We start from the raw sequence: 72,089 nt of genomic DNA, 5'->3' as shown, positions 1-72,089 counted from the left end.
GTCAGAATTGCTGTCTTTTGCAAGATGTTAAACCAAGGCTCCATCTGTCCTCCCAGGAAGGTGTAAAAGATTCCTTGGCACTATTTGAAAAAAAGCAGAGGTTTTCTCCCAGTGGCCTGACCAAAGCTTTATCCCCAGTAAACATCACAAAAGCAGATTCGTTATTTACCGCTTGGCTGTCTGTGGGACTTTGGTGTGTGAAAATTAGCTGACGTGTGTTAAAATTAATAATTTTTTTTAAACTTTAAAAAAATAAATTTAGGGTACCCAATTAATTTTTTCCAATTAAGGGGTAACTTAGCGTGGCCAATCCACCTAGCCGTCACATCTTTTGGGTTGTGCCACGCAAACATGGGGAGAATGTGCAAACGGAGGAGTTTTGGGCCACCTTTCCGCTGCAGTCAATGTGCGGGAGGCGAAAGCTACCGGTCGCTCGGCTCCGTTCTCCGTCTTGTGGGACAGGACGGCCCCAATACCATACGGGGATGCATCACACGTGATGAGCAAAGGCTTTCCAGGATCATAGTGGGTTAGTAACCCAGACAACGATAATTGCTGTTTCACCCGCCAGAAAGCAGTTTCTTGCGGCTGACCCCAAACTCAGGTGTGATTCTTCTTTAGCAGAAGGTGCAAAGGGGCCAGCGTAGTTGCCAGATTGGGGAGGAACTTCCCATAATAGTTTATGGTTTAGCACACTGGGCTAAATCGCTGGCTTTTAAAGCAGACCAAGGCAGGCCAGCAGCACGGTTCAATTCCCGTACCAGCCTCCCTGAACAGGCGCCGGAATGTGTGGCAACTAGGGGCTTTTCACAGTAACTTCATTTAAAGCCTACTTGTGACAATAAGCGATTTTCATTTCATTTTTCATTTCATGAGGCCGAGGCCAAGGAAAGAAGATGTGAAGTGTCAATCGTGGTGGGGGCCTGTTGAATTGCGCGCACCTTCTCTGCGACGAGGTGCAAAGCTTCGCGGTCCACCCGATAACCCAGATAGACCACTTCTTTCGCCTGAAAGACGCACTTTGTACGACGTAAACGGACTCCAGCCTCTGAGAAGTGTCCAAGGACAGCCTCCAAATTTTCCAAATGTTCCTGCTCCGACACCCCGTAGTCAAAACGTCATCTAGGTAAACAGTGACACGTGGTAAATCTCTCAAGGTGCCCTCCATGACGCATTGAAAGATAGCGCAGGCAGAGGATATCCCAAGGGCAACCGTGTATATTCGTACAGACCCCTGTGTGTATTAATAGTGAAATATGGCCAGGAGGCAGGGTCCAGCTTCAACTGTAGGTAGGCGTGACTCATTTCTAATTTTGTGAACGAGAGTCCGCCTGCAAGCTTCGCGTAGAGATCTACGCGGAGCATTGGATATTGGTTGAGCCAGGAAGCCGTATTCACTGAAAGTTTATAGTTGCTGCACAAGTGAACTGTGGCATCTGGCTTCATTACAGGTACAATTGACGCTACCCAGTCAGTGAAACGGACGGGCCTGATAATACCCAAGGACTCCAAATGAGTGAGCTCCCCTTTTACCTTCTCGAGCAAGACATAAGGCACAGGGCGCACCAGGAAAGAGTGCGGCGTGGCTCCTGGGTCAACCTGGATACAGGCTACGGCCCCTTTTATCTTCCCCTAATCGGGCTGGAATACATCTGGGTACCGTCCTAGCACCTCGGGCAACCCTCCAGAACCTGTTTGTAGGATGTGCTGCCACTGTAGCCGCAACCAGTCCGTGGCCTCGCACCATGGTAAGCGAGAAATGCCCCTCCTGGCATCCATAAACAACAAGGGCCATCATAGTTCCAGCAATGTCCAATGCTTCTTCAGTATAGGTTGCCAACCTGGCCTGTGTATCGGTTAATGTAAGGGTCTGTATGCCCTGCTTGATGTGGTCGAATGTCCTCTGGGCAATCACGGAGATCGCTGCGCCAGTGTCCAACTCCATTTCAACTGGATGACCATTGACCCATGGGGGCCACACGGGGGGCTGCCACACAATGCAGCGGCAGGCAGTCGTCCTCCGTCTCCACATCCTCGGAAATAGTCCCCGCAGGTTCATCCCAATGGAAGGTACGGCCCCTGGACTGGCCCCAGTTTCTGTCGGAATGACAGCGCCTCTGGCACTCCCAGGACCGGTGTCCGCGTCGGGGTCGGCGCCCACAAGTCCGACACTGACATGGTTCCTCATCCATCGGTTCTGGAGAAGGCTCCCTTCGGGGAGGAACGTCCAGCGGCCACTGGCGTCGATCCGGACGCCACCCCACCCATGGTACAGCAGGGGTGCGGGGAGATGCTTTTGGATGGAAGGAGTTACACCCCAAGGCATGCACCTCCATTCCCAGTAGCTCCTGCACTCCCCATTCTGCGCTCTCTCAGGACATCGCTATCTGAATGGCCTGTTGAATAGTCAATGTCGGCTCGGCTAACAACTTTCTCTGGGTTGCCGCGTTGTTAATACCGCAAACCAAACGGTCACATAACATTTCTGACAAAGTCTCACCATAGTTACAGCACTCACAATCCTGCACAGCCTGGATAGAAACTCAGCAAGGGATTCTCCTGGGGTCCTCTCAGCGGTATTAAACCGGTAACGCTGGACTATCGTGGACGGTGTTGGGTTTAAATGTTGCCCCACCAAGGTCACAAGTTCATCAAATGTCTTGGGTGTCTGGCGCAGCTGGGTACATAAGGCTCCTAATCATCCCAAAAGTATGCGGGTCGCAGGCAGTGAGCAAAATGACCACCTGGCGCTCGTTTTCGGTGATGTTATTCACCCGGAAATAGTAACGCATCCATTGTGCGTACTGATTCCAGCTTTCCAGCGCAGCATCAAAGACATCCAAATGTCCATAAAGAGGCATGGTGTAACAGAAAAAAAACTTCCAACCTGTATCCAGCTTCAGCAGCGTAGACAGCAATCCACTTTAACCCTCATCGCCAGTTTTGTGAGGGCCACAAAGAATCACTCCTCTCTAGCTGGTTCCACACTGCCCAACTCTATTTATGCAGGTGACTCTGACTCTGCTAATGATTTCTCCCCCCCCCCCCCTCCTCATTGGGGAAGCTCATACTCACTAAGGATTGTGGGATTGCCATTAGTCCCCAGCCAGTAGTAAGCCAGCAGTAAGCAGGCAGGTTATATTCTGGGAACCATACCTTTTCCGTGTGGAGTTGATTAGTTTTGTCAGGACCCTGGTGGCCAACAATGCTAAAACCACAACACATTTTCTCAATGATTGGGAATGACAATCCAGTTCTTGCATCACACAAGATCAGATGTGGTTGTACTATGAACATTTCAAACACTGTGAAGATCTTGTGGTTTATGAGCGATTTCATTTGCATATGTTCTCTCAATCGCAGCTTTACAGTTTTGGGAATCCATAGCTGTCATCCATGGTTGCAATGCCTCATCTTGTTTTGTTGCCATTTTGATGTCAGAACATACATACGAACATAAGAACCAGGAGCAGGAGTTGGCCACTCGGCCCCTGACCCTGTTCCGCCATTCAATAAGATCTTGGCTGATCTGAATGTAACACCCTCCTACTCACAATAACTTTTCGCCCTGTATCTACGTCTGTCTTAACATCATTCGAAGACTCTGCTTCCACTGCCTTTTAAGGAACAGAGTTCCAGAGATTCACAGCCCTCTGAGAGAAAATAATTCTCATCTCTGCCTTAAAATGAGCAATCCTTATTTTTAAACAGTGATCCCTAGTTCCAGCTTCTCCCACAAGAGGTAACATCTTCTTCACATCCATCCTGTCAAGATCCCTCAGGATCTTAAGGGTTTTAATCAAGTCGCCTCTTACTCTTGAAAACTCCAGCAGGTACAAACCTAACCTGTCCAATCTCTCCTCATAATACACCCCGCTCAGTCCTGGTATTAGTCGAGTAAACCTTCTCTGACTGTTTCCAACACGTTTACATCCTTCCTTAAATAAGGAGAGCAATACGGTACACAGTGCTCAAGATCTTGCCTCACTTGTGTTCTTATTAACTGAAGCATAACCTCCCTACTTCTGTATTCATTTCCCTTTGCGATTCTCCGGCCTCGTTGCGCTCTCTCTCAAGCATAATGAGGCCGGTGAATAGACGGGAGAGGCCAAAAATGAGATCCGTGCCAGGCGGCAATCAGTTTGCGATGCAACCAGCCCGCTCCCGGAGGCGAAATCAGGATTTTGCCATAGAGTGGCTTGATGACAGAAGACAAAGGGTGGTTGTTTATCAAACTGGAGGCCTGTGACCAGCAGTGTGCCTCAGGGATCAGTGTTGGGTCCACTGTTATTTCTTATTTATATTAATGATTTGGATGAGAACTTAGAGGCATGGTTAGTACGTTTGCACATGACAGCAAGATTGGTGGCATAGTGCACAGTGAAGATTGCAACGGGATCTTGATCAATTGGGCCAGTGTGCCGATGAATGGCAGATGGAGTTTAATTTAGATAAATGTGAGGTGATGCATTTTGGTAGATTGAATCGGGGCAGGACCTACTCAATTAGTGGTAGGGAGTTGGGGAGAGTTACAGAACAAAGAGATCTAGGAGTACAGGTTCATAGCTCCTTGAATGTGGAGTCACAGGTGGACAGGGTGGTGAAGAAGCATGCTTGGTTTCATTGGTCAGAACATTGAATACAGGAGTTGGGACGTCTTGTTGAAGTTGTACAAGACATTAGTAAGGCCACACTTATACAGTTCTGGTCACCCTATTATAGAAAGGATATTATTAAACTAGAAAGAGTGCAGAAAAGATTTACTAAGATGCTACCGGGACTTGATGGTTTGAGCTATAAGGAAAGGCTGAATAGACTGGGACTTTTTTCCCTGGAGCGTAGGAAGCTTAGGGGTGAACTTATAGAGGTCTATAAAATAATGAGGAGTATCGATAAGCTAGACAGTCAACATCTTTTCCCAAAGGTAGGGGAGCCTAAAACTAGAGGGCATAGGTTTAAGGTGAGAGTGAAGAGTTACAAAAGGGTCCAGAGAAGCAACTTTTTCACACAAAGGGTGGTGAGTATCTGGACCGAGCTGCCAGAAGCAGTAGTAGAGACATTTAGACAATTAGATGGGAAAGATGCGGATAGAGGGTTATGGGCCAAATGTGGAAAATTGGGACCAGCTTAGTGGTACAAACTGAGTGACATGGACAAGTTGGGCCGAAGGGCCTGTTTTCATGCTGTAAACCTCGATGGCTCTAAACCAATTATCACCGCTTGAGCCCTATTTCCATACAATTAATGAGTGACCCCATATCCAACAGCCTCCCGTTATGCAGTGGCCTCCCCAGCAAGTGGTCACGCTGATGCCGAGAAGTACTCCTTTTGAAAAATGTGAACCTGGCGGAAGGGCCACCTTTGCTCACAGGCAAAGAACCCGGGGATGCTGGGCTTGCAACCCCAATGCTTGGTGGAGAGTGGGGGGACCCTTAGCTGCGGGTGGGGACCCTCCACAGGGGTGGGCCACCATGGGGGGGGTGCGGAGGGATACGCTGGGTGGGCAACCGCTCGCGGCACCACCATGCCAACCCCGTTCCAGGGGCATCCCCTGACCCTGCCCATCTGCCCCAACGACTACCCATAACCCCTATCGGCGGCTGAAGCTTCTGGCTGCGTGGCTGAAGGCTATTGCTAATAGGGAATTGGCAAGCATGGCTAAGTGAGCACTTCACACATGCCAAGTGAATTCCCGTGGTGGCGGGTGATATGGGAGTCATTGTCCAGCATCCCAATCACACACAGATGGATGGACACTGTGCTTGAAACTGCGGGAGGCAACACCACACACGCAACAGCCGGACACCCAGGGGATGGTACACAGGTCCAGGGACATGTCCACGGCCGAGGGTGGGTGAGCACCACGGGGAGGAGTGGGGGAGGCCTGGAGAGATGGGAAAAGGGTCTGGGGGTCAGCCCGCATTGTGGAAGGCAGTGACAGAGACATCATAATGGTTGTGCGAGAAGGTGATTAATGTGTTGTACAGACCCAACTCCCACCTCAGCCATGCCCACCTGCAACTGGGACAAGCTCCGCAGCGCCTCGGCTATTCCCATCTGAGAGCGGGACATGCTCCGCAGAACCTCGTCATGGTCCACCTAGTACTGGGTGACATCCCCCAGCGAGTCAGACATTCTGCCGAGACCCTCAGCCATGGACATCACCGACTGCGCGACGTCTTGGACACCTTCACTAATGGTGCCATCGTCATGCACCAGGCTTTCCACCACGGTCGCTACCATAGCAGTGTTGGCCTCGGTGCCACTCATTGCCGGCGTCATCTCCTGCACCCCTAGCCTCTGGGACTCCTCCGAGCGCCTATGGATCTGTAGGAGTGACGCTGACATCCCTCTCTGAACATTCAGGTTTGTCCCTGTCATCTCCAAAAGCTACGGGTAACCCTGTACCACAGGCTCAGCATCAAGCTGGACCCAGCTGGGTCCTGGGACCAGCAGCCCTCCGACTGCTGTGTCGCCTGGGGTTTCCTGTCTCCACCTGATGTGCATCAGCAACTGTGTAGTGCCACCATATTGTGCCCCAGAAGCCTGTCCACTAACATGTCACTCCGAGGTGTGTGTCTCTGCGCTGGTGGAAGGTGGGGATGACTTTTGTGCCGTGACTAGGGTTGCATCCTTGGAGCGCTGTTCCAAGGTGTCCTCCTCGGATTCAAGAGAGTTAAACACCCAGGATGGGCCAGCGCCATTGGATGGAGGACCTGCAGGAGAATGGACATGTGGTCAGTAGGAGGGATGGGTCATTCAGTAAGGCAATCAATACTCACGTTTGACAGGTCCCCCGGGTGAAGCCCGGTGGGTCCTGACCTCTCTGGCATCTGCCAGCCTCGGTATGACTGACCGATCCATCGGCAGCCACACCGGTCACCTCCAGGGCACACACCTCAAAGGAGGTGAGGATTATTATATCCGGCACCTCACCGCCAGTCTGGGCTCTCTCCCAGTTATGGGAGAGCTTTTCCTGAGGAGACATAGAGAGGGCATCGTCAGCCCCATGCGTGGTTCACAGTGGTGGGAGAGGGGATGTGAGCGCGGGTTGGGAGGTTTGAGGGGGGAGGGGGGTTGGAGGAAGGGCTGGGGTCGCATGGGGAGTTGGGGGGTGGATACTCCCTTGGGGAGGGGGGTGCGTTATATAGGTATAGGTAGTTGACGTTTCAGCTCTGAAAGGCAGTCCTCCTAGTCACACACCCCAAGCTGGCGCCACCCCATCCCAGGCAGCACTGGATATCTTGTGGCTGACTCTCCGGGATCCTCGGGGGAACAGGACATCCCTCCTGGTCTCCACGGCGTCTAGCAGCCTCACCAGGTCAGCGTCCCCGAATCATGGGGCTGATCTCCTGGGTGCCAATATTGCAAGCTGGCTGGGGTTGGCTGAGCAAGTGCTGCTTAAGTGCTGCTCGACCTTGTTAGTGGGCAGCTGGCAAGCGCAGTCCTGGCAAATCAGCTGGTGAGCCTTTATTTGCGATAGAAGGCCGTAAGGCCTTGTTAAGTGGACCAATTAATGTTGAATTGCTTTGCCCGCCTCGGTAGGCCGAGGAGCGACAGGAAGCTCGCGGCAATTTCTGCTCGCTACCACAGTTAGAAATTTTTCTGGAGAATTGCGCCCATTAGCTTTCCGAATTACTTGCTGTATCTGTATACTAGCCTTTGTGATTTATGCACTAGGACACCCAGCTCCCTCTGAATCTCAGAGCTCTGCAATCTCTCACCATTTAGGTAATTAGTTTCTTTTTTATGCTTCGTGTCCAAATGGACAATTTCACATTGCCCATATCATACTCCATTTGCCAGATCTTTGCCCACTCACTCAACCTATCTATGTCCGTTTGTATCCGCCTTATGTCCTCTTCACAACATACCTTCCTACCTATCTTAGTGTCATAGTTTTAATGACTTTGGCACCACATTTAGCCTTTCTTCACGACTAGGAAGACTGACTGTCGGCAGCAAAGGCTGTTAAAGATAGCCTGCTGAGCTGAGCTTGCCTGGCTGATAATCAACCAGGAACTCGCACTCTTGTCATTTGATTTGCCAATATTCTATTTGAGTGGAAGGTTTGCCATGTGGATTGTTGAACAAGTTTAATAATGGTCTATTATCAGTTATTACTTCAAACTCGCTTCCATACAAGTAGAGATGAAAGTGTAAAGTATCTCATGCGATTGAAAGTGTATCATCATTGATGCTCAGAGTACCTTTAAGTCCTTGAAGTACAGACCAAATCATTCACTGAAATACCTCAGCTGCTGAGTTGACTCTAAAATTTAGCCTGTCAGATCATAACAGTCCAATGTGAGTGGAGAATACTGTTAGAGACCTTGGCCGGGATTCTCCCACCACGCGCCGATTTTCGGGCGCCCACAGGATCGTCGCCACACTGACGGCCCCCCCAGCGATTCTCCGAGCCTCGACAGGCCGAGTGCCCACCAAGTTCGGCTGAGTCCCGCCGGCGTGGGTTACTCTGGTCCCACCCGGCGGGACCTGGAAGTTCTGTCTGCAGGGGCCATCCTGGAGGGGGGGGCGGGGGGATCCGATCCCCGGGGGTGGGGGGGGCCTCCACGGTGGCCTGGCCCGCGATCGGAGCCTCCTGATCGGCCGGCGGGCTGGTTCCGTGGAGGCCTGTGTTCCTCCGCGCCGGGCCCCTGTAGGGCTCCACCATATTGCCCGGGGGCGGCGCGGAGACGGGAACCACACGCATGCGCGGACTCACGCTGGCTGTGTCGCGCCGGCTGGAGCAGCGGAGACCACTCCGGGGCTGACCTAGCTCCCTAGGAAGGGGTGAATACCTGCCAATCGAGGACCGTTGACGCCGGAGTGGTTCGCACCGCTTTTCACGCCAGTGTCAGAACTTGGCCGCGGGATTGGAGAATCCCGGCACTTGATTCTTTTGCAGCCTCGATTTGATGGTAGCCTGCACTAAGGTCAGTTTTAGCAAAGTATTTAGCACCAGGCTCAACTGGGGTTCACTGTCCAAAAATAACCCATTTAAGATTGTGATGAGGAGCTGCGGGTCAGAGCGAATATTTAAAAAGATCGCGGCCTAGTTTCGGGATCCGTTCGGAGGAGCAGTCTTTGGCAGGGAGAGAACCTGAGAACATCTAAGACACTCAGAAGGTAAGAAGGTAAGTAAGTGATTTTTACTCATTTTTACCTTTATACCTTTTTCAAATTGTGTGTGTGGGGGGGGGGGGGGGTAAGCTGACATCACAGAAAAGCTGTGGCCTGAGTGGCTGGTTGGGAATCTACACTAAATTTAAAAAATTAAGCATTGGTAACTAATTAAACATAATTACTTAATTATAATTTAGAGGGGTATCTAAGCCAGAGATCGGAGAGTACTATATTTAGCTTTCACATTTATATTAGAAATATAGTGCTAGATAGTTAACAGTAACTTTAAAAAAAATAAAAAAATTTCAACTTTTAATTTTAATTAATTGACGCAATGTCAGTTAGAGGGGTGCAGTGCTCTGACTGTGAGATGTGGCAGGTCCGGGAGGCTTCCAGCGTCCCGGGTGGCTTCATCTGCAGAAAGTGCACCCAACTGGAGCTCCTCACAGACCGCATGGTTCGGTTGGAGCAGCAATTGGATGCACTTAGGTGCATGCAGGTGGCGGAAAGTGTCATAGATCGCAGTTATATAAATGTGGTCACACCCAAGGTGCAGGCAGAGAAATGGGTGACCACCAGAAAGGGCAGGCAGTCAGTGCAGGAATCCCCTGTGGTTGTCCCCCTCTCTTTGGATACTGTCGGGGGGGATAGCCTATCAGGGGAAAACAGCAGCAGCCAGAGCAGTGGCACCACGGCTGCCTCTGATGTTCAGAAGGGAGGCTCAAAGCGCAGAGGAGCAATAGTAATAGGGGACTCTATAGTCAGGGGCACAGATAGGCGCTTCTGTGGACGTGAAAGAGACTCCAGGATGGTATGTTGCCTCCCTGGTGCCAGGGTCCAGGATGTCTCCGAACGGGTAGAGGGCATCCTGAAGAGGGAGGGCAAACAGGCAGAGGTTGTTGTACATATTGGTACTAACGACATAGGCAGGAAGGGGCATGAGGTCCTGCAGCAGGAGTTCAGGGGGCTAGGCAGAAAGTTAAAAGACAGGGCCTCTAGGGTTGTAATCTCGGGATTATTCCCTGTGCCACGTGCCAGTGAGGCTAGAAATTGGATGATAGAGCAGCTAAACACGTGGCTAAACAGCTGGTGTAGGAGGGAGGGTTTCCGTTATCTGGACCACTGGGAGCTCTTCCGGGGCAGGTGTGACCTATATAAGGACGGGTTGCATCTAAACTGGAGAGGCATAAATATCCTGGCCGCGAGGTTTGCTCGTGTCACACGGGAGGGTTTAAACTAGTATGGCAGGGGGGTGGGCACGGGAGCGATAGGTCAGACGGTGAGAGCATTGAGGGAGAACTAGGGAAGAGGGACAGTGGGGCTCTGAGGCAGAGCAGACAGGGAGAAGTTGCTGAACACAGCGGGTCTGGTGGCCTGAAGTGCATATGTTTTAATGCAAGAAGTATTACGGGTAAGGCAGATGAACTTAGAGCTTGGATTAGTACTTGGAACTATGATGTTGTTGCCATTACAGAGACCTGGTTGAGGGAAGGGTAGGATTGGCAGCTAAACGTTCCAGGATTTAGATGTTTCAGGCGGGATAGAGGGGGATGTAAAAGGGGTGGCGGAGTTGCGCTATTGCTTAGGGAGAATATCACAGCTGTACTGCGGGAGGACACCTCAGAGGGCAGTGAGACTATATGGGTAGAGATCAGGAATAAGAAGCGTGCAGTCACAATGTTGGGGGTTTACTACAGGCCTCCCAACTACCAGCGGGAGATAGAGGAGCAGATAGGTAGACAGATTTTGGAAAAGAGTAAAAACAACAGGGTTGTGGTGATGGGAGACTTCAACTTCCCCAATATTGACTGGGACTCACTTAGTGCCAGGGGCTTAGATGGGACGGAGTTTGTAAGGAGCATCCAGGAGGGCTTCTTAAAACAATATGTAGACAGCCCAACTAGGGAAGGGGCGGTACTGGACCTGGTATTGGGGAATGAGCCCAGCCAGGTGGTAGAAGTTTCAGTAGGGGAGTATTTCGGGAACAGTGACCACAATTCAGTAAGTTTTAAAGTGCTGGTGGACAAGGATAAGAGTGGTCCTAGGATGAATGTGCTAAATTGGCGGAAGGCTAATTATAACAATATTAGGTGGGAACTAAAGAACATAGATTGGGGGCGGATGTTTGAGGGCAAATCAACATCTGACATGTGGGAGGCTTTCAAGTGTCAGTTGAAAGGAATTCAGGACCGGTATGTTCCTGTGAGGAAGAAGGATAAATATGGCAATTTTCGGGAACCTTGGATAACGAGAGATATTGTAGGCCTCGTCAAAAAGAGAAAAGAGGCATTTGTCAGGGCTAAAAGGCTGGGAACAGACGAAGCCTGTGTGGAATATAAGGAAAGAAATGAAAGGAACTTAAGCAAGGAGTCAGGAGGGCTAGAAGGGGTCACGAAAAGTCATTGGCAAATAGGGTTAAGGAAAATCCCAAGGCTTTTTACACATACATAAAACGCAAGAGGGTAGCCAGGGAAAGGGTTGGCCCACTGAAGGATAGGCAAGGGAATCTATGTGTGGAGCCAGAGGAAATGGGCGAGGTACTAAATGAATACTTTGCATCAGCATTCACCAAAGAGAAGAAATTGGTAGATGTTGAGTCTGGAGAAGGGTGTGTAGATAGCCTGGGTCACATTGAGATCCAAAAAGACGAGGTGTTGGGTGTCTGAAGAAATATTAAGGTAGATAAGTCCCCAGGGCCTGATGGGATCTACCCCAGAATACTGAAGGAGGCTGGAGAGGAAATTGCTGAGGCCTTGACAGAAATCTTTGGATCCTCACTGTCTTCAGGTGATGTCCCGGAGGACTGGAGAATAGCCAATGTTGTTCCTCTGTTTAAGAAGGGTAGCAAGGATAATCCAGGGAACTACAGGCCGGTGAGCCTTACTTCAGTGGTAGGGAAATTACTGGAGAGAATTCTTCGAGACAGGATCTACTCCCGTTTGGAAGCAAATGGACGTATTAGTGAGAGGCAGCATGGTTTTGTGAAGGGGAGGTCATGTCTCACTAACTTGATAGAGTTTTTCGAGGAGGTCACAAAGATGATTGATGCAGGTAGGGCAGTGGATGTTGTCTATGTGGACTTCAGTCAGGCCTTTGACAAGGTCCCTCATGGTAGACTAGTACAAAAGGTGAAGTCACACGGGATCAAGGGTGAGCTGGCAAGGTGGATACAGAACTGGCTAGGTCATAGAAGGCAGAGAGTAGCAATGGAAGGATGCTTTTCTAATTGGAGGGCTGTGACCAGTGGTGTTCCACAGGGATCAGTGCTGGGACCTTTGCTGTTTGTAGTATATATAAATGATTTGGAGGAAAATGTAACTGGTCTGATTAGTAAGTTTGCAGACGACACAAAGGTTGGTGGAATTGCGGATAGCGATGAGGACTGTCGGGAGGATACAGCAGGATTTAGATTGTTTGGAGACTTGGGCGGAGAGATGGCAGATGGAGTTTAATCCGGACAAATGTGAGGTAATGCATTTTGGAAGGTCTAATGCAGGTAGGGAATATACAGTGAATGGTAGAACCTTCAAGAGTATTGAAAGTCAAAGAGATCTAGTACAGATCCACAGGTCACTGAAAGGGGCAACACAGGTGGAGAAGGTAGTCAAGAAGGCATACGGCATGCTTGCCTTCAATGGCCGGGGCATTGAGTATAAGAATTGGCAAGTCATGTTGCAGCTGTATAGAACCTTAGTTAGGCTACACTTGGAGTATAGTGTTCAATTCTGGTCGCCACACTACCAGAAGGATGTGGAGGCTTTAGAGAGGGTGCAGAAGAGATTTACCAGAATGTTGCCTGGTATGGAGGGCATTAGCTATGAGGAGCGGTTGAATAAACTCGGTTTGTTCTCACTGGAACGAAGGAGGTTGAGGGGCGACCTGATAGAGGTCTACAAAATTATGAGGGGCATAGACAGAGTGGATAGTCAGAGGCTTTTCCCCGGGGTAGAGGGGTCAATTACTAGGGGGCATAGGTTTAAGGTGAGAGGGGCAAGATTTAGAGTAGATGTATGAGGCAAGTTATTTTACACAGAGGGTAGTGGGTGCCTGGAACTCGCTACCGGAGGAGGTGGTGGAAGCAGGGACGATAGTGACATTTAAGGGGCATCTTGACAAATACATGAATAGGATGGGAATAGAGGGATACGGACCCAGGAAGTGTAGAAGATTGTAGTTTAGTCGGGCAGCATGGTCGGCACGGGCTTGGAGGGCCGAAGGGCCTGTTCCTGTGCTGTACATTTCTTTGTTCTTTGAGGAGAAATGAGTGTTATGAGTCTTTGGAGCTCTCTTCCTCAAAAAGTGGTGGAAGGAGAGTCTTTGAATGTTTTTACGGCAGAGGTAAGTCGATACTTGATAAGCAAGGGGGTGAAAGGTTATGGTGAGTAGGCAGGAGGTTATAAATAGATCAGCCATGATCTTATTGAATGGCGGAGCAGGCTCGAGGGGCCGAGTGGTCTACTCCTGCTCCTAAGTCGGATGTTCGCATTCACTTCCTCGATGATATTATTGATTGTTGGTGTCAAGTGTTTTTCTTCTTGTTTATATGGCTTGGTTTGATGGCTGCATATCAATGAAGATTCTAAACTAGGTCTCACTTTTGAGTTTCTTGGCAACTTGTATGGGTCAGACCCAATGGGTAGGTTCATCTCCAATTGCTGAATAAGGTCAGGGTCAAGTAGGCGCTACTGTTCTCTCTATGTCTGCTTTCTGACATGAATTAGTATTCGTCTCCATTGACATGTGACTGGGAGCCCATTAGGGTCTACATGCAGCTTATCTGTAAAACCTTACAGTCTGCCCATCAGTGAAGTAGTTGGCATACAATTTGAGAAAGTTGTTGGCATGAGTAGGATTTGCGTATGTGACTCCAATCATGTGCAGATCTGTCGTGTGTGCCATGGTGACAAAGTAAGACCTTTTTCCTTTTGTCATCTATGATTGCCAAACCTGCCATTGCGCCTTCGAAACATGGCAGCCACTTTTTCCAACACAGGAATACGACAATAACTCTGAATGTATATCACGGCATGGTAGATTGGGCATCCACAACACTACCTTGATCAGCAAGGATCTGGGGTCATATTCCTTCCAAAGAAAAAGCTTCTGCGCTATGATCCGACATAAATGTTTATTTGTTTGGATGGTTATTTTTGTGAGATCAGTGTGTATACACTGTGCAGGATTTCCTGTTGTTAATCCCGAGCTGGAGGGCCTCTTGCAATAGGCTACAGCACAGTTGTTTAAGCCTTTTGAGTGAGGGGCCACATTTCAATTTTTTCCCCTCTCCTTGCAGATCTGTCACTTTCAGTTACCTGTATTTTGAGCAGTGAGTCTGTAGGTCAGATACAGAGGCATTGCAGGCCAGATTGTGGTGCACGGGACATACATCCCGGCTTGGGTCACTGTCTGTGTGGAGTCTGCACTTTTTCCCCGTATCTGCGTGGGTTTCCTCAGAGTTGTCCGATTTCCTCCCACAAACCCCGAAAGACGTGCTGTTAGGTGAATTGGACATTCTGAATTCTCCCTCAGGTGTACCCGAACAGGCGCCGGAATGTGGCGGCTAGGGGCTTTTCACAGTAGCTTCATTGCAGTGTTAATGTAAGCCTACTTGTGACAATGAAGATTATTATTATTATTATACATTGGGCTACAGTCTCAATGTGTTCCCTAACTCTCCAACTTAAAATACTGTTTCAGAAAGCAAACACTTTTCAAAAGTTACAAATTTGAACGTAACGTTTCCTATTTTTCACCCTCTCGTCATCATTGTGAAGTTCTTTGGAAGAAAGGGTAGAATTCAGTAAGAAACTGCATCTGCTCTTAAAACATGGATTTCTGTTTTATCCTTGTAGGCTGCCTCTGCTGGTACACCTGTATGGTAGCCATAAGAGGATAAAATGCACAATGCAATTTTCAATACACTACAGCTGACCTTTCTCAACTGCATTTTGCTGCCAGGTTTTCAAGGCCTGTCAAACCCTGCAAGCAACTGTTAAAGTTAAATCAAGCTCCCAATTGCACCATGGAAGCTTTACTTAAATACGATAATTAAGTGTTCCATCTCTCCCCGTGTCTGCGTGGGTTTCCTCCAGGTGCTCCAGTTTCCTCCCACAGTCCAAAGGTGTACAGGGTAGGTGGATTGGCCATGATAAATTGCCCTTAGTGTCCAAAAAGGTTAGGTGGGGTTACTGGTTTACAGGGACCGGGTGGAGGCATAGGCTTAAGTAGGGTGCTCTTTTCAAGAGTCGGTGCACACTCGATGGGCCGAATGGCCTCCTTCTGCACTGTATGTTCCATGTTCTATGTTCTAAATTCTATGATTCTATGAATCATACAATCCCTACAATGCAGAAGGAGGCCATTTGGCCCATTAAGTCTGCACTGACCCTTCAAGCACTCCACCAATGCCCACTTCCTCCTAACCCCATGAACCCATAATCTAATCTGCACCTCCCTGGACACTAAGGGGCAATTTAGCATGGCCAACCCACCTAACCTGCACATCTTTGGACTGTGGGAGGAAACTGGAGCATGCAGACATGGAGAGAACGTGCAAACTCCACACAGACAGTCACCCAGGTCCCTGGTGCTGTAAAGCAGCAGTGCTAACCACTGTGTCACCATGCCATCCAGAAATGGAGGCTAACACTCTTGTGTAATATTGAGGGAGTGCTGCACTGTACCGTTTTTGAGATGCAACATTGAACCAAGCTTGTGGTGGACATTGGCGTCTGCTTGTGGTGGACATAAAAAATCCCCATGTCGCTATTTCAAAGAAGAACCCCCCGGTGTCCTGACTAACAATTGTCCCTCAATCAATATCACATAGAAATCGATATCTGGTCATTTATCACATTGCTATTTGTGGGAGCTTGCTGTGCACAAATTGGCTGTCCTATATTTCAGAATGACAATACTTCAAAAGTACTTTTTTGGTTGTAAAGCACTTTGGAATGTCCTGAAGTCATGAAAGACACTGTACAAATGCAAGTCTTTCTTTATACTTTCAAATTGTCTGGGCCAAGCAGCTAACAACATGGTTAATGAGGGTTGAAGAGAATCATGTGGCAGGAATCAGGTAATGAAGGGCAGGGCTCAGTGTCTGAGAAACAAATTCTGTTGAAATTCATGACTCAGAACAGCAACAGGCACGGGCAAGTTCTGAAGTCTGACAGCAAGATAGTTTAGCCGTCAGTAAGCCATAGTCACGCAGGAGTTATTTTTATTGTGGTAGGGAGTGTCGATGTTTAAATATTTCCAAAGGTTTTGCTTTGCTCAGTGCTATATCATTCACATCGTAACTATTAACCTGCACAGGACAAAGAGATGGTGCCACATTTGTATCAGATTGTTGCTGCCATTGTTAGCATTGGCGGAATGCAGTCTCTGTGCAGGATTTTTTGTAATGGTTTTATTTTGTTATCCTGTGTGACTGCAAGCACAGCTCACTCTCCCTCCTCACCTTCCTCAATTTTTTCATTTCCTTCAATATCCCAGAATCACAGGATGGTTCCAGCACAGAAGGAGGCCATTCAGCCTGTTGTGTCTGTGTTGGTTTAGCCAAGGAACAATTCATCTAGTACCACTCCCATACATTTCAACATTGCTAATCATTCTGGAGTTCCTCAGTTCAACATACCACCTCAGTGGAGCTCCACTCTTATTCCTCACAACAAAGACATTGGTCGGAATTCTCTGGTTGTCGGGTTTCCTGGCGGTGTGGGGTGGTTACAATGGGAAATCCCATTGACAAGCAGCGGGAGGATAGAATCCCACCACCAGGGAACGCCGCGCAGCTTAGAAACACATGGCTGGGGGACCGGAAAATCCTGCCGATTATATTAGGGAAGGCGGGTATTGTCACTGGACTAGTAATCAAGAGACCCAGGGTAATGCTTATGGGGATCCAGGTGTGAATCTTACCACAACAGATTCAATGGAAATCTGGAATTAAAAATCTATGATCATGAAACCATTGTCTGAAAAACCTATATGGTTCACTCATGTCCTTTAAGGAAGGAAATCTGCCATCCTTACTCGGTCTAGCCTACCCGTAACTTCAGACCCTCAGCAATGTGGTTGTCTCTTCATGTCCTCTGAAATGGCCTGGCAGACCACTCAGTTGTATCAAACTGCTAAAGCGAAGCGACAGCACATGGACTGCAATGGTTCAAGAAAGCAGCTCACCCCCAGCTTCTCAAGGGTAATTAGAGATTGGCGGCATGGTGGCACAAGGGCAGCAAGGTGGCACGGTGGTTAGCACTGCTGCCTCACAGCACCAGGAACCAGGATTTAATTCAAGCCTTGAGTAACTGTCTGCACATTCTCCCTCTGTCTGCGTGGCTTTCCTCAGAGTACTAAGGTTTCCTCCCACAGTCCAAAGATGTGCCGGTTTGGTGATTTGCCATGATAAATTGCTACTTAGTGTCGAAAGGTGTGTAGGTTAGGTGTGGTTACGGGGATAGGGTGGGGAGTGGGCCTAGGTGGGGGTTCTCTTTCAGAGGGGTGGTGCAGACTTGATGGGCTGAATAGCCTCCTTCTGCACTGTATGGATTCGATGGATAAATGCTAGCCTAGCCAGTGATGCCCACATGCCAAGAATGAATAGTGAAAAATATATATATGGCGCAATTCAGCCACAGCAGGTGAATCCCGAGAGAGCCCAAAATCTGCCTCTGTGCCGGGTGCCGTGCCTGTTGTGCATCATCCGACTTGCTCCTGCCGGCACAATCTGGATCATGCCCAACTCATATTTAAATGAGCCATTAGGGGAGGGGCTTTGCATCTGCGAGGCCTTCAAACCATCTTTAAATATTGTGGAGACCCATAACAGGGACAACCACAGCTGCAGCCTGTCTGTCTTACCAAACTCCCCAGGACAGAGCCCTGCTACACCTTCTCTCCTGAAAGTCACTTCCACTCCCTTTGACTGAGAGCAGCCTCGAGCTTCACAGCTGAAGACTATTTCAAATGAGGAATTAGCCTTGTAGGTTGTGAGAGCACCTCACGCGTCTGAACTCTCAGGTGCCTCCTCGAAGGCACAGATGCCATGTCTCAGAGGCTGATCAATGTGCTGTATGTCCAGCAATATGGGATACCGGATCAGTGTGCATGAACTCCAGGAGCGACAGCACCGTAGAGGTAGCTGCCAACAATCAAACACCAAAGAGCAGAGTAAGAAGTCTTACAACACCAGGTTAAAGTCGAACAGGTTTTGAATCACTAGCTTTCGGAGCACAGCTCCTTCCTCAAGCTGTGCTCCGAAAGTTAGTAATTCGAAACAAACCTGTTGGACTTTAACCTGGTGTTGTAAGACTTCTTACTGTGCTCAGTCCAATGCCGACATCTACACATCATGACCAAAGAGCAGCGCTTCATCACTAAGGACCCTCTCGCGGCTAAAGAATAAGTTTGTGGATGAGCTGAGCAAAGCCTTCCTAACATTCCCGGCCGAGATCTGGGGTGTCGGGGCTCCAAATTTGGCCGGGGGTGAGTGTGCAGAGCAAAGTTTGCCAGCACAACTGGCTAATTGGATGGCACTTTGAAAGAAGGTGATACAATTGTGATAAGGGTGGGCGATTCGAGGGTCCCAGAATGGAGGAACTAACTGTCATTTCATTTCATTGTCGGTCTCTCTCCTTCTCCAATCCCTTCCAGTTAAGAAGTGTTTGCTGGTGTGGAACCCGCAGAGACTGCCCTCGCTGAGCTTGTGGTAGCCAAGGTGGGCCGATGCTCTAGAAGCCAGCAACGCCAACACAGGCTGGAGGGATGGAAGCGGCACCACATGTGCAGGGTGCTGCTACATAACCTGAAGACCAAGCCGCACATCACGCTGATGAGGGGACCAGAAGGGAAGGCCAACGATGGCCCACAGTGTGCAGGCATTGTTGGTCCTTCTTTTGTGAGGGCCACGAGGAATCCAGCACAAGTTTCAAGGATACAAAGAAATAACATTTATTTACAGTAACATATATATATTACACAACAGCAGCAGCAACTTCGCTTGCTGCTTAATCCTTCCTGCTGGTTCCAAACTGGCCAGCTTTATTTATACAGGGAGTCTGCTAATGATTTCTCCGCCCCCCTCATTGGGGAAGCTCATACTCCCACAGGATTATGGGATTGTCATTAGTCCCCAGCCAATGGTAAGCAGGAAGATTATAACATCCCTCCCTGGCCATTCCCAGCGGCCGGCGGAAGCTTCTGATGCTCCTGACAAATGGAGCAGTTTTGGGCCACCTTCTCAATGTCGGCGTCGAGGCCTGGCCACCAAATATAACTCCGGGCCAACATTTTCATTTTGGTCACACCTGGATGCCCATTGTGCAAGTCTCTTAGTATCAGCTCCTGTCTTTTTCTGGGACAATCACACGCATCCCCCACAAGAGGATGCCGTCTTCCACGCTGAATTCTGACAGCTTGGAGGAAAATGCCCGCAATTCGCCTGGGAGCTGTCTATGCTGCCCACCATACAGGACTATGTGTCGAACCTTTGACAGGACTGGCTCCGTCTGCGTCCACTCACGGATCTGTGATGCCGTGACAGGTAAGGTGTCCATAAAATTTAGGGTTATAACCAACTCACCGGTCGTGGGGGTCGACATGGGGCCGATCAATAAAGGCAATCGGCTCAGTGCGTCGGCACTCGCTATCTGCGTTCCTGGTTTGTGCTCCAGAGAATACTCGTATGCAGCGAGCAACAAAGCTCAGCGCTGGATCCGTGCGGAAGTGATGGGCGGTATTGGCTTATCCTCTCTGAAAAGTCCCAGGAGAGGCTTATGATCAGTCACAATAGTGAAGTGGCGGCCATACACGTACTGGTGGAAACGTTTCACCGCAAAGACCACTGCCAGGCCCTCCTTCTCGATCTGCGCGTAATTTTTTTCCGCTGCAGTCAATGTGCGGGAGGCGAAAGCTATCGGCTGCTCGGCCCCGTTCTCAATCTTGCGGGACAGGACGGCCCCAATACCATACGGGGATGCATCACATGTAACAAGCAAAGGCTTTCCAGGATCATAGTGGGTTAGTAACCCAGACGACAATTGTTTTTTTACCCACCGGAAAGTGGTTTCTTGCGGCTGACCCCAAACCCAGGTGTGATTTTTCTTTAGCAGAAGCGTAGTTGCCAGATTGGGGAAGAAATTCCCGTAATAGTTTACGAGGCCGAGAAAAGAACAAAGATGCGAAGTGTCAGTCGGGGCGGGGGACTGTTGAATCACGCGCACCTTCTCTGCGACGGGGTGCAAACCTTCGCGGCCCACCCGATAACCTAGGTAGGCTACTTCCTTCGCCTGAAAGACACACTTTGTGCGACGTAAATGGACTCCAGCCTCCCAAAAGCGTCTAAGGACAGCCTCCAGATTTTCCAAATGTTCCTGCTCCAACGTCCCTGTGATCAAAACGTCATCTAAGTAGACAGCGACACACGGTAAACCTCTCAAAATGCCCTCCATAACGCATTGAAAAATAGCGCAGGCAGAGGATACTCCAAAGGGCAAATGTGTATATTCATACAGGCCCTGGTGTGTATTAACCGTTTGATTTTTGGAGGGGGGGAGGGGGCGGGGGGGAGTATTACTTCGTGTTATTTAGTTAGCTTACCATGTTAGTTATGCAATGTTATATTGCAGTTATCATGTTATTTGTATTTTTATTTCTTTGATTTGTAAGGGGAAAAAATTGTGTTTGAAAACTTTAATAAAATATATATATATTTTTTTTATAATCGTTACATATGGTCGGGAGGCAGGGTCCAGCTCCAACTGTAGGTAGGCGTGACTCATATCTAATTTTGTGAATGAGAGTCCGCCTGCAAGCTTCGCGTAGAGATCCTCTATGCGAGGCATTGGATATCGGTCGAGTCGGGAAGCCGTATTCACTGTAAGTTTATAGTCGCCGCACAAGCGAACTGTGGCATCTGGCTTCATTCCAGGTACAATTGGTGCTGCCCAGTCAGCGAAACGGACGGGCCTGATAATACCCAAAGTTTCCAAAAGAGTGAGCTCCCCTTCTACCTTCTCGAGCAAGGCGTAAGGTACCGGGCGCGCCCGGAAATATCGCAGCGTGGCTCCTGGTTCGACTTGGATATGGGCTACGGCCCCTTTTATTTCCCCCAAACCGGGTTGGAATACATCTGGGTATCGTCCTCGCACTCAGTCAACCCTCCAGAAACTGTTTGGAGGATGTGCTGCCACTGCAACCGCAAATGGCGCAACCAGTCCCGACCCAACAGGCTGGGCTCATGGCCGCGCACCACGATAAGTGGGAAACGCCCCTCCTGGCGTCTATAAACAACAGGGGTCATCGTAGATCCTGCAATGGCCAATGGTTCCCCCATGTAGGTGGCCAACCTGGCCTGTGTGTCGGTTAATGTAAGGGTCTGTATACCCTGCTTGATGCGGTCGAATGTCCTCTGGGCGATCACGGAGACCGCTGCACCAGTGTCCAACTCCATCTCAAGCGGGTGACCATTGACCCGTACTGTCACCTTAATGGGGGCCACACAGGGAGCTGCCACACAATACAGCTGCAGGCAATCGTCCTCTGTCTCCACGTCCTCAGGAGTAGTCGCCGCAGGTTCATCCACATGGAAGGTACGGCCCCTGGGCTAGTCCCAGTTTCGGTCGGAACGAGCCCCCAGGACCGGCGTCCGCGACAGGGTCGGCGCCTACAAGTCTGACACGGACATGGCTCCTCATCCATTGGTCCTGGAGAAGGCTCCCTTCGGGGAGGAATGTCTGACGGCCACTGGCGTCGATCCGGACGTCGTCTCGCCCAAGGTACCGCAGGAGTGCGGGGGGACGTTTTCCGACGGAAGGGGTTCCCTGTAGCTCCTGCACTCCTCGTTCTGCGCTCTCTCGGGACAATACTATTTGAATGGCCTGTTGAAAAGTCAATGTTGGCTCAGCTAACAACTTTCTCTGGGTGGCCGTATTGTTAATACCGCAAACCAAATGGTCGCGTAACATTTCTGACAAGGTCTCACCATAGTCACAGTACTCCGCAATCCTGCGTAGCCTGGATTGAAAGTTGGCAAGTGATTCTCCAGGGGTCCTCTCAGCGGTATTAAACCGGTAACGTTGGACTGTCGTGGACAGGGTTGGGTTAAAATGCTGCCCCACTAAATTCACAAGTTCATCAAACATTTTGGTGTCCGGCGCAGCTGGGTACGTAAGGCTCCTAATCACCCCAAACGTATGTGGGCCGTAGGCGGTGAGCAATGTGACCACCTGGCGCTCGCTTTCAGTGATATTGTTTGCCCGGAAATAGTAACGCATCCGTTGTGCGTACTGATTCCAGCTTTCCAGCGCAGCATCAAAAACATCCAAACGTCCGTACAGGGGCATGGAGTAATAGAAAACAACTTCCAACCTGTATCCAACAAAAATCCAGGGAGGTGGCTTCAGCAGCGTAGACAGCTATTCACTTTAACCCTCGTCGCCAGTTTTGTGAGGGCCACGAAGAATCCAGCACAAGTTTCAAGGATACAAAGAAATAAAATTTATTTACAGTAACATATATATATATATATATATATACACAACAGCAGTAGCAACTTCGCTTGCTGCTTACTCCTTCCTGCTGGTTCCAAACTGGCCAGCTTTATTTATACAGGGAGTCTGCTAATGGATTCTCCGCCCCCCTCATTGGGGAAGCTCATACTCCCACAGGATTGTGGGATTGTCATTCGTCCCCAGCCAATGGTAAGCAGGAAGATTATTACACCTTCCATGAGCTGACAGGCAGTATATGCCCAGAAGACTCCATCTTAACAGAGAGTAAGTGCAGCACCCGTGCCACAGCCTTGCGGTCATTCCAAGGTGGGGACCTGTGTGGCATATCACAGTCACCTGCCCACAGGTGCATACAGGAAGTGACAGATGCTCTGTATGCCTGGGCATGAGGCTATATCACGTTCAACCCGAACCAGGTCCACAAGATGTCTGGACACAGGATATCCCACGTCCAGGGGCCATCAATGGCACATAGGCAGCCCTGCAAGCACCGCGGCCTCAGGAAGTACCCTATGTTGACAGGAACGGGTTCCACTCACTGAATGTTCAGATCGTATGCGACCATTACCTCAGGATCACGCATGTGTTTGCCCACCACCCTGGGAGGGTGCATGGCAGCTACATCCTGGGGCACTCGGAGATCCTCGGTGTCTTCGAGGACCACCCCAGGATGACGGGTTGGCTCCAGTGGGGGACAAGGGATACCTACTGAGGTCATGGATGATGACGCCAGTGCGGAAATCTGAGACCGAGGTAGAGACCAGATACAGTGAGGCCCAGGTTGCCACTGTGCTGTCATTGAGCGGTGCATCGGGTTGCTCAAGACACAGTTTCAATGCTTTGACCTCTCTGGTGATGCCCTGCAGTACACCCCCCAGAGGGTCTCCCACTTTGTGGTCTGCTGTTCCCTTCACAATTGGGTACAGCAGCGGGGTGACATGCTGGAGGAGGAGGTAGACAGACATGCAGCCTCATCTGAGGAGGAGGAGGCGGACCGTGAGGAGCTGGAGGACCACCCCAAAGAGGGGCTGGAGGATGGAGGACAGGCTGCGGCGAGGGTCTGCCATGCCAGGAGGACCACAGAGGCCCTCATCATTTCCAGATTCTCCTAGGATGAGGCTGTGTCCGTCAGCTCAACATCCCCCACCCCATTTCAACTCCCATTCCCCTCCTCTGGAAGCCTTTAGTCTGAGGGCCCCGTCCAACTTACCGGGGTCACAGGTGTCGCTGTGCGACCCTGTTCTGCCCGCTGCCCTTGAGATGTGCCAGTGTCAGGAGGGGGAGATTGAGGAGAACTGCAGACCACCGTTGTCTCCTTGGTGGCAAGTCCCAGGTTGGGAGCTTCCTCCTCCCAGAGGATGCTTATAGAGCTCTGGGTGACTTCATGGGATGGAGGGGCACCTGGAGTGAGCTCCAGAAGCCTCTGAATCATCTGGTATTGCCAGTCCTGGAGGCTGCCCATTGTCCGCCTTCAACAATGGCCCTTAGTGACTAGGTCACACTCTGGAGTGCCTCAGCAATGTCCGCCTGCGTCTGGGACATGTCCGCCATCGACTGGATCATGATGTTGAGGCCCTCAGGCATCGTGTCCCAGACTGCGCCACGCCTTGGACACCACCACTCAAGGCATGGACGTCGTGCTCCAGGCTTTCCACTATGGTCGCCCCCCTAGCAGTATTGGCCTGGCTGCCACGTATTACTGGCACCATCTCCTGCGACAGAAGGCTCCCCCAATCTGCCTATCAGTTTCTAGAATGTCGCTGACACCCCCCTCCTGAACATCACGGCTGCATCCTATATCTGCATCAACTGGGGGGCAACCTTGTCCATAGGCTTGACATCTGGCTGGGACCCAGCTGAGTGCCCTGACTGCTGTCTCCCTTGGATGTCCCTGCCTCCACCTGATGTGCATCGGCAGCTGTGTGGTGCTCGCCAGATTGTGGCCCCGAAATCTATCCACTAATGTCACCCACCGAGGTATGTGTCTCTACGCTGGTGGAAGGTGCAGGTAATAACTGTGACACCTCGTCGGTGTTATCCTCGGAGCTCTCCTCCGCGGTGTTCACTTGGATGGGGGCAGGGGGGGGAAGGTGGTATGACACCAGATGGTCCAGTCTCATAGGTGGAGATTCTTAAAGACAATGGAGGTGTCCCCACCAACTGGAGGCAAAGGCTCTGGCTGTCTTTAGTGTACCTGTCAATTATTTCACACGCACACGATAGAGTTAAAACTCCACGGCATGCGAGAAGAGCCCAACTCCCAGTTACATTGTGCATAACTGGGGCTTTCCCTAATCCCATTCCCACCAGCTCAAAATGTTAAAATTACACTCCTCGGAGCCAGGAGGGTAAAAAAAAGCCCCGCCCCAAACTGCTGAAAGGCTGAGGGAGTTTTTTGCATTTAAGTTATACACTGATTGCGACAGTGGGGAATACTTTGAATTCAAAGTATGCAGTAAATAGTCCTATCATTACTCTCCAAATACTGGGCGGAGAAAATGAGCTGCCGAACATTCAGGTGTCAATTGGCCTCCCAAAGGTGGAAAATTATGTCCTATTCAGGCAGGAAGTGCTCTAAACGCAGAATAGTAGCTCACATGCACACGCCTAACAACCCCCAGCAGTATGCACAGCAGGTAGATTATGATGCCATTGGCGACTAATGCTGATTTGTTGGCACCACTGTCAGCCCAAACCATCTATTAAAGTCCCATAGCTAAAAAAGCATTCAACAGCATGAAGAACCAGGAACCCGCCCTCCCCAGTCCTGATCCCACTCAGCACCATAAGACATAAGAGCAGAATTAGGCCACTCGGCCCATCGAGCCTGCTCCGCCATTCAATCATGGCTGATATTTTCTCGTCCCCATTCTCCTGCCTTCTCCCCATAACCCCGTATCACCTTATTAATCAAGAACTTATCTATCTCTTAAGCACCAGTGATACTTAAAAGAATCATGTTCTGCTCAGAGGCTAGCTGATGGGCTATTTCATAGAAATTGAGTTGACAGAGAGGAAACAAAGAGTAGGAATTAATGTGTCCTTTTCAAATTGGCAGGCACTGACTAGTGGCGTGCCACAGGGTTCGGTGCTGGGAGCCCAGCTATTCACAATATATATTAATGATTTGGATGAGGGAACAAAATGTTAACATCTCAAAGTTTGCAGATGATACCAGTTGGATGGGAGGGTGAACTGTGACGAGGATGCAGAGATTCTACAGCATGTTCTGGACAGGTTGGGCGACTGGGCAAATCAATGGCAGGTGCTCTTTCAGAGGGTCTGTGCAGATTCAATGGGCCAAATGGCTGCCTTCTGCACTGTAGGGATTGCAGGGTGGGGTTACGGGGATAAGGTGGAGGTGTGGGGATAGGGTGGATGTATGGGTTTAGGTCGGGTGCTCTTTCCAAGGGCCGGTGCAGACTCAATGGGTCAAATGGTCTCCTGCACTGTAAATTCTATGATTCTATGATATGCAGTATAATTTGTATATGTGTGAGGTTATTCACTTTGGAAGCAAAAACAGGAGGGCAGATTACTACCTGAATGGTTGTAAATTGGGAGAGGGGAGTGTGCAGCGGGACCTGGGTGTCCTTGTGCATCATTCGCTGAGGGTAAGCATGCAGGTGCAGCAGGATGTAAAAAAAGCTAATGGTATGTTGGCCTTCATTGCAAGAGGTTTTGAGTACAGAAGCAGGGATGTGTTGCTGCAACTATACAAGGCCTTGGTGAGGCCACACCTAGAATATTGTGTGCAGTTTTGGTCTCCTTTTCTGAGGAAGGGTGTTCTTGCTCTCAAGGGAGTGCAGTGAAATTCCAGGGGTGGCAGGACTGTCGTATGATGGGAAATTGACTAGTTTAAGATTTTTCTCACTGGAGTGAGATTGAGGGGGATCACATAAATTCTAACAGGACTAGGCGGGTAGATGAAAGGAAGATGTTCCCAATGGTGGGTGTGTCCAGAACCAGGGGTATGAGAATTCAGGGTAAACCATTTCTTTTTTATATATTTTTAAATAATATTTTATTGTCACAAGCAGGCTTACATTAACACTGCAATGAAGTTACTGGGACAAGCCCCTAGTCGCCACATTCTGGCGCCTGTTCGAGTACACAGAGGGGAAATTCAGAATGTTGAAATTACCGAACAGCACATCTTTCGGGACTTGTGGGAGGAATCCGGAGCATCCGGAGGAAACCCAGGCAAACATCGGGACAACGTGCAGACTCTGCACAGACAGTGACCCAAGCCAGGAATCGAACCTAGAACCCTGGTGCTGTGAAGCCACAGTGCTAACCACTGTGCTACCGTGCTGCCCAGAGATGAGGAGACATTTCTTCACCCAAAGAGTGGTGAGCCTGTGGAATTCATTGCCAAGGAAGTAGTTCATGCTGAAACATTGAATATATTCAAGAGGCGGATGGATATAGCACTTGGGGTGAATGGGATCGAAGGCTATGGGGAAAAAGCAGGATTAGGCAATTGAGTTGGATGATCAGCCATGATCGTGATAAATGGCGGAGCAGGCTTGAAGGGTCAAAAAGCCTCTTCCTGCTCCTATCTTCTATGTATCTATGTATGCAATCCCTACAGTGCAGAAGACTGCCATTCAGCCCATCGAATCTGCACAGACCCTCCGAAAGAGCACATGAACCTAACCTACTCCCTGCCCTATTCTCATTACCACCCAACCTTTGGACACTAAAGGACAATTTAACATGGCCAATCCATATAACCCAGTGATCTTCAAAGTACGGGGCGCGAGCTGTGGGTGGGTCATGTCCGTGTGTCGGGAGGGTCGCGAAGCCGTTTGTCGCAGCTCTCCCGATTGCGCGAATTCACGCGCAACAGCCGCAGCAGCTGTTTTTTTAACTATGCCAGCTGCGAGCGGCCTTTTTACCATATAAAAAAATGCAACCGCACTGTGCGTGCGTGCCCGCTCATCGGCACAGGGCTAAATCGCTGTCTTTGAAAGCAGACCAAGGCAGGCCAGCAGCACGGTTCGATTCCCGTGCCAGCTTCCCCGAACAGGTGCCGGAATGTGGCAACTAGGGGCTTTTCACAGTAACTTCATTTGAAGCCTACTTGTGACAATAAGCGATTTTCATTTTTCATTTAATTTCTTCCTGACTTATGGCGGTGGAATTAAAACCGATCTGCATTCAATAACGGTTTAGAAGAGAAATGCCTGTCTAAGATTTTCATTGTTCAATATAAGACTTATCTCCTGGTTTTGCTGGGTGAACTAAATGTTGTAGTAGCATAAAATGTTTACGCCCGACTGAGCTGAGAAATGTTGTGTCCTCCAGTGTTTGATTTGCTATGATATATCATTGGAATTGGCGGCATGGTGGCGCAGTGGTTAGCACTGCAGTAGTTAGCACTGCTGTCTTACGGCGCTGAGGACCCAGTTCGATCCCAGCTCCAGGTCACTGTCCATGTGGAGTTTGCACATTCTCCTCTTGTCTGCGTGGGTCTCACCCATGCTGGTAGGGTAGGTGGATTGGCCTTGCTTAAATTGCCCCTTAAGTGAAACAAAATGAATTGAGTACTCTAAATTTAAAAAAAAACATATCATTGGAATCTTTCCTGATATCAGTTCCATGTCTCACAGTCTTCACCAAATGCATCCAAAGCCCCCGGGCGGGATTCTCCCCCCCACCCCCCCCCCCCACCCCACGGCAGGTGGGAGAATCACCCGGGCGCCACGCGAGTCCCGCCACGTTGCCCCGACGCCCACCATCGATTCCCCCACCCCCCCAAACCGGCGCGGCGAGAATCACGGCTGGCCGCTGGGAGAATCGGCGCTTGCCGTTGGTGAAGGGCGAGCGGCGACTCTCCGGCCCGAATGGGCCGAGCGGCCTGCCCAACACGACAGGTTCCCGCCGGCGCCATCCACACCTGGTCGCTGCCGGCGTGAACAGCGCGGGAACGTGGGGGGGCGGCCTGTCGGGAGGCGAGGGGGTTTCCGGCACTGGGGGGGGGCTCAAAAGGGGTCTGGCCCGCGATCGGTGCCCACCGATCCGTTGGCCAGCCTCTCTGAAGGAAGATCTCCTTTCCTCCGCTGCCCCACAAGATTGATCCACCATCTTCTTGCGGGGCGGCTGCGGGGAGGATGGCAACCGCGCATGCGCGGTTTGGCGCCGGCCAATCCGCGCATGCGCGGGTGACGTCATTTACGCAGCGCCGGTCGCGTCATTTACGCGGCGCCGCTTTTACACGGCACCAAGACCTGGCATGCGTAAATGACGTGGTGCCGCTCCTAGCCCCCCGAGGGCGGGAGAATAGGGGCTGGGAACGACCTCCGATGCCAGAGTGAAACACTCAGGTTTTCACTCCGTCGTCGGGACGTAGTCTCCCGATGGGAGAATTGCACCCCCCATTTTTCCCGCCATTTCGGGATCCCGGCTGCTAGGGTCTTTACTTCAACCAATTCCTTGCCTTCCAATTTTTATGGAAAGTATGGCACAAATGATTCCCTATCTTCCTTTGCTCCCGATACCGTCTCCATTGTTTAGTCGATGAATGTCTTCTTCCAGTGCTTTTTCCTGCCTCAATCCTCATCGCCAGTTTTCTCTTCTGTTATATTTCTTTGTTGCCGCAAAGAGAAAAAGGTGTGGAGATGTCCACACTCTGGATTATTTCAAACACAATGAGAGGTTTATTAAGAGATGTTGCACATACCAATCTAGAGTGGAGACCTGAAAGCCTGGGCAAACACTCTGCTGACGCACTACACAGCACAGGATGGTTTGCCATGTATTCTCTGATATATATCACCTCTCCCTTCAGCTCTGATGTAGAGTCTAGGCACTCAGAACTTTAAGTCTGTTTCTCTCATGATAGATGTTGGCAGATCTGCTGCATTTTTCCAGCTTCCTCTGTTCCTGTTTCAGATTCCAGCATCCACATTATTTTGATTATTTTAGCCTTCACCTGTAACTTGGCTCTTCCAAATCCTCATCTGCCTCCTTTGCAGGAAAGCTGGTGTACAAGCTCTCCTTTCAGCAATATCCTCTCCCCCTACCTCCCGTGGACTTGTGTTCATTGTCTTACCATGTGCAGATCCATCCAAGCTCAAAAAAAGGTACATTGTCATTTCTCTGAGTTGGTGACTACGAGTGTAAGTTTGAGGGACAGTCTCTCTTCATCATCACTCTCATCCTTCTCTTTCTCCACTGATTGCCAGGTTCCAACTCTTTGCTATCTGAAGTGAAATAGGAAACAGGGTTAAGTTGGGGTGAGGAGAGAGTAAGAAGTGTGTGCTTACACCCTCTGCAGTCTCTCCGAGAGGGAGATGAGAGAGCAGTGAGATGGGAGAAAGAGGATTAGAAGAATGGATACCCACGTTACTGATCACATCAGTATCACCAGTGGCCATAATCTCAGCAATGTCCTCTCCCATGCTAGCCCACGCTATCTTCTCCATGGAGGTTAAAACCTACTTGTTCTCTTTCAGTTCTTAGCTGCTGCCTCTTATTACATGGTGCCTTCTCCTGCATAGGAAAAGATTGTGTGCTATGCAACAGGTTTGGAGGGATATGACTATGATGGTTGAATAGCTACCGGTGTGCCTGCATGAGTTTTGAGGAGTGGGTGTGAGGCTTGAGATAAAGTGAAATAAAGTCCACTAACATAATGGCTGAGGCCTGACTGACAGAGATTGTTGGTAGGCATCCTGGACTAGCACGTTGCTGATTCCAGTCCCATTTGACCCATAGTCACAACACATTTGTATTAACAGATAATTCTGAGAAAAATACCCGAAGCCTTTGGCCCGTGGCTGCCCAATAATTGCAGTCACCAGGATTTGTAAGTTTAAACACAATTACCTTTTATTTATTTAAAAAAATAAATTTAGTGTACCCAATTCATTTTTCCAATTAAGGGGCAATTTAGCGTGGCCAATCCACATACCCTGCACATCTTTGTGTTGTGGGGACGAAACCCACTCAAACACGGGGAAAATGTGCAAACTCCACACAGACAGTGACCCAGAGCTGGGATCGAACCTGGGACCTCAGCGCTGTGAGGCAGCAGTGCTACCACTGCACCACCATGCTGCCCTTACTTTATGAACTATGCAGCAAATACCACTGGTTAATTCCTAATCCCCCACTTTAACTTGGCCCCACCCTCTACACATAGACACACAAGACAGACAAACACAGAGGTGAGGAGAGGGTAAAATAATAAGTAAAAGGATAAAGAGTCTTTGTTTCACATGGTTGTCTTTAAGCAGACCTTCCTTCAAAGTACACTTTTGGATCCAGGTCTCTGTTTGCAGCCTGTAATGGTCTCACTGTAGATTCATTCACTCAGGTTCTCTGTAGGTTCAGAAACACATTAACACATTGCCTTTCTGAAGAAATAGAGTGAGAGAGAAGAGGAGCAGGTCCTTGTCCCTGTGTGCCCAGGTCTCAACTCTGCTTTCTTTAGAGGTCTCTGGAAATCATCCCACTCAGGCAGGATCCAATCACCACTATTACTGGGCAGAAGACGGCCTATTGGCCAATTAATTGTGCACCAGCCAACCAATCGAACCGAGTCCCACCCCATCTCTCGGTGCCACAAAGTCTAGGTTCTGTTGTCCAAAGCCAGCAGCACCGTATATTATATTGCAACTTCTTGAATTCCTCATTCTCTGCTGCTGCTTGACTTAAAGATACATGTCAATTCAGCATCCATGGATTAAATATGATAACGGCAAAAATTAAAGGGGGAGAAAGGGAATCAACAGGAAGGACCGTTACAGGTGACTAAGGAAGGTGCAGTGAATTAAGGAGTCGATATGGAAGGATACGTCATATGATACTGAAATAACTTGACGACTCTCATTAAACGTCATCTGGCAATGTCTGGAAGCCTTCCTGCCCTCACTGTTGATACAGTACATCTCTCCTCTTTTCCAGCTCCTCCATCAGGACCTACAGTGTATTGTCTGAGGTCTTGGTGCTCTCGCGTCTGTTCAAACCATCCCTATGTAATCTCCACCCCACCTCCCCGCAATCTCTCTGTAACCTTCCCCTCAATCTCCCCCCTCCTTTTCTCTGTAATCTCCCCTTCCCTCTCTCTGTAACCTTTCTCTCCAGGGTTCTGTGACCTCCTCGTCCATCCCTCTCTCTGTGATTTCTCCGCCCCTCCCACTCTCTGTAATCTCCCCCCCCCGTTTTAATTGCTGATGCAATGATGGTCATGCCTTGTGCTGCAGAAGACCTATGCTCTGGAACCTCTTCCCTAAATCTCTCGGTCTTTCTTTCCTTCTTTCAGAAGGTGTTTGAAACATCTCTGACTGACCTGTCAAATCTCTGCTCTATTGTCTCCTTGTTTGGCTCGCTCTCAATTTTCTCTGACACAGTTCCAGTGAAGCACTTTGGAGTTTATTAAATACGCTATCGAAATACAAGTTGCTGTTGTTTTTGTTGTCAGGCACAGTGGCAATGAAAGATGATCTGAAGATGGTCTCAGGATCAGGCTATTCGCCTCGGCCAGGTGGTCCCTCCAGAGCTGACCTACCTCTCAGCGGGGTATTTTGCCCAAAAGCAGGCCGACTCCCCTGTGGATATTTCTGACTTCAGATGATGTTTAAAAATGGAAGAGACGTTTAATACTGGAAGAATGTTTCATGGATGGCTGATCCAATAGCAATGCTTTCCCCTGATCCCGGCCCCGGGTTACCGTCCGTGTGGTGTTTGCACGTTCTCCCCATGTCTATGTGGGTTTCACCCCCACAAGCCAAAGATGTGCTGGGTAGGTGGATTGGCCACGCTAAATTGCCCCTTAATTGGAAAAAAATAATTGGGTATTCTAAATTTATTTTTTGAAAAATCAATGCTTTGCTCACACCTGAAGGAATTTCTCTCCAGGAGGATGTGAAGGAGAGGGAATTCTTCCCAGCAGCAAGTGTTGCAGGTTTGGTCGATCAGATGACCAATGCTTTAAATTTCAGAAGCGCAATCAGATTGGTTTGTGTAAAAGTGGCTTACCCTTTGGCGGCCGATCGAGTCTCCCTCAACCTCCGCTCAGCTCCTAATAAGGAACTCAGTGGCAACAGGGTTTATTCTGAATGGAAGGGAGTGGGAGGGGAAACAGGTAGGACAGGTTAGTCAGTCAGTGCGTGGAATGCTAATAACCATTTGGAAAGAAAATTGCCTGTGTCCCTTCCCACTCCCTTCCCTGTTGTCACCGAGTTCTTTGTTGAAGAAACGAGTTGAGTTTGCAAGCAGCTTGACCGACAAAGGGTGGGCCAGTTTGACGCATCCAAATCCAACATTCATACAAGGAAATTGCCAACAACAGCTTTTATTGAAACCTGTTTGTAACAACTACTTGAAACTTTCGGCGATGAACTCTAAAAAGCAATAAAATACCCCTGCTAACTCATGAAGGAACTCTTCGTTAGATGGAAGTAGCTTCTGTTTAAGCTGAGGTTTATGGTGAAAGATCCAGGGGAGGATAGGATACAAGAGCAGGGGTAGGCCATTCGGCCCCTTGAGCCTGGTCCATCATTGTTAGATTGTGCCGGATCTTCTACCTCATCGCCATTTTCCCGCTCAATCCCCGTTTCCCTTGATGTCTTTACTATCTGGAAACCTACCGACCTCTGCTTTGAACAGGCTCATTTACTGAACCTTTACAGCCCTCTAGGGCGGAGAATTCCAAAGATTTGCCACCCTCTGAATGAGGAAATTCCTCCTTATTTCAGTCCTAAATGACTTATTTCTGATGCGCAATCAATGACCACTAAAGCGAGGTTGTAGTCCAACTGAAGGCTTTAATAAGCTCGATGTTTCCCCCAGCAGCTCAGGTACAGAATGAAGGCTGCTGGGGCGGCACGGGTTCTCCGCCTAGCAGGGCGGAGCTATCATACATTCTAACCAATAGGAAGCATACAGTTTCCACCAATGGTGCTTTAGCCTATCAGGTACCATAATACCTATAATACCACATTCACCCCCTGTTAAAAAAGAGTCTGGCGGGGGTGGTGGCCTGAAACTACAAAACATGGCAACGTGGTATAATTAGTTATGGAGGTACCGTAATACCTCCGTACAGTGTTTAGTAACTATTTACAATTCTGATAGCTATGTACATTTGATGGTTTATGTTTACAGTTTACAATTAAAACGAAGCAATCAGTCGATCGGGGGCCCTGGTTGTCCTCTGTGATCGTCGGAGCTTCGGTGGTGACTCTGGTGGAGGCTCGGGCATCTGTGACTCCGGGAGCATGGCTTCGATCTCCATGGCAGCTTCGGCACCCCTAGACGGTGCTGGTGGGGAAAACGGTTGATCTGGGAAGGGAGCACCTGCAGGGAGCGTCGGTGGGTGGGGGGGCCTAGACGGGGCCGGCGGAAGGACCGATCCTCCTGTAAGGTGTTGCGGTGGAGGGGAGGGTGGGACTGGTGACTGGGATGTGCGTGGAGTTCCGGCGGGGCGCCAGGTCCCGTAGGGAGACCGTGTCTTATCGGCCGTCGGGGTACGCCACGTAGGCGTACTGGGGGTTAGCATGGAGTAGATGGACCCTCTCGACCAATGGGTCTGACTTATGCGCCCGCACGTGTTTTCGGAGCAGGATGGGTCCAGGTGCTGCCAGCCAGATTGGGAGTGAGGTCCCAGGGGAGGACTTCCTAGGGAAGACAAGGAGACGTTCGTGGGGTGTCTGATTGGTGGTCGTACAAAGCAGTGACCGGATGGAGTGGAGGGCATCCGGGAGGACTTCTTGCCAGAGGGAGACTGGGAGGTTCCTGGACCATAGGGCCAGTAGGACAGTCTTCCAGACCGTTCCGTTTTCCCTCTCTACCTGTCCGTTACCCCGGGGGTTGTAACTGGTCGTCCTGCTCGAGGCGATGCCCTTGCTGAGCAGGAATTGACGCAGTTCGTCGCTCATAAAGGAGGACCCCCTATCACTGTGTATGTAAGCAGGGAACCCGAACAGTGTAAAGATACTATGGAGGGCCTTGATGACGGTGGTTGCGGTCATGTCGGGGCAGGGGATGGCGAATGGGAACTGGGAGTACTCGTCAATCACGTTCAGGAAGTACGTGTTGCGGTCGGTGGAGGGAAGCGGGCCTTTGAAGTCCATGTTGAGGCGTTCAAATGGACGGGAAGCCTTTATCAGGTGCACTTTCTCTGGTCGGTAGAAGTGCAGTTTGCACTCCGCGCAGATTTGGCAGTCCCTGGTGGCTGTCCTGACCTCCTCGATGGAGTAGGGCAGGTTGCGGGTCTTGACAAAATGGAAAAAGCGAGTGACCCCCGGGTAGCAGAGGACATCGTGGAGGGCTCGGACGCGGTCCACTTGTGCGGTGGCACATGTGCCGCGGGACAGGGCGTCAGGAGGCTCGTTTAGCTTCCTGGGACGATACAAGATCTCGTAGTCGTAGGTGGAGAGTTCGATCCTCCACCGCAAGATCTTGTCGTTTTTTATCTTGCCCCGTGCATTATCAAACATGAAAGCAACCGACCATTGGTCAGTGAGGAGAGTGAATCTCCTGCCGGCCAGGTAATGCCTCCAATGTCGCACAGCTTCTACTATGGCCTGGGCCTCCTTTTCGACTGAGGAGTGGCGGATTTCGGAAGCATGGAAGGTACGAGAGAAGAAGGCCACGGGTCTGCCCGCTTGGTTGAGGGTGGCCGCCAGAGTTACGTTGGACGCATCGCTCTCGACCTGGAAGGGGAGGGACTCGTCGATGGCGTGCATCGTGGCCTTTGCAATGTCTGCTTTGATGCGGCTGAAGGCCTGACGGGCCTCTATCGACAGGGGAAAAGCTGTGGATTGGATCAGGGGACGGGCCTTGTCCGCGTAGTTGGGGACCCACTGGGCATAGTAGCTAAAAAACCCCAGGCGACGTTTCAGGGCCTTGGAGCAGTGAGGGAAGGGAACTCCATAAGGGGGCGCATGCGTTCAGGGTCAGGGCCTATAACTCCATTTTGCACTACGTAGCCGAGGATGGCTAGGCGGTCGGTGCTAAACACGCATGTTTCCTTGTTGTATGTAAGGTTAAGGATTTTAGCAGTCTGGAGAAATTTTCGGAGGTTGGTGTTGTGGTCCTGCTGGTCATGGCCGCAGATGGTGACATTATCGAGATTCGGGAATGTTGCCAGTAAACCGTACCGATCAACCATTCGGTCCATCTCGCGCTGGAAGACCGAGACCCCATTGGTGACACCGAAAGGAACCCTTAAGAAGTGATAGAGCCGCCCAGCTGCCTCGAAGGCAGTGTATTTGCGGTCACTAGTACGGATGGGGAGCTGGTGGTAGGCGGACTTGAGATCCACCGTGGAGAAGACCTTATAATGCGCGATCCTGTTTACCAGGTCGGATATGCGGGGGAGAAGGTACGCGTCCAGCTGCGTAAACCTGTTGATGGTCTGACTGTCGTCGATGACCATCCTATGCTTCTCCCCGGTCCTTACCACCACTACTTGAGCTCTCCAGGGGCTATTACTGGCTTCAATGACCCCTTCCCTCAGTAGCCTTTGGACCTCTGACCTAATAAAGATCGGGTCCTGGGCACTGTAGCGTCTGCTCCTGGTGGCAATGGGTTTGCAATCCGGGGTGAGGTTCGCAAACAGGGAAGACGGGTCGACCTTAAGGGTCGCGAGGCCGCAGACAGTAAGGGGGGCTTATAGGGCCGCCGAATTTGAAGGTTAGACTTTGGAGGTTACACTGGAAGTCTAAACCCAGGAGTGTAGCCGCGCAGAGGTGGGGAAGGACGTAGAGACAGAAATTTTTGAACTCCCTTCCCTGGACTGTGAGGTTTGCTACACAAAACCCCTTTATCTCCACTGAGTGTGAACCGGAGGCCATGGAGATTTTTTGATTAATGGGGTGGATGAGGAGAGAACAGCGCCTTCCCAGGGTGTATGAAGCTCTCCGTGCTCCCAGAGTCGATTAGGCAGGGCGGCTCGTGCCCGTTGATGAATACGGTCGTCGTAGCAGTTGAGAGTGTTCGAGGCCGAGACTGATCCAGAGTCACCGAGGCTAATCGCAGAGGTTGAGTGTTCTCTTCGGGCAGTGTGTGGTCAGCCGAGCTGGGGTCCTGGGGGTTCATCCAAGATGGCGGCTCCCATTGGTCGCACATGGCTGGGGGTGCAGAAAATGGCGGCGCCCATCCCTCCAACGTGGCGTCCGCGGAACAAGATGGCGGCGCCCGGGGTCTGCACGTGACCCTGGAATATGAAGATGGCGGCGACCGCTGGCCGCACGGGGCCCGTGGAGAAGTTTGTGGTTGCGGTCCGCATTTGCCGCCGGAGACTGCGGCAACCGCACGGGCCTGGCATACCCCCACGAAATGGCCCTTTTTGCCACATCCCTTGCAGGTGGATGCGCGGGTCGGGCAGCGCTGGCGGGGGTGCTTGGCCTGCCCGCAAAAGTAGCAGCGGGGCCCCTCGGGGTTGCCAGGCCGCCTTGCAGCGCAGGCCTGTGGGGGAATGGGGGAAGTCTCAGGTCGGCCGCGGAGGGGTTCCATACTGCCCAGGGAGCTGCCGCGCAGTCCGGAACGTAAGCACGGGCGTTCCTGGAGGCCACGTCCAGGGAGCCTGCAACAGCCCATGCCTCCTTGAGGCCTAGGGTGTCCTTTTCTAACAGACGCTGGCGGTTTTGTGAAGATAGCATACCTGCCACGAAAGCGTCCCGGACTAAGAGTTCCGTGTGTTCGCTCGCCGAAGCCTGCGGGCAGCTGCACGTTTCCAACACCAGGAGTGCACGGTAGAATTCCTCCAGCGATTCACCAGGGGTTTGTCGCCTTGTTGCAAGCAGGTGCCGGGCGTAGACCTGGTTTACCTGGCGAATTTTGTGTCCTTTTAGCAGCTCTATTGCTGCATCGAAGTCTTCCGCTTCCTCGATGAGGTTGTAAATCTCCGGGCTCACCCTTGAGTGCAGGACATGCAGTTTCTGCTCTCCCGTGGGTGCGTTTTTGGCCGTCCCAAGATACCCTTTAAAGCATGCCAGCCAGTGCAGGGGCTGGTTTAGCAACAGGGGCTGGTTTAGCACACTGGGCTAAATTGCTATCTTTTAAAGCAGACCAAGGCAGGCCAGCAGCATGGTTCAATTCCCGTACCAGCCTCCCCAAACAGGCGCCAGAATGTGGCGACTAGGGGCTTTTCACAGTAACTTCATTGAAGCCTACTTGTGACAATAAGCGATTTTCAGTGCTTAAAGATTGCCACTGAGTTCGCCGCGTGGGGCTAAGTTGCAGACACTCCGGCTTGATTCGGAGCTCCATCCTTTCTTCTTCAAAAACGAGCTTATTAAATTGATGCACGATCAATGACCACTAAAACGAGGTTGTAGTCCAACTGAAGGCTTTAATAAGCTCGATGTTTCCCCCAGCAGCTCAGGTACAGAATGAAGGCTGCTGGGGCGGCACGGGTTCTTATATCCCGCCTAGCGGAGCTATCATACATTCTAACAACAGAAAGCATACAGTTTCCACCAATGGTGCTTTAGCCTATCAGGTACCGTAATACCTATAAACCACAATTTCTTACTCTGAGACTGTCCCTTGCTCTAGACCTCCCCAGTCAGGAAAAATATTCTTCCTGCATCTACCTTGTCGAGCTCTGTAAGAATCTTGTACGCTTCAATGAGATCACCTCTCATTCCTCTAAACTCCAGAGATTACAGGCCCATTTCTTCAGTCTCTCTTCAGAGGACAATCCCACCATCCCAGGAATGGGTCTGGTGAACCTCCATTGCACTCCCTCAATGACAAATATATCCTTCTTTAGGTAAGGAGACCAACAGTAAACAATTCTTCAGGTGTGGTCTCACCAAGGATTTCTACAGTTGAAGGAAGATATTATAAGGAAAGAAAGGGAGGTATATGGTAGATACTGGAGGCTCAAAAGAGTGGATGCCTACAGGAGTATAGAAAGTGCAGGGGGATATTAAAAAAAAAAATTAGGAGAGCAAAGAGAGGGCATGAAAAAACACTGGTGGGAAAAATAAAGGAAAATCCCAAGTAATTTATAAGTATATTAAGGGCAGGAGGGTAACCAGGAAAAGAGTAGGGCCCATTAGGGACTAAAGTGGCAATCTGTATGTGGAGCCAAAAAGATGTAGGTGAGTTTTAAATAAGTATTTTGCATCTGTGTTCACTATGGAGAATGACGATGTGGGTATAGAAAGCAGGGAAGGGGACTGTGATATAATTGAACAGATCAGCATTGAGACGGAGGAGCTGATAGTGGTTTTAGAGGGATGTGATGTATCGTAGGCTGCTGTGGGAGGTAAGGGAGGAGACTGCAGGACCCTGATGCTAATTTTCAAATCCTCTCTGGCCACAGCGGAGGTGCCAGAGGACTGGAGGACAGCTAATGTGGTACCATTATTCAAGAAGGGAAGTCAGGAAAAATTAGGTACTTACAGGCCTGTGAGTCTAACATCGTTGGTAGGGACATTATTGGAAAGGATTCTGAGGGACAGAATGAATGGCCACATGGAGAGGCGAGGATTAATCAAGGAGAGTGATCAAGAAGGTAAGAGCCCATGGGATCAGAGCAATTTGGCAAATTGGATCCAAAATTGGCTGAGTGGCAGGAGGCAGAGGAAAATGGTTGAATGTTGGTTTTGTGATTGGAAGCCTGTGTCCGGTGGTATTCCACGGGAATTGGTGGTGGGTCCCTTGCTGTTTGTGGTGTACATTGATGATCTGGATGTGAATGTGTGTTGGGGGGGGGTAAAACCTTTGATTATAGGATGATATAAGCAGGCTGGTCAGATGGGCAGAACCCCATCACAAATGGAATTTAACCCTGAAAAATGTGAGGTGACGCATTTTGGGAGGACTAACAAGGCAAGGGAACACACAATGAACAGTAGGACCCAAGGAAGTACAGAGGAACAGCGGGACTTTGGGTGTGCATTTGAGCACACTCAAAAAGAACAGATGAAAAGTAATAGAAAAGGTGCAATGTAGGTTCACCACTGAAGGATGAGGAGGCACAGTTAGGAAGAGAAACTTGAGAAATCTGGGCTTTTACACTAAAGCTGCAACAACTGTGTGTGTGAGGGTGAGTAAGTGTGCGAGAGTGAGTAAGCATGTGCGAGACTGAGTGAATATGTGCGGGAGTGAGTGCGTGTAAGTGTGTGTGCACAAAAGTACATGAGTGTGTGCGTATGTGCAAGTGTGAGTATGTGCAAGAGTGAGTGAGTGAGTGTGTGTGAGAGTGACTGTGTGAATGAGTGTCTTTGAGCGTGAATGTATTCGAGAGTGTGTGTGAGTGAGTGAGTGTTTGCGAGAGTGAGTGTGTGTGAGTATGACAGTGAGTGAGTGTGTGCTAGAGTGAGTGAGTGTGCGTAAGTGAGTTTGAGAGTAAGTGAGTGTGTGAAAGTGAGTGTTGAGTATGAGTGAGTGTGTGAGAGTGTGTGTCAGTGAGTGAATAGTGAGAGGGTGTGACTGCGTGAGAGTGAATGCATGTGTGAATTAATGCATGAGAGTGTGGGTGAGTGTGTATTAGTGATAGTGTGAATGAGTGTATGAGAGTGAGTGTATGAGTGAATAAGTGACAGTGAGTGCATGAGAGTGAGTGTGTGAGAGTGAGAGTGTGTGAGTGATTGTGCATTTGTGTGTGAGGCTGTGGGTATGTGTGAGAGTGAGTTAGTGTGAGTGTAAGTGAGTGTGTGAGAGTGTGTGAGAGTGAATAAGTGATTGTGTGAGTGTGTGACAGTGAGTGCATGAGAGTGAATGTGTGTGAGAGTGAGTTCATGAGTGTGAGCATGAGTGTGTTAGAGTGTGAGAGAATTGGTGTGAGAGTTAGTGTGTGAATATGTGTCGGTGAATGAGTGTAAGAGTGAGTACAAGAATGAGAGTGTGCGAGTGAGTGTGAGGGTGAATGAGTGTGAGAGCGAGGGAACCCTGAGACTGAGGGCACATTGCCTCCAAGAGCTCCTTCTCCGGGTCCATCGCCACTGCCACCTCCTGCCCTTTCCGAAGGCATCAGAATTACATTGAGCAGCCTCCTCACATTCACCGACCGCTGTCTCCCTTTCACATACCCCGTTTGGTCCTCGTCCATGGCCCTCGGGAGGCAGTCCGCAATTCGCGAAGCCAACACCTTCGCCAACATCTTGGCCTCGACATTCAATAGCGATATCGGATGGTAATACCCACACTGCTCTGGACCCTTGTCCTTTTTCAATATCAAAGATATGGATGCCTGTGACAGTGTAGGGGGGAGTTCCCCTCTCCCTACCCTCGTTGTACGCCCTCACCAGCAGTGGCCCAAAGTCCCCCCAAAACCTTCTCCCTATGCCCCAGAACTGAAATAAACTCTCCCCCGAGCCATTGCCTTGACTGCCACCCACAGTGTGGCAGCCGTGACCTCCCTCGTGTTGTTCAGTTCCACATACCCCCGGGTGGCGGCCCTCACCCGTTCGCACACCTCCTCATCCAGCCGCCACTGCGGGCACTGTCCCCCCCCTTCCCTCGTCCACTCGCAGATCCACCCAGTGCTGCGTGTGATTAGAGACCACGGTCACCGAATCAACCAACCCCACCAACTACTCCTTGTCCACCACAAAAAATTCAATCCGGATACCCCGGTGCACATGGGAAAAATATGAAAATTCCTTCACCCTCGGCCTCACAAACCTCCACGGGTCCACTCCCCTCATACGCTCCATAAACCCCTTCAGTTCCCTCGCCACTGCCAACACCTCCCCGACCTCGGGCTTGACCGGTCCAAACTTGGCTCTATAACCTTATTAAAATCCCCACACCCCCATGATCAACCGGTGCGAGTCCAGGTCAGGAATCTTCCCCAGCACCCGCCTCATGAAGTCTACATCATCCCTATTTTGGGAATCAACATTTACCAGGACCACCGGCACCCCTCCAGCTTCCCACTCGTCATCATGAACCTGCCCCCCCTCCCCCCGGACCTGCCACAATGTTCCTGACCTCGAACGCCACCTGAATATTCATTAGCACCACCACCCCCCTCGTCTTCATATCCAGTCCTGAGTGGAACACCTGCCCCACCCATTCTTTCCTCAATCTTGTCTCGTCCCCTATCTTCAAATGCATATGCTTCAAAAAGGCCATGTCTGCTTCAGACTCCTCAGGTGCGCGAACACATGTGACCGTTTGGCCGGCCCATCCAACCTCCTCACATTCCACATGACCAGCCTGTTCGGGGGCTCCCTGTCCCGCTCCCCTGCCGATCAACCATATCCGTTTTCGGACCAGCCCCCGGCCCATGTCACGCGACCCTCCCGGCCCACCCTCGGATGTCCACCGTCATCACTCCTTTTCCAACAGCGCCACATCAACCACGCCCATGTCAGCAACCCTTTCCCACCCTCTCTCTCAAACAAAACAACAACCCCATCCCCTCCCCTACTTCTATCTCCTGCCAACCCCCCACTGCACTCTCGTTAGCTAGCCCGCCAGCTGGCATGGTGGCCCCCGCCCAAGGCCTCCAAACTCCCATATCCCCCATTCCCCTCCAACCCCCCACACCCACCCCTGTCCACGCTCTCCCAAAAAGCAAAAAAGGTGCACTCACCCTTGATGTTCTCCCATGGAGGGTCTGCCCTCCAAACACTCCGCCATCAAAACCAAAATAACATTTCAAGGGAAAAGGTTTTCCGAGATCAAAGAAACATCCTCAAAACCCCTCCAAAGTTCAATGTCCTCCTTCTCCTGCCAGTCCATTGTCCCTCAGAAAATAATATTCACGCTTCTGGAAAGTCACCCAGAGGTGGGTGCAGCACCCCAAACTTCACCCCCTTCCTGAAGAGGGCAGCCTTGACCCGATTAAACCCGGCCCTCCTCTTTGCCAGTTCTGCATCCAGGTCTTGGTCCACCTGTAGCTCGTTCCCTTCCCAGGTGCACCTCCTCCTCTGCCTCGCCCACTGAAGAATCTTCTCTTTATCCAGAAAGTGGTGCAACCGCACCACCTTTGCCCTTGGCGGCCTCCGCATCAGTGCCCTGTGCGTTCGGTCGACCTCCAGCGGCTGGTCAAAAGACCCCTCCAGGGGCCGGTCGAAGGTCTCCTCCCCCAGCAGCTGCTCCAACATTTTGTCCACATAAGTGCCGCCTCCGCACCTTTGATGCCTTCGGGCATTCCCACAATCCTCAGGTTATGCCTTCTGGAGTGGTTCTTCAGATCCTCCACCTTCTCCTTCAGCCTCTTCTGGGTCTCCCGCATCACCCCCACCTCAGCCACCAATGAGGCCAACTGCTCCTCGTGCTCCCTAGCACCTCCACCACTTTCTGGATCGTCCAGCCCTGGGACTCCAGCCTCTGCTCCACTCTTTCGATCCCTGCTTTAATCGGTTCCACCACTTTGGCAGGTCCTTCAGGGTCTCCTTCCTCTGCTGGCTGAACTTCGCATTCAGAAACTCCACTACCTGCTCTGTTGACCACTGGACGGGCAAAACAACCCCTTTGCTTTCTGCCATTTTTTTAACCTGTGGCGCACCATGAAGACTCTCCTTTCCCAGCATGTCTTTTCTTCTCGCCCCACACCTAGTTCATGGATCCATCCACCAGCCACACCAGAGGAGTTACACCTTCTCCCGGCCCTCCCATACCTCTTTCCATCCAAAGACTTTGCCCTTCAGATGGGAAAAGGACCAAAAAATACAACCTTGAGCGGGAGCCACCAAATGTGCGACCGCTCACTCCATGGCTGCCACCGAAAATCCTGAAACGTCATTTTCAAACATTCTTAAAACCAATTACAGATACCACAAACCTTTTCAAGAAAGTACAAATTTTCCTTACTGTACTGCTACCATGTCAAAGGTCGTCATAATGCTAATGATCTCAACATAAGAAATGGGAGCAGTAGACCATATGGCTCCTCAAGCCTGCTCATCCATTCATTGTGATCATGGCTGGGGAGGCGGTGGTGTAGTGGTATTGTCGCTAGACTAGTAATCCAGAGACCCAGGATAATGCACTGGGGTCCCGGATTCGAATCCCACCATGACAGATGGTGAAATTTGAATTCAATACAAAATCTAGAATTAAAAGTCTAATGATGACCATGAAACCATTGCCGATTGTCGCAAAAACCCATCTAGTTCACCAATATCCTTCAGGTAGAAAATCTGCCGTCCTTACCTGGTCTACATGTGATTCCAGACCCACACAGTGATGTGGTTGACTCTTAACTTCTCCTCTCTAGGGTGACGCAGTGGTTAGCATGCTGCCTCACGGTGCTGAGGTCCCAGGTTCGATCCTGGCTCTGCTCACTGTCCGTGTGGAGTTTGCACATTCTCCCCGTGTCTGTGTGGGTCTCGCCCCCACAACCCAAAGATGTGCAGGGTAGGTGGACTGGCAACGCTAAATTGCCCCTTAATTGGAAAAAAAAATAATTGGATAGTCTAAATTTTTTTTTTTTAATTCCCCCCTCTGAAATGGCTGAGCAAGGGAAATTAGGGATGGGCAATAAATGCTGGCCCAGCCAGCAACATTCACATCCCAAGAACGAATTAAAAAAAATAAAAAGTAGCTGATGTATGGCCTGAACTCCACTGTCCCGCTCACTCCCCATAGTCCCTGATCCCCTGACAGACCAACACTCTGTCCATTTCAGTCTTAACTATGCATAACGATGAAACATCTGAAAACCCTAGGGAGCAGACAATTCCAAAGATTCACAATCCTATTAGTGAAGATATTTCTCCTCACCTCAGTCCTAAATCATCAATCTCCTATCCTGAGACTGTGCCCCGATGTTTGAGATTCCCCAGCCAGCAGAAACAACATCCCAGCGTCTACCTTGTCAAGCCCCTTCACAATCTTGCATGTTTCAATGTGACTACCTCTCATTCTTCTAAACACCATAGAGTATGGGCTCTATTTACTCAGTATCTCATCGTAGCAAAGCCCTCTCATCCCAGGAACTAATAACTGAACCTTTGCTGCTCTTCCACCAATCTGGATATATTCTTCTTTAATTATGGAGACCACAACTGTGCACAGTACTCCAGGTCTGTTCTCACCAAAGCCCTACACAATTGTAGAGAGTCTTCCTTGTTCTTATACTACAATCCTCTTGAAATAAAGGCCAACACACTTTTTTGCCACCTTAATTGCATGATGTACCCGCCTGCTACCTTTCTGTAAAGGAAATGGGATGGGTAGCCTCACCACCCCATTAACAATGGCTCCATTTGTGGGAGTCCACCATGGCTCAATTGTAGCACTCTCACCTCTGAATCTAAAGGCTGTGGATACCTCCCACCCCATGACTTTAAAAATTTTTTTAGAGTACCCAATTCTTCCTTTTACCAATTAAGGGGCACTTTAGCGTGGCCAATCCACCTACCCTGCACGTCTATGGGTTGTGGGGGTGAAACCCATGCAGCTACGGGGAGAATGTGCAAACTCCACACGGACAGTGACCCAGGGTCGTGAGGCAGCAGTACTAACCACTGCATCACAGCCCCAGGACGTGAGCACAATAATCTACCCAGACACTCCAATGCGCACTAAGAGAGTGCTGCATTGTTGGGGGTGCCGCCTTTATGATGTGACATTAAAGTGAGCTACGACTGCCTGTTCTGGTGGGTGTAAAAGATCCTGTAGCATTATTTTGAAGAAGATCAGGCAAATTATCCCTGGTATCCAGGCCAAAATTAATTTCTCAATCAACATCACAAAAAGAGGAATACCCAGCCAATATCACAATGCTGCTTCATGGGTGACATGGTAGCACAGTGGTTAGCATTGTTGCTTCACAGCTCCAGGGTCCCAGGGTCGATTCCCAGCTGGGTCACTGTCTGTGCAGGGTCTGCACTTTCTCCCCGTGTCAGCGTGGGTTTCCTCCGGGTGCTCCGGTTTCCCAAATGGCCTCCTTCTGCACTGTCGGAATTCTATTCTAAAGAAGATGGGATTGAAGAGCCCAGACAAAAGATTTAATTAAATTTGTCGGCTCCTGCTACCTAGAGACGACCATGATCCGCAATTGTTATCTCTCTCCTGCTTTCTCCCTCCAACTGCTGTAGGGATAACTATTTGGCGTCCCTTCAAAATCAAATTAAATCAGGGGTCTCCCTCATCATCAAATAACCAGCCAGTGTCATCCCCCATGTGTCACCAAAAGGGCAAAACACACCCAATACTGTCTCAGTACCAAGTAAACAAAGTGTTGAATTTTTGTTTAAACCCTAAAATATTATTGCTGTTACAAGAATCGCCAGAATAGGAAGCAAATAAATAGTTTTCAGTTCCCTTGAAGCATCAACAACTTGCATTTATATTTTATTTGTTGATGAGGCATTGCAGGCTGTGCCGACATTTACTGACCATCCCTAATTGCCCTTGAGGGGGGGCAGTTAGGAGTCAACCACATTGCTGTGGGTCTGGAGTCACATGTAAGCCAGACCAGGCTCTCTGAACCAACCTGAGTGTGCTAGCAGGGAAAAGAGGAATGGTCATATTTCCCTCCCAGTGAGATTGCGGTGGGCGGACTCTGGGAGGCGCCAAGCGCCATTAACCTGCTGTCACCCGGTTTATAAAAAAAAACCCAGAGTCACCACTTCACCCAAAAAATAAACTTTTAGAAAATGGTGGGAGGGGTGAAGAGAGAGTTTGGAAAATCACATCCACCTGTGGAATTTATTAAAGGTGGCTGACCAAAAAAAAATTATTGTCATTTCCCCCCTCCCTCTGGAACAGGTCGAGAGGATCATTAAAAAAAAGCAGATTGGGAGGCGGTGCAGCCAAGGGATGATAAATGGGCGTGAAGAGCAGGCAATGGGGGAGGGAGTTAAGCGGCTGAGTTGCAGCCGAGTCGCCATTCACAGCGGGAGGATCGCAGCAGCGGGTAGCACCGAGTGAGTGAAGAAGGGGGTTACTGCCGGCGCAGCCATGGTAAGTAGCAGGTTAAGAAATTGTGTCATATCTTCATTCTTACTGTCATCAGGGTTTATCCTTGGGGTGGGGGCGTCGCCTTGAAATGTTTTCCCCGTTTAAAAAAAAAAGTTTTCGAAAACCAACCTTGTTTTGACGTGAAGCAGCGGGGTGAGAGCAGCCTTCCCCCAATTTTTTTGTGTCACTTTTTAAGTCGACAACAACTTTCCTCTTAGTAATTCAGCAAGGTTGTCCCTCGGGCGTTCTACCTCTGCCCGAGCTGTATCTCATCTTCCCTATGGTGAATCTCCTGGACTCCCTACTGCAACTTTCGTTCGAGGACGGGGTTTTTTTTTTTGAGCCGTATGTGCGTGTGGGATTTTTTTTTTTAATCACTTGCATCCACTTGCAAAATATGCAGTTCCACTTACAAATTAAATAAATTGCTCCCTTTTTTTGACCCCCCCCCGGGGGTCTTGTTTCTAATCCTGACCGACATTTCTCTGCCCAAACTAAACTAACCGACCACTGGGCCTCGGCGTTTTGTTTGATTTTTTTTTTTTGTGGCTGTTATTAGTCCCCTTTACTGACAGCAGTGACTTGGTCGTCATTGTACAAGAATTACTTTTGGCCCTTTTTATTTTCGCGCATGTGTCGAGCCACTTCCCTCCAGAAGCTGTGAGTCGTCAGCAAAGAGTTGTTCTACCTGTCCGACCAGGTGTGGCAGGTGAGTCACCACTTGCTGCAGAATGGAGGCCCCAGGCAGTCCTGCGGCGAACATCAGTCACACCCTTATGTAGGACTGCCTTAAATTGTGGAGGCGCACTGAATTCCTATTCCGTACTGGGTGGGAAGGGGTCTGATGTTGTGACCCTTGTGGTAAGGTAGATAGTGCCAGCCTTTGTACAGAGCCCAAGCCTCGAGTAAGTTGGTTGGCCTTTTAATGTAACAGTTGGCCCCTTCGATTTGCTCTACTGAATGGAAAGTGAACTGGCATTTTTAGCTAGTGGTTGACAAAGGAAGGAAATCCTGAGCACCTATCTTAACTCGGGAGCACAAAATTAAATCGTTGAGGAATTTGAAAGCTGAAGTAATCTAATCTTTCTGTTCATTCTGCTTAATTATTGATGTTTGCCATCCATTAGATTGCTTTCCATTTCTGCTTGTTTGAAGAGAACCCAGATGGTCAAAATGGCTATGTAATCCTGAAGATAGGAACCACATCCAGTACTTCAATCCAGGCAGGCAGGCTGCACGGGGAGTTGCTACATAAATTAGATGAAACTATTGGGTATGATTTGAATAAGCTTTCAATGCCCCAAGTAACAAGTGGAAGAATTTGGGGAAGGTTTTCAGCCTTGCTTGGGCCTGTCTCTGGAGCAAAAGATTGGCAACCAGTAGTTCTAATTCTTTTTTCAGTTACCAATTTTAATATTAGAATGCCTGCTGCAATAGTTCTTGTGTTGATGATATAATTTAGTAATGGTGTTCAGTTGTGACTCTGAACAAGGACAAAATTGAATTTAGGTGTGATGATCAGGGAGGAGCAGAATACAACTAGTGTCACGAGTTTCCTGTTGAAACAAGGTGATGAATGACTTGTATATTGCAAAACCAGGACTGTCTCACCTGGAACAGACTGATGTATGCTTTGAATGTGTACAGCTTAAGTAGTACCATCAGTGTGATTTACTGTATTATTACATTTTATTGGTGCCAGATAAAATCAATGTTTGTGTTGGGCTCTTGGTTGACTAGATTATTGCCATGTGCTTTCATCATATTAATGAAATTTGAATAAAGGCTTGTTGGGATTTGTTTCTAATTGTTCTGCTTCAAAATAGCTAATTAAATATGTAAGCATGAATGGTGGAATTGAAAAACTAAGAGGCAGAACATTACTTGGATCCACTTGATTGCAGGTTGGTCTGAAGCTACAACTATATTTTTTTTATTCGTTCATGGAATGTGGGTGTTGCTGGCTGGGCCAGCATTTATTGCCCATCCTTGAGGGCAACCACATTGCTGTAGATCTGGAGTCACATGTAGGCTAGACCAGGTAAGGATGGCAGATTTCCTTCTCTAAGGGACACTTGACAAATTCCAGACTTTTAAAATTCCCTGCCTGCTGTGGTGGGATTCAAACCCAGGTCCGCAGAGCATTATCCTGGGTTACTAGTCCAAGAGACAATGCCACTGCATCCTCTTGAGTTTGTTCTTCAAGCATTGTGTATCCTGGAGCTGTTTTAAAATGAAATTGGGCATGAGACTTTGCCTGATGCAAAGTTAAATACTCAGGTCAAGTCCACTAAAAGCCCACTGACTCCTGCCGATAACTTGACTATAGTCCTTCACCCCCTGCTTCCTGTAGGATATTATTCCATTCTCAGTGTTTCTTTTTCTGTTGTACCTATTGTAGCTAGTCTATCTCACACACATCAAACACAACCAAAAAGAGAACAAACAGGAAATCTTGTAAATAAACAACCAACACCCCTGTGCCTCGCCCTTCCTGCTGTTACCCTCCACCCACTCTGCCTCCTTTTTTAACCCCACAGTCGTCCTGTGTCCCCTGTCCTGTTGTGCCCGCCCCCCCCACCACCACCCACTTCCCCCTGCTGACTTGACTATCCTGGGGGGAAAAATCAAACTGTTTCCATCTCTGGGCAAACCCTCCACAATCTCTCCAAGCAAACTTAATTTTTTCCAACCTAAGGAATTCTGTGAGGTCGCTCACCCACACTCTTGGTTTTAGAGGGTTTGAGTCCCTCCAGCCCAGAAGGATCCGTCTCTGGGCTATCAAGAGAGGCAATGGCTAAAACATTGGTCTCTCTCTCTCCCCCTGGACTCCTCGGTCTTCTGACACTACAAACACTGCCAATTCTGGACTTGGAATCAACTCGCCCTCACCACCTCAGGTATCACATCCGTGAACCCCCACCAAAATCCCTGTAACATCACAGACCCAAAACATGTGAACATGGTTCATGCCTCACCCCCCTGCACCGCCCATATCTATCCTCCACCCCCTCAAAAAATCTGCTCATTCTGGCCACTGTCATGTGTGCCCTCTGGACTACTTTAAATTGAATGAGGCTAAGCCTAGTGCGCAAAAAGGATCCATTCACTCCTCACAAACCCCCCCGCCCCACTCTTCCTCCCACTTCTGCTTAACTTTGCCTATTGGGGTGCCCTCCCAGTCCATTAATTCTTTGTAAATCTCCGACACTCTGCCCTCACCAACCCCTGCTTTCGACTCCTGCAACCCTGGGGCTGCAGGTTAGGAAAGGAAGGTTCCAGTTTCCTCACCTAGTCCTGAACCTTACTTTCAATGCTTCTAATGTCTTCCTTTTCCCTCCATCAGGATTCCTTTCTTGTCAGGGCTCTGCTGACATTGGTATCCATTCCACATCCCTGCACCTGCCACTCCTCCAAACTAAACATTCAATGGATCATCTTCTGCCACTTCAGCATGATGCCACCACCAAACACTACCTTCCCCCTTCCCCTTTCAGCATTTTAAAAGAACTATTACCTCAGGCACCCTGGTCCACTCCTCAGTCATCCGCCAACCACACTCCTAAGCAAACAAAAGCAGCAGTTAATAAAATTCTTTCATGATCTTACTGAATGGTGGAGCAGATTTGATGGGCTGAATAGCCTGCTTCTTGCTCCTACAGCGTATGATCTTATGAAGTACTTGCGCTCTTCTTTCTTCCCATTTGAACTGTCCAGTGTCACAACATCATCTGTTTCTTTTGTGCCATTAATTTGCACATTATGTTGGGGACACAAAATGCAGATTGGGTTGTGGCCACTTTGCAAAACAAGTCCATGTCAGTCCACAAGTTTGACTTCTTGGCTTCATTTCTGTTATTTTAGTACCTCGGTGCCCTCTGCCACTATTTGACTGACTCACAGTATAAACTCTGAACAGTACCTCCCCTTTTGATATCTCCACCTTCCAGTTAACACCTTTTTTCTTTTTAACACCTTTTTTCTTTTTTTTTCAAAACAAAAAAATTATTCCTTCATGGGGTGTGGGCATCACTGGCAAGGCCAGTGTTTGTTGCCAATTCCTCATTGCCCTTGAACTGGGTGGCTTGCTCAGCCATTTCCAAATGCAGTTCACGCTCTGGATCTGGAGTCCAGGTACGGATGGCTCATTTCCTTCGTTCATTACTGATGCTCTTGGCATTTTTGCTCATCAGCTACTGCATGATAATTCTGCTTGAGCCATGTTTCTCGTCCTATTACAAGCTTTATTTTACCTTAATCCATTTTGTTAGAGACACTTCCGGCCATTTGTCCTATCATAGAAGTTTACAGCATGGAAAGAGGCCCTTCGGCCCAACCAGTCCATGCCGCCCAGTTTTTACCATTAAGCTAGTCCCAGTTGCCTGCACTTGGCCCATAACCCTCTATACCCATCTTACCCATGTAACTATCTAAATGTTTTTTAAAAGACACAATTGTACCCGCCTCTACTACTACCTCTGGCAGCCCATTCCAGACACTCGCTACCCTCTGAGTGAAGAAATTGCCCCTCTGGGCCCTTCTGAATCTCTCCCCTCTCACCTTAAACCTATGCCCTCTAGTTTTAGACTCCCCTACCTTTGGGAAAAGATGTTGACTATCTACCTTATCTATGCCCCTCATTATTTTTATAGACCTCTATAAGATCACCCTTAAGCCTCCTACGCTCCAGGGAAAAAAGTCCCAGTCTATCCAGCCTCTCCTTATAACTCAAACCATCAAGTCCTGGCAACATCCTAGTAAATCTTTTCTGCACTCTTTCCAGTTTAATAATATCCTTTCTATAATAGGGTGACCAGAACTGCACACAGTATTCCAAGTGTGGCCGTACCAATGTCTTGTACAACTTCAAGACGTCCCAACTCCTGTATTCAATGTTCTGACCAATGAAACCAAGCATGCCGAATGCCGCCTTCACCACCCTGTCCACCTGCGACTCCACCTTCAAGGAGCTACGAACCTGTACTCCTAGATCTTTGTTCTATAACACTCCCCAACGCCATACCATTAACTGAGTAGGTCCTGGCCTGATTCGATCTGCCAAAATGCATCACCTCACATTTATCTAAGTTAAACTCCATCTGCCATTCGTCGGCCCACTGGCCTAATTGATCAAGATCCCGTTGCAATCCTAGATAACCTTCTTCACTATCCACTGTGCCACCAATCTTGGTGTCATCTGCAAACTTACTAACCATGCCTCCTAAATTCTCATCCAAATCATTAATATAAATCACAAATAACAGTGGACCCAGCACCGATCCCTGAGGCACACCACTGGTCACAGGCCTCCAGTTTGAAAAACAACCCTCTACAACCACCCTCTGCCTTCTGTCGTCCAGCCAATTTTGAATCCAATTGGCAACCTCACCCTGGATCCCGTGAGCTTTAACCTTCTGCAACAACCTACCATGCGGTACCTTGTCAAAGGCTTTGCTAAAGTCCATGTAGACAACGTCTACTGCACTGCCCTCATCTACCTTCTTGGTCACCCCCTCAAAAAACTCAATCAAATTTGTGAGACATGATTTTCCACGCACAAAGCCATGCTGACTGCCCCGAATCAGTCCTTGCCTCTCTAAATGCTATCACAGACCTCTCCTTCCCCTCCCCACCATCACCTTACCTGTGTGTGCTTGTTTAACATCTCTTGGACCTCTTAACTTCTTTCCAGTTCTGATGAAAGGCCATTGATCTGTAACTTCATTTGAAGCCTACTTGTGACAATAAGCGATATTCATTCATTCATGTTAACTCTGCAAATGCAAGTGACCTATTGAGTATTCCCACTGTTTTGATTTTGTTTTTGAGACCCAAGAACAGACAGTTCAAATTGGTATAAATTTGAACTAGTAGTGTATTTAGACCTCTCCTTCCCCTCTTCAAAATCACAGTGTAACTCCAAACTTGAAACATCACATCTGCTTCCTCCTGCGTACAAAGCTGTACTGCTGCCAAATCATGCTGCTTGTATGGATTGTAAGTGATTTTATGCATTGGCTTTGACATGTATTAATGCAGCTTTAATAAGAAACAAGTTTAAAGATTAACTTCATAGGGTAGTTTATCTGTGCTGATTACTGGACTTAGTATATACTTTAGTTAACATATTCTAGAACAAGCCAAAGAATTGAAGACTCCCTTCGATTCAACCAGGAGTTTTGAGTCTCCTCTCTGAATTTGCAGTCCAGGGTGAAAATCTCAATTCTGAAATCTAACTGTGGTTCAAGTGAAAAGGTAGCTTTTGAGTGGTTTAAATATTTTGACAGAATTGGTTCACCAGTATCCCTTGAAGGCAGCATGTTGTCCTTTAACCTGCTCTAGCTATAACCCCACGCCAGCATGGATGATGCTTGAAGACTCTCTGAAATAACGAGCAAACCCATCTCGATTATATCAAAACATTAATGTGAGCCTGTCCAGCGGCTCATCACTCCAGAATCATTTTTGACAAGTGCAGACCCTGCTGAGTTGCTTCACCACTGGCTCTCGTAGGCAAATTAGGCCAGTGGCAACTTGGTAGGTAAAGCACATCAAAAGCACAAATGGACTTTCCATAGTGTAAAATCAGGCAGAAACTGCTTCACCTGAATTTCCTCACTACAATGCAGTTACAGCGGTGGGTGGGTGAAGTTGAAAAATTCTCAGCTGTAGAGTACACTACATGGGCTACTCTGAAAACTCTGATTGGGCTTTACCCTATTATCATTACATATTGGTAAATGGAAGCAGCTTGATTTTGGGGTAAGCCACTGTTTTCTATTTTTAATAGCCTAGTAACTTTTTTCTTGCAGGATTCTGGTATCCGGATCCACGATTCAGTCATTAATACCTTCAGTGAAATGAAGCTCCTGTCGACCAAGTCGGGGAGAAAGTTTCTTCGTCTATGCATTAGTGAAGATGGTAAACATGTCATTGAGGATTTGCAATTTGACATCCAGCAGGAAAAATGTGAAGATAAATGTGAAGACCACTTTCTGAACTTCTTAAAGCACCTCCGGAATGACTCTGCATGTGTTTTAATTTATGATGTCTCTTACGAAACAAAAAATTCCCTCATCAAGGAAGATCTGGTGTTCGTACAATGGTATGTCATTTCAGTTGTGATAAGTCTTTTGCATGAATGCTAGTGTTGACTGGAAACAAATGAAGCATCAATGAACTAGCAAGTCCAAAAACTGATACATACTTGTGCCTCAACCTACTGTTCTACAAAAGTAGTCCACTGCTTCTGCACAAAGTTCCCATTTCCAAGCAGGCCAGTATCGGGTGAAGTATCTCTCTCCCCACACTTACATCAATCCATTCCTTGATAAAGACTGTGGTCTTATTTCAATATTTTCTGTTGCTCGATTCCCTTTTTGTCTCTCAGTATTCTGACTCGGCATTTTAAGTTTAGTTGACAGTGCCTTGCACAAAGCAGTAAATGTAGTGAATCCGTGGTTACTCAGTGAACATCTACTTCTGTTCTCAATCTAAAGCATTTGTTATGGACAGTGACTGGAGAGGTTGTAATTTAAACAACAATAATTTCTCCTCTCTCTTTGCCTGTCAGTAACAGAAAGGGGTATTGATTTGTATTTTCCAACCCTCTGTTAATAACACCACAGCAAACTTTCAGACTCTAAACCCAAAGAAGAGGGTTTGCAATGTCCCCCTCAATCGGATGATAATAGAGGGATGTAAGAGCTTTACAGAACAAGAGAAAAGAGATCTAAGTGTTCCTTGGGATTTTCCTTAACCTCTGGCTCCACACAGATTCCCTTGCCTATCCTTCAGTGGGCCAACCCTTTCCCTGGCTACCCTCTTGCTTTTTATGTACGTGTAAAAAGCCTTGGGATTTTCCTTAACCCTATTTGCCAATGACTTTTTGTGACCCCTTCTAGCCCTCCTGACTCCTTGCTTAAGTTCCTTCCTACTTTCCTTATATTCCACACAGGCTTTGTCTGTTCCCAGCCTTTTAGCCCTGACAAATGCCTCCTTTTTCTTTTTGATGAAGCCTACAATATCCTGTTATCCAAGGTTCCTGGAAATTGCCGTATTTATCCTTCTTCCTCACAGGAACATGCCGATCCTGAATTCCTTTCAACTGACACTTGAAAGCTTCCCACATGTCAGATGTTGATTTGCCCTCAAACATCCACCCCCAATCTATGTTCTTCAGTTCTTGCCTAATATTGTTATGATTAGCCTTCCCCCAATTAGCGCATTCATTCTAGGACCACTCTTATCCTTGTCCATCAGCACTTTAAAACTTACTGAATTGTGGTCACTGTTCCCGAAATGCTCCCCTACTGAAGCATCTACCACCTGGCCGGGCTCATTCCCCAATACCAGGTCCAGTACCGCCCCATCCCTAGTTGGACTGTCTACGCATTGTTTTAAGAAGCCCTCCTGGATGCTCCTTACAAACTCCGCCCCGTCTAAGCCCCTGGCACTAAGTGAGTCCCAGTCAATATTGGGGAAGTTGAAGTCTCCCATCACCACAACCCTGTTGTTTTTACTCTTTTCCAAAATCTGTCTACCTATCTGCTCCTCTATCTCCCGCTGGCTGTTGGGAGGCCTGTAGTAAACCCCCAACATTGTGACTGCGCCCGTCTTATTCCTCATCTCTACCCATATCGCCTCACTGCCCTTTGAGGTGTCCTCCCGTAGTACAGCTGTGATATTCTCCCTAACCAGTAGTGCAACTCCGCCACCCCTTTTACATCCCCCTCTATCCCGCCTGAAACATCTAAATCCTGGAACGTTTAGCTGCCAATCCTGCCCTTTCCTCAACCAGGTCTCTGTAATGGCAACAACATCATAGTTCCAAGTACTAATCCAAGCTCATCAAGTTCATCTGCCTTACCCGTAATACTTCTTGCATTAAAACATATGCACTTTAGGCCACCAGACCTGCTGTGTTCAGCAACTTCTCCCTGTCTGCTCTGCCTCAGAGCCCCACTGTCCCTATTCCCTAGTTCTCCCTCAATGCTCTCTCCTTCTGACCTATTGCTCCTGTGCCCAGCCCCCTGCCATACTAGTTAAAACCCTCCCGTGTGACACTAGCAAACCTCGCGGCCAGAATATTTATGCGCCTCCAGTTTAGATGCAACCCGTCCTTATATAGGTCACACCTGCCCTGGGCTCCCAGTGGTCCAGATAACGGAAACCCTCCCTCCTACACCAGCTGTTTAGCCACGTGTTTAGCTGCTCTATCTTCTTATATCTAGCCTCACTGGCACGTGGCACAGGGAGTAATCCTGAGATTACAACCCTAGAGGTCCTGTCTTTAACTTTCTTCCTAGCTCCCTGAACTCCTGCAGGACCTCATGCCACTTCCTGCCTGTGTCGTTAGTACCAATATGTACAACGACCTCTGCCTGTTTGCCCTCTCCCTTCAGGCTGCCCTCTACCCGTTCAGAGACATCCTGGACCCTGGCACCAGGGAGGCAACATACCATCCTGGAGTCTCTTTCACATCCACAGAAGCGCCTATCTGTGCCCCTGACTATAGAGTCCCCTATTACTATTGCTCTTCTGCGCTTTGACCCTCCCTTCTGAACATCAGAGCCAGCCGTGGTGCCACCTGGCTGCTGCTGTTTTCCCCTGATAGGCTATCCCCCCCCCGACAGTATCCAAAGGGGTATACCTGTTCGAGAGGGGGACAACCACAGGGGATTCCTGCACTGACTGCCTGCCCTTTCTGGTGGTCACCCATTTCTCTGCCTGCACCTTGGGTGTGACCACAGTTTTATATAACTGCGATCTATGATGCTTTCCGCCACCTGCATGCTCCTAAGTGCATCCAATTGCTGCTCCAACCGAACCATGCGGTCTGTGAGGAGCTCCAATTGGGTGCACTTTCTGCAGATGAAGTGTTCCGGGATGCTGGAAGCCTCCCGGACCTGCCACACCTCACAGTCCGAGCACTGCACCCCTCTAACTGACATTGTGTCAATTAATTAAAATTAAAAGTTTAAAACATTTTAAAATATTTTTTATTTTTTTAAAGTTACTGTTAACTATCTGTTTCCTAGCACTAGATTTCTAATATAAATGCAAAAGCTAAATATAGTACTCTCCGATCTCTGGCTTAGATGCCCCTCTAAATTATAATGAAGTAATTATATTTAATTAGTTACCAATGTTTAATTTGTGTAGATTCCCAACCAGCCACTCAGGCCACAGCTTCTCTGTGATGTCACTTCAGTTTCCCCCCCCGACACACACACTTTGAAAAAGGTATAAAAGTAAAAATCACTTTCTTACCTTCTAGTGTCTTAGATGTTCTCAGGTTCTCTCCCTGACGAGACTGCTGCTCCTCCTCCGAACGGCTCCCGAAACTAGGCCGCGATCTTTTAAAATCTCAAATACCTTTTGTGTATCTCCCTTTTAATTGAACTGTGCAGTACGCTGGTGGTGGTTTGTAGCTCCTCCAGAGATGATAACTAGCTGTGAGTTTCCCTGAAGCTACAACATGGCTTCTTTTGTTAGGGTTGCTGACTTAGTTTCAGCATGTTATAAGTCTTTGTTCAGTTTTTCCAAAATTTTAGTATTTTGTTCCGTTCATAAAGTACAGATATGCTCATCTCAATGTCTGAGGTACTAATCACTTGCATTCCAAGATCAAATCACTTGCATTGCTGCTTTTCTTCATGCGGTCTTGACTCTCTGACAAATACAATAGGTTAAAGTTCGGGTGCAGAGTATTGAGATCATATGCCCACGGATGTTATCAAAACATTACAGCACAGAAACCGGCTAGCAGATTCTTTATTCAGACCCACTAATTGCCCAAAAGATTGGTTACCCTCCATTCCCCATCCATTCATGTGACTATCAAAATGCCTCTTAAACATTGCTATCGTGCCTGCCTCCACTGACAACACATTCCACCACCCTCTGCGTGAAAAACTTACCCCACACATCTCCCCTAAACTTTCCCTTCTCACCTTGAACCTGTGCCCCCTTGAAATTGAGTCTTCCACCCTGGGGGAAAACTTCTGACTATTCACCTTGTCTGTATACATCTTGTGATTTTGTAGACCTCAATCAGTTCTCCCCTCAGCCTTCATATTTCCAAGGAAAACTATTTTATTTAACCCCTCCTCCTAGCTAACACCCTCCAGATCAGGCAACATCCTGGTAAACCACCTTTGCACTCTTTCTCCAAAGCATCCACATCCCTCTGGAAAACGTGTGGTGACCTGAACTGCACACAATATTCCTAATATGGCATAACCAGTTTATACAACTGTAACATGACCTCCAAACTCTTGCACTCCGTGCCCCAGATGATGCCAATGCCTTGACCACTTTATCCACCTGCATTGCCACTTTCATGGAACTGTGGACCTGAATGCCCAGATCCCTCTGTATATCAGTGCTCCTAAGGGCTCTGCTATTTACTAATTCATACCTGAATTTGATCTTCCAAAATGCACCACCTCTCATTTGTCTGGATTGCACTCCGTCAGCCATTTCTCTACTTAATTCTCCATTCTTATTTTGCAGTATTCTCTGACAGTCCCCTTCACTATCTGCAACTCCTCCTTCACTAACTGCAACTCCCCCCTCTTTCACTATCTGCAACTTCACTATCTGCAACTCCACCTATATTAGTGTCATCTGCAAACTTGCTAATCAGGGCATCTACATTTTCCTCCAGATACATGCCTCATCAATTAATTTGTCACCTCCTCCAAACTCAAGTTGATAAGACCATGACCTTCCCTGCACCAAACCATATGCCTATCACTAACCAGTCCATTCGCTTTCAAATGTGAATAAATCCTGTTCCTCAGTATCTTCTCCAACAGTTTCCCCACCACTGGCATCAGGCTCACCAGCCTATAATTATCTGGATTATCCCTGTTTCCGTTCTTCAGTAAAGGGACAACATTGGCTATTCTCCTTACCCCTGGAACCTTGCCTGTGGTCAAAGATATGCAAGGCCCTGACTACTTCTTCTTGGCCTCTCACAGTAACCTGGGATATATTCCATCTGGCGCAGGGGACTTGCCGACCTTCACTTCTCCTTCGTTATGCTGATATGTCCTAGAGTATTCACACACCCATTACTAACCTAAACATCTGTCATGTCCCCCTCCTTGGTGAATACTCATGTAAAGTACTCATTAAGGATCTCGCCCTCTGACTCCACACACAACTTTCCTCCTTTGTCCTTTAGGCCAATTCTTTCCCTAGCTACCCTTGTGCTCTTTGTGTGTAAAAGGCCTTTAGTTTTTCCTTGACCCTGCTTGCCAATGACATTTCATGGCCTCTGGGTGGCACGGTGGAGCAGTGGTTAGCACTGCTACCTCACGGTGCCGAGGGCCCAGGTTCGATCAGGCCCTGGGCCACTGTCCATGTGGATTGGAATTTGCACATTCTCCCCGTGTCTGCGTGTGTCTTTCCCTATAACCCAAAGATGTGCATGGTAGGTGAATTGGCTACGCTAATTTGCCTCTTAATTAGGGGAAAAATTATTGGGTACTTTATTTTTTATAAAGACATTCCATGGCCTCTTAGCCCTCCTAACTCCAGGTGAGTTTGTTTCTACTTTCCCCATATTCTTCAAAGTTGTTTTTAGTTGCCTTGACCTTGTGCATGCCTCTTGACTAGTCTCAATTTCCCCTGTCATCCATGGTTTCCTAATCCTGCCATTTCTGTCCTTCTGTTTTCACCAGGGACATGCCTGTCCTGCACTAAAAAAGATTTCCACATCAAATGTGGATTTGTCCTCACAGCTGCTCCCAATCCACGTTGTCCAGCTCTTGCCAAATTCTGTGCTTTGTCTTTTCCTCCAATTTAGCGCCCTCACATGAGGACCACTCTTGTCCTTGTCCATGAGTATTTGAAAACTTAGGGAATTATGATCACTATTCCCAAAATGTTCACCTGCTGTAACTTTAATCGCAGGCTGGGCTCATTCCCCAATACTAGGTCCTATAAGACCCCCTCGGTTGGACTATCAGCATACTGTTTCTCTCTTTGACACATCTAACAAATTGCTCTCAACACAAACCCTGGCACTAATGGTGTCCCAGTCAATATGGGGGGAAATTAAAATCACCCACCACAGCAACCCTGCTGTTTTCACATGTTTCCTCTTCTGTTTCTCTTCACGCTGGCTGCTGGGAGGCCTATAGTACAACCCCAACATTGTGATTGCACCCATCCTATTCATGATCTCTACCCATAATGCCTCATTGCAGGATCCCTGCAAGATATCCTCCCTCATCACAGCTGTCATGTTCCCCAATCAGTAATGCAACTCTCCACCTTTTCTGCTACCCGTTTGTCTCGTCTAAAGCATCAATATCACAATGTTAAGCTGCTAGTCCTGTCTCCTGTCCCTCTTTTAACCATGTCTCCGTAATAGCAGCAATATCATGATTTCCCCACGTTCATCAAAGCTCGTCTTGCCTGTTATACTTGCGTTGAAGCAAACGCACTCCAGACCCACTTAGATCAGCGACTTCCCTCTGCCTGCTCTCCTCACGATATTTGTCTTCACCTCCGACCAGCTCTTTAGCCATGTGTTCAACTGTAGTATCTCTGTCCTAGCCCCGTTAGCATCTTTGCAAGACCTTGCTGCTCCTGCCTATGTCATTTGTATCATGGTGACAATGATATCTGCCTGATTGCCCTCCTGTTTAAGGATGTCCTGTACCTGATCAGACATCATGACCCTGGCAGCAGAGAGGCAACACCATCCTGGAGTCGCTTTCACAACCACAAAAGCATCTATCTGTGTCCCTGACTATCAAATTCCCAATTAGTATTGCTGTATGCTTTTCCCCCTCTTGTAGAGTGGGGCCAGCCCTGCTTCCACCACTCTGGCTACTGCTGCTGTTGTCACTTGATGGGCCATCCCCCTCATCAGTATCCCAAAGGGCATACTTGAGGGGCACAGCCACAGGGGACCCCTGCACTGACTTCCTGCCCTGTCTAGCAGTCACCCATCTTGGTGTCCTTGGGTGTTACCATGTCTCTCTAACTTCTATCTGATGCTTCATAGTACCTCTAGCTACTGCTCATGGGTCCATTCATTCGGTCAACAAGTGCAATTCTGCAGATGTAAATTGTCAGGGATGTTGTCAGCATTCATAATTGAACATCAAGCCCCACCAACTGTCCTAACTAACCCCTGAATATTAAATTATTTCAATAAAATAAAACTAGGACGTACTCAGCTGTCTTCTTAAATCCAGTAAGCAGTCTTGCTTAAATCCACAGTGTGCTCCTTGCGGATCTGGTACTCTCCTGGGACAAGCCTCATTACAGATGTACAGGTGCAGGCCTATCCCATGAATGTATACAAATCTGTCCACTCATTTTTTAAATATTACTACTTGTCATTTTTTTTAGAAAATATTTTATTGAGGCATACAAATTTCAACAAAAACACAATAATATAATGCACAAACCCCAGCCAACATGGCTTACACAAACAATGCCACCGTCCCCAGCCAACCCTCTGTTGCGTCTCCTATCCTTGCTTGTCTCTCCCGTGCCTCTTTCTTTTTTTTTTCTCTGCCCCCCCACCCACCCACAAACAACCACCACCACCTGCTGACGGAAGTCAATGAACGGCTGCCACCTCCGAGCGAACCCCTCGAGGCCAATTTAATGTTTCTGAGTCTGAGAAACCCCGTATTGTCGCTAACCCATATCCTCGAGCTTTGGGGGCTCTTGAGTCCCTTCAACCTAGTGAGATCCATCTCCGGACCACCAGGGAGGCAAAGGCCAGTACATCAGCTCTCTCTCCTCCGGGGTCTTCCGACACACCAAAGATCTCCACTCGGGACCACCCTCGCATGACGTCAACAAATGCCTCGGACATGCTCCACACATATGGACATGGTTCGCAGGACTGGCCTCCAACTCCCCGCCCAACTCTTGCCACTTTCTCTTCACCTCCCCTATTAGGGCTCCCTTCCACTCCATCAGCATCAGCTCTTTTATAGATCTCTGAGACCTTCCCCTCTCCTACTCCTGTCTCAACACCTTATCCTGTAGTCCCCGGGGATGGCATAAAATCTCTCTCCTGCAGATACTGGAACCCATTCCCCCAGCAACTCGAGTCTCTTCCAGGCTCAGGAAACCTCCTCAATGAAGAGATCCCCAAATCTCTCGATCCCTGACTGAAGCCACCTCTGAACCCCCCCCCCCCTCCCCAAGAGTGAACGGGTGGTTATCTCACATCGACGGCCACACCTCTAACCCAATGTGTTGCCTCCACTGTCTCCAAAACCTCAGGACTGCCACTGCTACCAGGCTTGTGGAGTACTGAGCTGGCGAGAATGGCAGAGGTGCTGTTAACGATGCCCCCAAACCTGTGCCCTTGCATGAGGCCACCTCCACCCGCTCCCACACCGACCCCTCCCCCACTACCCCCCCCCCCCCCCCCCCCCCCTTGTACTATCCCCTGCCAGACCCTCTTGCGCTCTCAATGCCAATGGCTCTGTAGCCAAGGCAAACAACAGTGGGGAAAGTGGACATCCCTGCCTCGTCCCCAGTACAAACCTGAGTTGTCCGATCTCGCCCGATTTTGTCCGCACACTCTCCACAGGTGCCTGGTATAGCAACCAATCCCAATCTCTTTCCCCCCCCCCCCAACCCACCCGATGAAAGGCCTTCTGTGTCCATGGCCACCACCACTTCAATCTCGTGCCCCTCTGAAGGCATCATGATTACATTCAGCAATCTCTTAACATAGCACAGTGGTTAGCACTGGCTTTACAGCATCCGGGTCCCAGGTTTGATTCCCGGCTGCGTCACTTGTCTGCAGAGTCTGCAAGTTCTCCCCGTGTTTGCATGGGTTTCCTCCGGATGCGCTTGTTTCCTCCCACTTGTCCCAAAATTACTTAACTTGCTGTTGGGTAATTTGGACATTCTGAATTCTCCAGTGTACCAGAACAGGTGCTGTAATGTGGCGACTAGGGGCTTTTCTCACGTAACTTCATTGCAATGTAAGCCTACTTGTGACAATCAAGATTATTGTGTACGTTGGTTGCCAAGTGCTGCCCCTTAACAACCCTGTCTGGTCCCCTCCCCAATTACACATTGTGCCCAGGATCTTAGCCAACAATGGGTATCCACATTTAACGAAGATTGGCCTATACGACCCTAGATTCTTATCCTGTTTTAAAATGAGCGAGATCGATGTCTGCCAGGGGGAGTGCTCCCAACTCCTTTGCTTCACTGAAAGCCCTTGCCAACAGTGGACCCAACACCCCCAAGAACTTTTCTTATAAAATTCCACCGGGTACCTGGCCAGTCTCGAGGGGCCTTACCTGATTGCATCTCCTCCAACCCCTCTCCCACTTCTACAAGCTCAATTGGGGCCTCCACCAGCTCCTCTTCAATTTCGGGAACTCCAACCCTCCCAGAAATCACTTCATCCCTCCCCGGCTGGGGTTTCCGACTTATACAATTTGCTATAAAACTCCCTAAAGATCTCACTCGCCCCCGCCGGGTCCAAAACCGTATTCCCATCCGTGTCCTTCACTCTCCCAATTTCTCTCGCTGCTTCCTCAACTGATGCGCTCACGTCCTGCTCACTTCCTCCCCATACTCGTATACTCCTTCGCAACTGCCCTACCGTCTTACCTGTGGTTAATAACCCAAATTCAATTTGCAGCCCCTGGCGTTCCTTTAACAGCCCTCCCTCCAGGATCTGTGCATCTCCTGCAGGATTTCCTCCTCTAGTCTTGTGTTCTCCTGCTCTGCCTTCTCCCTATGTGCCCGAATCGATATAAACTCCCCCCTGACCATTGCTTTCAGTGCCTCCCAGAGCGTACCTGCTGAAACCACCTCCATGTCATTACCTCTACATACCCCTGGATGGCCTTGCTCACTTGTAAATCCACCCAGTGCAGGGCATGGTCTGACACGATTGCTGGATACTCTACATCCACCACCCTTGCCAACAACGTCTTATCCACCACGAAGAAATCTATTCGGGAGTGCACCTTGTGCACATGGCAGTAAAACAAAAATTATTTTGCCCTCAGCCTCTCAAATCTCCATGGATCCACCCCCAAAGCTCCTCTGCTGTAGCTGACTCCCTCCTCGAGCTCGCCCGATCCAGTCGTTGATCCAGGACTGTAAAGTCCCCTGTTCACCACCTCCCCTCCATAATCGACTAAATCCAGATCCCGAATCGTCCTTAGCACCTGCCTCATAAATTCCACGTCCTCCGTCGATGTTGACAAACATCACTGGCACCCCCTCCAATTTCCCACCTTGAACTCCACCCACTTATTGACAAATTGCCAAACTCCCTCGTTTTAGAATCCAGCCCTGAATGAAACACTTGCCTGACCCATCCCTCTATCTAATCTGGCCGCCCACCTTCAGGTGCATCTCTTGTAGTATGACCACATCCGCCTTCAAACATGGTGCGAATACACAGGCCCTCTTGACTGGCCCATTCAATCCTAGTGACCAGCCTGGGGGGGGGGGGGTCCCCGCACCTCCCCAGGCCCACCGTCGGCCACCCACGGTCATCGATCTTCCTCCCCTTCCCCTGTCAGCAGTACTCCTCCTCCCACCCCCATTGCGCTTCCATGAACTAACCTGCCCCTGTCAGCAGTACGCCTCCTCTCCACCCCCATTGCACTTCCGTGAACTAACCCGCCCAGCTAGCCTGGTGGCCCCCCTGCCTATGGTGCCTAGCATCCAACCCTGCTGATCTCTCTTTTCTCCTCCCCCCCCCCCCCCCGCCGCTCTAACATTAGCGCACACAAACCAAAAACGACCCAAACAAAGAGACCAAACCCCCCCCCCCAATCCCTTAACAAAGAACGAAAAAAAACCTTAAACTGAAAAAGAGAAATGGCCCCAAACCTACATTAACAGCAACATCTCCACAAATGTTCAACGTCCACCTTCTCCTGCCAGTCCGTTGTCTTTTCCCTGATAAATTCTACTGACTCCTCTGCCGATCCAATGTACAATTCGTCATGGCCCCCAATGAGTGGTGGGGATGGGTTGAAATAGTCGAAGACCATCTTGACATGAGTAAATGTGCATTTAAAATCATTTAGTTTGGGAATGACAAAAGACCATATTTCATTTGTAATAAACCATAGGCTTCTGACCTCCTACTCTAGGGTGGGTTATCTAGAATGTTCAATGATGGGGCGGGGGTTCATTTTCAATTTGGAAAACTGCTGAATTCCAGGCAGCATAGATTCCATTCTACTTGCAACTAAAAGTGCTAATCTTTCTGATTTGACTTGGATGCCTTATTTGACACACATCTTTGAAATGTCAATCCAAAGTACCCTGTTCATAAAGTGCCTACAAACTCCTCTCTTGTTGTGGTGCAGTAAACTTGTATATCCTCTGTTGCAATGGGAGTGCCTGAGCAGAATTTCAGAACGGCCCATCTCCATTTTAGTTCGCACTATTGTGAGGAGGCATGTCAGAGATGCAACCAACATCTCCTCTGTATGTTGGAGACTGAGATTCTATCCGAACATTAGACATGCATGCCTTCAAAAAAAAGATTCCCTCAATGGCTGCTGATGCCCAATTTTCCTTATTTCTACCACATGCCAAATGGCTCAAGAGCAACTCAAATATTTAATGGGACTGAACTAGAATTGCATTGAAGAGCAAAACTTCTAGGCATGTTTATTGGGACATTATCTACCCCAGAATTTATACCTTAAACCCTTCAGTATTCAAACATATAATGGCGCAAGTAATAGATGAGCAGTGATCTAGTGCAAATTCTCCTTGGGCTGACCCTCTGGCTTGCAGATGACTTGCTTCCTCTTAATCCCAGGGGGGTTCTGAGATGGCTGATCAATCCAATGTGCAATCTGCAAGTTCTGCCACATGGAAATTCCCAACACCCTCTGCTGAATGCAGAGGGTGCCTTTCTTCTCCATGTTGGTCAGTCAAAAGCCAGGGACACTTGATCTCTCCAGGGATGCTTTTGTGCATTCCTATAGTGCTTCAAGTGTCCTCTTGGGAGTCTCCTGCTGCGACCTACTTTCGGAGTAGTTGCTGGACTCTGCCTCTGGATTAGGAGGATCTTGTGAAGGCACTGTTGGTGGTACTTGTCCCAAGTCGCGGGCATTTAGGAACTGTGGATTCACACTGATTGAACCTTGGTCTCGGGTTTAAAGTTCTGGCCCTCCAATATTATTTTCCTCTCTGTAAAAGGCTGAGTTGGCATATTGGAGCTGACGGAGGAGGTTCGTGATACAGAAAATGGTTCCCCCATCCATATTTTCCAGTATCTCTCCATTGATAAATCAACTGGGACAGGATGTCTTGCTATGCTAGTTGATTGGAAGAGGACCTTAGTTTTCAAAATGCTTTTATGCAAGGCCTATTATTGTTATGCTTCAGAGACTGTTGATCATGACCTGGATCTTTGTTTCCAAGTGTGTGCCCGAGTGTCATCAAAGCTCAAATGAGGTTCAAGTGATGGTTTCTGCCTGTGGGTAATTAGCACTGTTGCTTCACCGCTTCAGGGTCCCAGGTTCGATTCCCAACTTGGGTTACTGTTTGTGTGGAGTCTGCATGTTCTCCCCATGTCTGTGGGTTTCCTCCTGGGTGCTCCGGTTTCCCCTCTGAAGTCCAGAAAGATGTGCTGTTAGGTAATTAAGATTCTGAATTCTTGCTGTGTATCCGAACAGGTGCTGGAATGTGGCAACTCGGGGCTTTTCACAGTAACTTCATTGCAATGTTAATGCAAGCCTAATTGTGACAATAAAGGTTATTAATTTGTTGTGTTTAGGTGCAGTATTGCAGAGTTGGAGCAATGAAAAGTAAATATTTGACCCCAGTCTCACTGCTATGTGGCCTGTGGTGAGGATCACTGCTTGTGTGTTCTCATGAAGTAGATGTGCAGTTGACAGGGCTTTTGTGAGATTGAAGGTTTGTGATATTCCTTGCACTTCTCTTGAATTGAATTTAGTGCCGGAACGCCTCGGTGGGCAACTCTGCTCCTGGTGCTTCAGATGCTTGTTATGGTGGATTTTGTATGGATTGTGAGGCGATAATGGATCCGGTAAGGTGATCAGACTAGCAGCTGTCCGAGCCTGTCATGGCCTAAATAACTGGGAAAACTTGCTGTAATGGAGCGCAGGTGGATGTTCCATCTAGTGATTAAATGTACCTTACAAGTGTGTGAAGTGTTGGGTTTATCCCCAAGGTTGTCTGGTGCCAATGTGATTATGTAGTGTTGTACTGTTTACTCAATAACATTTGTGTCAGAGATCCGAATTCCTATTAAGTATACTGTAAGTTTCTTGGAAACTGCATGCGTGAGATTTTTATTTGTAATGGAAAAATAAATATTGGAAGAGATTCTCTAGCCTCGTGTGTGAGGGGGAGGAGAAGAGAGAATCTTGGGCCCTGTTGATAGGATTTTCCATTGAATCCACCATCCACCCCACCAGGAAATTGTGGCAGAGGTACGCTGACAGTCGAGCTAGAAGAACTAGCCCCAAGTGAAAACAATAGTAGTCATCCACCTGGTATAACAAATCTCATCTCATTTCTAAGTGTATTGAATATACAATCCTCAGATTCTGCATGTAATGTTGGCCTAAACTGTAGGTTATTTGGAAAGTTCCAAAATTTTTACTTTTTAAAACACATCTTCAATTTAAAGGCTGATTTTGCTGGTACTCACTGACCAATGACTTTGCTGGTTTTCAGGTACGCTTAATGGGGTTGACATGCATCCCAGTGTCATCTGACCTGCATGAGAACTTAACGAATAAAAGCACAATATGGGCAGCACGGTGTCGCACTGGTTAGCACTGCTGCCTCACGGCGCCGAGGTTCCAGGTTCGATCCTGGCTCTGGGTCACTGTCTTGTGTGGAGTTTGCACATTTTCCCCGTGTTTGCGTGGGTTTCACCCCCACAACCCAAAAGATGTGCAGGGTAGGTGAATTGAACATGCTAAATTGCCCCTTAATTGGAAAAAATGAATTGGGTACTTTTTTAATAAAAAAAATAAACATTTTTTTAAAGCACAATACTACGGATGTTGGAAAGGAGCTTTTCCAGGAAAGAAAATCACGCCTAGGGAGAGCGAGCTGTTAACACTGAGTCAAATACCACTTGTCTTGCCAAGGAAGTAGATGCTGCACATTCCATGGTGAAGATCCAAGGGCTTGAAATTGTGGAATTGGACTGGCTGGTTTAAAAGTAGACCATGAACTAGGCCCAAATGAGGTTTCTCCAAGAATACTGAGGGAAGTAAGATGGGCGTTAGCCATAATTATCCCGTCTTCCTTGGGAGCACTTCTGGACCTTAACTTCCTGGACCTTTTTTTTTTTTTCTTGTAGGTAACAGAAGGTTACTGAGGGTGGTGCAGAAATGCACTGATAGTGCCACGCAGACACTTGTGAGCAAAAGGTGTAACTCGTAGAATGGCAGTGTGGTGTGACGGGAACCAGAATGGCAGTGTGGTGTGACGGGAAACGGCAGTGGTTCATGCATATGTTTTTGGACTGAGATAGGCTTGTAGTGCATTCTCCAGGGATTTGTGTTGGGTCCCAAGCTCTCCTGATTTGTATTAATGATCTACACCTGAGTACAGGGCATAATTTCCAAATATTGCATGATAGAAAATGGGGAAAGGGGTGACGAGGGTAGAGGATTTGGTGGCAGTTTTGGATGGGGCAGATGAAATTCAGTGCAGGAGTAGAGGCCCCCGGGTTCATAATATACACAAACCGTTAATGACAGGATCATTTGCGTGAGTGGTTAATAAAGCGTACAGCATCCTGGACTTGGGCGATATAACATCCTAGCTTTTGTACTTTGAACCTGTATAGTCTGACCTTTTCTGACTACTGTGCCTGGGAAAGATTTGAAAGGCATTGGAGAGAGTGTAGGAAAGATTGAGCAGTCCCAGAGATGAGGAACTTTGTTATGCAAGTACATTCGAAGATCCATAGAACTCCTACAGTGCAGAAGGAGACCCATTTGGCCCATCGAGTTTGCACCGGCCCTCTGAAAAGTGTAGTGCTAGTGATTGTGCCACCTGTGTGCTGTAACAATTCTGATTCTGAAACGTGGTGGGTGCTGGGATCTATCCTGTTTTTAGTAGAACCAATGTCTGGGGTAAAGTAAAAGATAAATGGCAAAGATATGGAACAAAAGGAGTTGTATAGAGAGTGTAAATGTCCAAGTTTATGAACAGCCCTGTTTGAAAGCAAAGCAACAAGAAAACTATCTTGGATGGTGGATTGGCGTTCACTGTCTTGAAGAACTCCACGTTAAATCCCCTGAAGGCTGTAAGAGTCTAATCAGGGAAATGTGGTGTTCCGGAAGCTTTGTGTTATGCTTCCTGAGCAACTTGGTGAATTGAAACCATCTTGAGGCCGATGTCCCATAAAGCAGTTACCCCACCCAGACAATCTGTTTGGCTTTTCATTGTCATTTGCTGATCTGGATCAATTTTTTTTTCATGTTTTATTTTCAGGCAGCGTTGTTCAAAAATACGCACTCATTCTCGACATTACCACTCCTTTTGTTCATAACATCTTTCCCATTTAATCTCTCGCCCTGTATCCTATCCCAGACTATTTGTTCCTTGCAAATTTGTTCCACTGCTGCCCCCTCAGCCACCCATGTCATACAACCCATCAGATTTTACCTTTTTAAGTTCTGAAGGAGTGAGTCCATTCTATGTTTGCATCTGTGGAGAATTTCCAGCACTTTTATAACAAGAACTTGGATATGATCTTGGCACTCTGTAATTCCCCTGCCCTCAACCACTGGAACCTGGTTAAAATTGGTACAGTCACATCTCAGTAAACCTTTTCACTTTTTTTTTCTAGGTGTCCAGACCAAGCACCACGAAAAGAAAGGATGCAGTTGACGACAACAATCCGGTTGCTGAAGGAAAAACTTGATGGTTAGTTTAATTTTACAAACTTGACAGGTTTTTCTGGTCTCCTGCTGAAGTTGAGGGCTTCTGCCATGGGGGGACCCCACCATCCCAGCTAGTATACTTCTGGAAACTGAAAAAGGCACCCACTTAAATTCTGCATTGAAGTTTGTGTTGTCTTTTATTTCAGGATGTCTCGACTTTTAAGCTACGAAGTGCAGTTGCTGTTGTAATCTTGAACCATGCTAGCAAATTTTGCAAACCATGAGAAAATTATTTTTTCTTTTGGTTTCTGGTTCTATTATGAAGTTGAACTCTCTGGGTAGGGAGGTTACTTTTTTGGCTTTCCTTCATGAGTGGGGATGGTCTGTAGCCTATTCTTTCAGATACCAGTGACAATGTATTAGCTTCAGTCAGGGAGTGATGTTCAGGACCCCTGAACTGCTTGCATTGCCCCACGACCCCTGCATCCTACTTTCTAGTTTATACTGGACAACCAAGCTCCCTTTTTTTGAAAATATTTTAATTCAATTTTTAACTTTTTTTTTTTAAAGCCTCCATTTTTAAATGGTATAGAAGGGCGAGAAAGGATCACTGGTCTGTTTCTTCCGGACATGTGACCTCCTGGGTGAGACCTGGAGCAGAGAAATACTTTTGAGGTGGGGGGAGGGGGAGAAATTCCCAACGCCCTTCGTCAATTCCCAACGCCCTGAATCTTAAAATTGCAACAACTAAAAGTTTGCTTTTGGAAATGTCCTTTTCAGTCATTGCAGCATTCCCTTTTTTTAAAGGGTTATGCATTTAATGTATTCACCCTAGTACATTCTGGAGGGCAATAATCTTTCTTTAAAAAAATTTTTTTTTTTAAATCTTGATCATCTATCTTTAAATTGAGGGCAGCATGGTGGCACAGTGCTGCATCAACAGTGCTTGAGCTCAGGTTTGATCCCAGCTCTGGGTCACTGTCCATGTGGAGTTTTCACATTCTCTGTTTGCGTGGGTTTCGCCCCCACAATCCAAAACTGTGCGGGGTAGGTGCGTTGGCCAGGCTAAATTGCCCCTTAATTGGAAAAAATGAATTGGGTATAAATCTATAAATTGAATTGTTTCCTTTTTTAATACACGTCCTCTGAAGAGGGGAGTGGGCAGCATGGTGGTTAGCACAATTGCTTAACAGCTCCAGGGTCCCAGGTTCGATTCCCAGCTTGGGTCACTCTGTGCAGAGTCTACACGTTCTCCCCGTGTGTGTGTGTGGGTTTCCTCCGGGTGCTCCGGTTTCCTCCCACAGTCCAAAGATGTGCAGGTTAGGTGGATTGGCCATGATAAATTGCCCTTAGTTTTGGGTGGGGTAACTGGGTGATGGGGTGGAGGTGTAGGCTTGGGTAGGGTGCTCTTTCAAAGAGCCGGTGCAAACTCGATGGGCCAAATGGCCTCCTTCTGCACTGTAAATTCTATGATCAGTACATTAAAGCAATCACTTCCTCGTTTGCAGGAGTGATTTTCCTGCCCTGCCACCAGGATCACCCGGCCCCACTGTAGATCAATAGACTTTCGGCTGGGCTGCCAAATCTCTCACAGCAGGTCCTGCCAGAATGGGGCCAGAATGTCCAGCCTACATGTTTATTGCTTTGTTTTCAAATACATGTTGGCGGTGGGGGGGAGATTCACTGAAACTACAGGACACTGATTTGAGCATTGTGTAAAATCTTCTTTGGTTTTTATTTCCCCCCTCCACCCAGGTATCAAGGCTTCCTTTCAGCTCAATAGCCGTGACGATATAAGCCGCGTTATACTTGCTGAAAAACTGGGGCCTGATGTTGTGAAAGTAGAAGGAGTAGCGGTGTGATGCTGCAGAGTGCCACCTATCTGAAAATGTCCTTGTTGTGGTTAGGTATTCATCCTGACTAATACCAAGGCTGTTTCAATCTATTTTCAACTGTTTTATTCCAAATGGTTCCTCCTGAAAGACCAATTGTCAATATTGAGTAAAAATGAAATTCCCTTGTATGTTTTTTTTTTTAGACAAGAACTGTTTCTTTTTAATGTGCAACATTAGTGGCTTGGGTTTTTGTACTTGCCAACTTTTGAGGCTTAGTGCCTTGACTTGAGACTCTTCAGCCATTGCAAATTAAGAACTGCTAAAGAGAGTTGTATTACAGTTCACATGCATTGCTTTTGCTTGCACAATGAGGGCTCATTTTTACTAGCTGTTGACACTGCTCTGTCCTTTGACTGTACAATCATAGTTCTACCTTTATTAAATGACTGATACCTTTTGACATAGGAATATTTTGATGGTGTTTCTATTGCAATGCCTAACTTATTTTGACATTGATATGTTTGAGATTCCACCAGGCTATGATCCTGCTTTCCTTTGAATTAATGGAGAAATCTGTCTAGCTTCCCAGTTCTTCCCCAACATTATAATCTACACATTCAGGTTTTTCTTGGTTATGCAGGGACTGCACTTATTATTGTCCACTCACTTTCAATGTTTCCTAGCTCCAATAATTGTAGTTAACTGATACCTGCTAGTGAAGTCATCTTCACATTTTGGCTTCCTAATCTTTGGACATTGATTCTGCACTAAACTACGCACAAGACCGTGAGCTGCTAGGTGACCTTCACAGTCCCAATCGCCAACCAGTGCTGTCATTTGCTGAGCTCCAGACTGGTCTAGTACTATTTCCACCGTCAGCTACATTATGTTCCCATTCCTGACTAGACATTCTTATTCTG

General features: G+C 48.4%; 1 protein-coding gene across 1 annotated transcript; it reads left to right on the top strand.

The window, feature by feature from the left end:
• Positions 1–46,302: 46,302 nt before the first annotated feature.
• LOC140420029 (cofilin-2-like) lies at positions 46,303–71,637 on the top strand. The gene is made up of 4 exons (XM_072504053.1): positions 46,303–46,472; positions 53,282–53,574; positions 69,301–69,377; positions 71,090–71,637. Exons 1-4 carry the CDS (start codon positions 46,470–46,472, stop codon positions 71,194–71,196), a joined length of 480 nt encoding a protein of 159 aa, XP_072360154.1. The 5' UTR covers positions 46,303–46,469; the 3' UTR covers positions 71,197–71,637.
• The last annotated feature ends 452 nt before the right edge of the window (positions 71,638–72,089 follow it).

This window comes from Scyliorhinus torazame, chromosome 1 (genome assembly GCF_047496885.1).
Source record: "Scyliorhinus torazame isolate Kashiwa2021f chromosome 1, sScyTor2.1, whole genome shotgun sequence".
In the NCBI taxonomy this organism is placed as follows: domain Eukaryota; kingdom Metazoa; phylum Chordata; class Chondrichthyes; order Carcharhiniformes; family Scyliorhinidae; genus Scyliorhinus; species Scyliorhinus torazame.
Note: the sequence above shows the minus strand (reverse complement) of the source record. Positions and strands in the feature narration are given on the sequence as shown.

Bases quoted from the DNA above. Each gene is read 5' to 3' on its own strand.
- LOC140420029 (XM_072504053.1), top strand. The intron at 53,575-69,300 runs GTATGTCATTTC...TTTTTTTTCTAG, and splicing joins GATCTGGTGTTCGTACAATG to GTGTCCAGACCAAGCACCAC. The intron at 69,378-71,089 runs GTTAGTTTAATT...CCCTCCACCCAG, and splicing joins GCTGAAGGAAAAACTTGATG to GTATCAAGGCTTCCTTTCAG.